This window comes from Triticum urartu, chromosome 1 (assembly GCF_003073215.2).
Source record: "Triticum urartu cultivar G1812 chromosome 1, Tu2.1, whole genome shotgun sequence".
Taxonomy (NCBI): domain Eukaryota; kingdom Viridiplantae; phylum Streptophyta; class Magnoliopsida; order Poales; family Poaceae; genus Triticum; species Triticum urartu.
Window position 1 is genome coordinate 321455516 of NC_053022.1, and position 72089 is coordinate 321527604.

Below are 72089 nucleotides of genomic sequence, written 5' to 3' on the forward strand. Positions count from 1 at the left end.
AGCAACACCTCATCCCTCCTTGATAGTATTGGCTTTTCCTATGGACTCAATGTGATCTTGGATCACTAAAATGTAAAATGAAGAGTCTTGAGCTTTAAGCTTTAGCCAATCCTTTGTCCTTAGCATCTTGGAGAACTTCCCACAATCTTTAGTCCATGCCACTCCATTGTTGAACTTATCTGAAACATACTAGATAGAAACGTTAGTCCAACAAGAGATATGTTGTCATTAATTACCAAAACCACCTAGGGAGCACTTGTGCTTTCAATCTCCCCCTTTTTGGTAATTGATGGCAACATACATCAAAGCTTTAGATAAAGATATAAAGAACAGCAAGTAAAGCTTTCGAAGGACATGTAACAAGCATAGGCTCCCCCTACATGTATGCACTCATGTAAATGTGAAATATAGAGGCATGTGAGAGCATAACCATGACAGAGTAGGCAATGTGTTACATGTATCTTGGCCATATGCATCAGAGCAAAAGATTATCAAGTAAAATACCTTATGCTCATGAGTCCTTCTTGCAAACAGTATGTACATAAGCAAGAATTCCTCATACTCATGATTTTGATGCATACACTTACCTTGTAGTCTTTAGCTGGCTTAGGATGGAATGAACCTGCACAAACAAGGTTAGATAACACAGGTACCTCCACTAGTCAGAGCAAACCAAAGAAGCCACAAGAGAACCAAGACTGGGATGACATGTAGAGAGTGAGTACAAGGTACCACATTGGATTCAACATGTCCCCAAGAGTAAAGATATGCAATGAATTTGACTGATTTCTTTCCCTTAGGTGTCTTGCTCCCCCTGAATCTTACATGGGATATTGGGAGAAGATAGGGAACAGAAAATCAGAGCTGAAAGATACAAATGGATAGAACTTAATGCAAATAAGCACATATGAACATGTCTTTCCCCCAAAAAGACATGTGACATCTCTCCTCTTGAACATCAAGCATCTGGGACATCTGGGATCCTTGGGTATTCTCTCCCCTGGAAATCTCTTTCTCCCCCTTAATACTTTCTCTCTTGTAGGTTTGGTCCTTGAGACTTTCTCTCCCCCTTGAGCTTTGATGTGATCTCTCTCTCCCCCTTTGACATCAATTTCCAAGAAGGGCTTTCTGGAATCCGTCGTATAGGTTTGGTCCTTGAGACTCAGCACAAAGCAATGGATAAAACTGTGATGCTTGTAGAGGACAAGATTCATTGAGTAGAGCTGGATCAGAAGAAATATAGAACAAGTGGCAAACTGTTTTTCCTGTTGCGTAGTCGGTGGCACCGAGTGGCATGTTTCGGTGGTACCGAAAAGATTCGGTTGGACCGAAAATTACAAGTCGGTGAAACCGAGTTCACACAGAGAAAAACACTTGTCACCTCAGCTCACTAGACATGTAGGATCTCACAAAGATTTGCAATGAATTACCTGAAGGATTTGCAAGGAATTGAATGCAGAAAATGCAGAACAAAAACAAAAAGAAAAGAGAAGAAACTGAAAGATCTAGATGAAGTTTTTTTTGTTTTGGAAAAAGAGAAAGAAAATAAACATGCATGAGACAAATGCAATAACACAGAAAAGAACACAAGAGAACTTCATCTAGAGTTGGGCGGTGACATAGTCACCTATGTTAGAGTATATTGACTTAGGAGTCACGTGAGAACACTTGATCATAGGTCATACTCATCGTTTAAGCTCAAAATGGGGTTACCATTTTTCGTTTAAGCATCTTGATGTATTCACATCTTGTTGAGTTGCTTTGACTCATGTCTTGGAGTAAAGCTTCTCTAAGATGGAATAACATACCTTGGGTGGTGGTGTGGTTCTTGCTCATGTAGTTGAACTTGTGTGGGTGCTCAAGGTTGATGTAGCTCATCAAGAGTTGGGAGCACCACTTGGAGTTTGAGTTCATCTACCTACATGGGTTAGTTCTTGCAAGGAAGAGCACTTGTGTATCCAAAAATGACAATCATGAAGCTCAACATGGAATTTGTCAAAGGATATGTTTGAATGGTTTTATGCTTCCTTGTCTTCAACCACCATTTGTAGAGACTTGGTGATGTAGAGATTGCTCAAGATGTGAGTGAGTCGCAATCTCATGGAATTAGATTCAACCAAGCATCTACATGGGTTAGACAACATGCAAGGTACAAATATATCCAAGACATAAGATAGTCATCATAAGAGATATATCATGGATTAGTCATAAGCTCATGTCTTGCATGTATCCAATGGAGTTCCTACTCCAAGTTCGAAGCATCAATAATGTTCAATTCACCTCTCAACCTGCAAAATACTTTCTCATCAAGAGGTTTAGTAAATATATCCGCTAATTGCTTGTCGGTGCGAACATGCTTAAGATCAATGTCACCCTTAGCAACATGGTCTCGAATGAAATGATGACGAACTTCAATATGCTTAGTTCGAGAATGTTGTACATGATTATGACCAATTTTGATAGCACTTTCATTGTCACAAAGCAGTGGAACATGTTTCACATAGATCCCATAATCTTTAAGAGTTTGGGTCATCCAAAGTAATTGAGCACAACATGAACCAGCGGCAATGTATTCCGCTTCGGCGGTGGATAAGGATACCGAGTTTTGTTTCTTGGAAGACCAAGACACAAGAGATCTACTAAGAAATTGACAAGTACCCGAAGTAGACTTTCTATCAACCTTGTCTCCGGCATAATCCGAGTCGGAATAGCCAACAAGATCAAAAGAAGACCTCTTAGGATACCAAATGCCAAAGTTTGGTGTATGAATTAAGTATCTCACTATCCTTTTCACGGCCTTAAGATGACATTCTTTAGGAGCAGCTTGATAACGTGCACACATGCACACACTTAGCATAATGTCGGGACGTGAAGCACATAGGTATAACAAAGAACCAATCATAGAGCGATAAACCTTTTGATCAATCGGTTCACCATCTTTGGTCAAATCAAGATGTCCACTAGTAGGCATGGGTGTAGGCATACCTTTGCATTCTTGCATATTGAACTTCTTGAATAAGTCCTTGGTGTACTTCGTTTGAGAGACAAATGTACCTTCCTTAGTTTGCTTGATTTGCAAACCGAGAAAGAATTTGAGTTCACTCATCATAGACATCTCAAACTTCTCTGACATTAGCTTTCCAAACTTTTCACTAAAGAGAGGGTTAGTTGAACCAAATATGATATCATCAACACAAATTTGGCATACAAATAGTTCTCCATTAACCCTTTTTGTAAAAAGAGTAGAATCAATTTTACCAATTTCAAAACCACTTGCAATAAGGAACTTGGTCAAGCATTTATACCATGCTCTAGGAGCTTGTTTAAGACCATAAAGAGCTTTGTGAAGTTTGTAAACATGATTTGGTTTCTTAGGATTGATAAAGCCGGGAGGTTGTTTGACATAAACTTCCTCCTCTATTTCACCATTTAGAAAAGCACTTTTAATGTCCATTTGGTACAAGGTGATATTATGGTGATTAGCATAGGCAAGTAAGATGCGAATGGACTCAAGTCTAGCAACGGGAGCATATGTCTCACCATAGTCCATACCTTCGACTTGTGTGTACCCTTGGGCGACGAGACGTGCTTTGTTGCGAACCACTTGTCCATCTTCATCTTGCTTGTTGCGAAACACCCATTTGGTTCCAATGATGTTGTGGTTGTTGTCGGGCTTCTCAACCAATGTCCAAACTTGGTTTCTCTCAAAGTTGTGTAGCTCTTCATGCATAGCGTTTATCCAATCCGGATCTTCCAATGCTTCTTCAACCTTCATAGGTTCAATGCTAGAGATGAATGAATACTTTTCACAAAAGTTAGCTAAATGAGTTTTTGAGCGAGTGATTCTCCCGGTTTGTATATCATTGAAGATTTGCTCGACGGGATGATCTTTGGCAATTCTTGCTCGAACTCGTGAGAGCTTTTGCTTGGGTCTTCGTTGAACATCTTCTTCATCTTGTTCTTCTTCTTGGCCTTCTTCATTGTTGACGTTGTCGTTCTCTTGTCGTGGTGGAGAAGGAGGTTGTTGATGTTCGTCTTGATGCATTTCCTTGTCTTCTTCATCTTGGTGTGTCCCACTTGTGGATGCTTCCGTATCAATTCTTGGTTCACCTTGTCGTGAAGTAGAAGCTTCCACTTGGACGGACGAGGTACTCTCCTTCACCTCCGTTGGACGAATTTTGCCAATAGACAAGTCTTGGATTGCTTCTGAAGGGTCTTTGTCTCCTACATCGATTGGCAATTGCTCTACTTGCGAGCCTTAGATTCATCAAACTTCACATCTACCGTCTCTTCAACCTTTCGGGTGAAATTGTTGTAGACACGGTAAGTGTGAGAGTTTGAGCCATAACCAAGTAGAAAACCTTCATGAGATTTAGGAGCAAACTTTGAATGACGATGCTTGTCAAGAATGTAGCACTTTGAGCCGAATACTCGAAAGTATCCAACTTGGGGTTTGTTACCGGTGAGGAGCTCGTATGCCGTCTTGCCGAGTAGCTTGTGAAGATACAAGCGATTTGTTGCATGACAAGCTGTCTCAACCGCTTCTGCCCAAAAGTGCTTCGGCATCTTGTATTCATCAAGCATCATTCTTGCCATTTCGATGAGCGTCCGATTCTTCCTCTCAACAACTCCATTTTGTTGAGGTGTGTACGTAGCCGAGAACTCGTGTGAAATCCCTTCTTCGTCAAGAAAGGTGTCCACATTTGCATTCTTGAACTCCGTTCCGTTGTCACTCCGAACCTTCTTGATCTTCACGTCAAACTGATTTTGGGCCTTCCTAGCGAAGTTTTTGAAGATCTTCTGGACCCGCGACTTGTCATTAAGAAAGAACACCCACGTAAATCTTGAAAAATCATCAACTATAACTAGACCAAAGGAATTTCCACCGAGTCTCTTGTAGGCATTGGGACCAAAAAGATCCATATGAAGTAGCTCGAGTGGCCTCTTTGTGGTCATGATGTTCTTCACGGGATGCCTTCCTCCAACCTGTTTACCTGCTTGACAAGCACTGCAAAGTCTATCCTTATCAAATATGACATCGTTAACTCCAAGGATATGATTTCCTTTAGTAAGCTTGTCAAGGTTTCTCATGCCAACGTGACCCAGTCGTCTATGCCACAACCAACCTTTTGAGGATTTAGCAACAAAGCAAGTTTTAGGTTGTGCCTTTTTAGAGAAATCGACAATGTAAAGATCACCTCTACGCATATCGATAAAGACCATTTTATGATTGTCTCGACGAAATACTTGGCAATCTACCTCAGTAAATAGGACATTCAAACCGAAATCAGCAAGTCTAGATACTGAAAGTAAGTTGTAGCCGAGAGATTCAACGAGCATGACATTTTGAATGGAACTATCATGTGAGATGGCCACCTTACCAAGGCCAATCACTTTACCCTTTGAATTATCACCAAAGGTGACATATTTTCGAGGGCCGTCATTTTCAGCAAGCTCGCGGAACATCTCTTCATCTCCGGTCATATGATCAGTACATCCACTATCAAGAACCCATTCCTTTCCTCCTGACGCATATCCCCGAAGATTTGCCGTAAGACCAAAATGTCTCATTGCTTCATCAAGATCGAGGTCACTATCATCATCATCATCATCATAGTATCCATGTTCACCATGATCTTGTGACTCATCATTTCCTAGAGACGGTAATTCATTAGATAAATGATCATCAAAGTGGTCACCTTTATGAATTCTTATAGCTTCGGATATAATGATTCCAACATCTCCTTTCGCACGCTTGAGATTGGTAAGCTCAAATAGACAATCACCAAAACTAGGATCACTAGAGTTCATCTTACTCAAGGCAATAGATTTATGGAGAATTTCATCCAAGTTTTTTAAGGAATAATCGGGAAATCGTTCCTCAAGAAATTTTCATATAGTATAGGCACAATTAAGAGTAGTCAAACTAGCAATCAAATTTTTGGGCAATCCTCTAATGATGAGCTCAATAGTTCTAAGATTGCGAATTAAGTCAATATCTTCATCTAGGGTAGGATGCAAAGGATCAATATGAGGTGCACAAGGGCTAGCAATATACTTGTTCAAATGATATTGATTGAAGATTACAAGCATCTCATTTTTCCACTCATGAAAATATTCTCCATCAAGAATAGGCACTCTATGTCTAAGACTCCCTAAAGTAGACACATCCATCTTCCTCCAATGGTGATTAAACCAAGGCAATGGAGACCAAAGTTCTGATACCACTTGTAGGACCTTGAAGTAGATGTGTCTAGAGGGGGGGGTGATTAGACACTTAATGCTAAAGTTGCAATTTTTAAGCCTTTTCGGTTTAAGTGGAGTTTAGGCATAATTTCAACATTCACAATACATATCAAGCAAGCATGCAAAGAGTGTATAGGCAGCGGAAAGTAAAGCATGCAACTTGCAAGAATGTAAAGGGAAGGGTTTGGAGAATTCAAACGCAATTGGAGACACGGATGTTTTTCCCGTGGTTCGGATAGGTGGTGCTATCCTACATCCACGTTGATGGAGACTTCAACCCACGAAGGGTAACGGTTGCGCGAGTCCACGGAGGGCTCCACCCACGAAGGGTCCACGAAGAAGCAACCTTGTCTATCCCACCATGGCCATCGCCCACGAAGGACTTGCCTCACTAGCGGTAGATCTTCACGAAGTAGGCGATCTCCTTGCCCTTACAAACTCCTTGCCCTTACAAACTCCTTGGTTCAACTCCACAATCTTGTCGGAGGCTCCCAAGTGACACCTAGCCAATCTAGGAGGCACCACTCTCCAAGAAGTAACAAATGGTGTGTTGATGATGAACTCCTTGCTCTTGTGCTTCAAATGATAGTCTCCCCAACACTCAACTCTCTCTCACAGGATTTGGATTTGGTGGAAAGAAGATTTGAGTGGAAAGCAACTTGGGGAAGGCTAGAGATCAAGATTCATATGGTAGGAATGGAATATCTTGGCCTCAACACATGAGTAGGTGGTTCTCTCTCAGAACATATGAGTTGGAAGTGTAGATGTGTTCTGATGGCTCTCTCCACGAGTGAAGAGGAGGTGGAGGGGTATTTATAGCCTCCACACAAAATCCAACCATTACACACAATTTACCAATCTCGGTGGGACCGAATCAACAAACTCGGTCAGACCGAAATAGTAAACCTAGTGACCGTTAGAGATTTTTGGTGGGACTGACATGCAACTCGGTAGGACCGATTTTGTTAGGGTTAGGGCATAACGTAATCTCGGTGAGACCGATTACACAAACTTGGTGAGACCGATTTTGGTAATTAGCTAACCAGAGAGTTGGTCAGGTAAACTCGGTGGGACCGATCCGCTCTTTCGGTGAGACCGAAAAGTTATGAAAAGGAAATAGAGAGATTACAATCCCATCTCGGTGAGACCGAGATCCCTATCGGTAGAACCGAATTGCTAGGGTTTGGCAATGGCTATGACAAGTGAAACTCGGTGGCGCCGGATAGAAATAATCGATAGGTCCGAGTTTGGCTTTGGGTTTAGGTCATATGTGGAAGTGGGAAAGTAGCTGAGGATTTTGGAGCATATCATTAAGCACTTGAGCAAGAGGCTCATTAAGCAACACCTCATCCCTCCTTGATAGTATTGGCTTTTCCTATGGACTCAATGTGATCTTGGATCACTAAAATGTAAAATGAAGAGTCTTGAGCTTTAAGCTTTAGCCAATCCTTTGTCCTTAGCATCTTGGAGAACTTCCCACAAACTTTAGTCCATGCCACTCCATTGTTGAACTTATCTGAAACATACTAGATAGAAACGTTAGTCCAACAAGAGATATGTTGTCATTAATTACCAAAACCATCTAGGGAGCACTTGTGCTTTCACCTATTCCTGTGGAGGAAGCACAACCAGCTAGTCGTAGTTTAGCATCTATCGCATTTGATGTTGTTAAATCGTATGTGCGTATCTTTCCATCTTGGAAATATTATACTGAAGATGAAGGAAAATGCCAGTTGCAGGTGTTTGTCCAGGAGTTATGTGTAAGTAATGTTATTCATGGCAATTACTTTGCTTCGTCCCATACATCCTACCTCCATGATGGTTATAATACAACAAATTTTCCCATTTTTCTCTATAGAGAAGGACTGATTTGGAAACTCAGGATGAGGTAACCTGTGCTAATACCTCTGCTATCTTCAAGAATGCTTGGTGGCAGTATCGGAATTACCTGAAGAAAACGTACTTCACCGGCAAAGAAACTCATCAAATTCCCTTATGTTCTCTTGAGACACATTTACTGGATGATTATTGGGAACACCTTGTTCTGTACTGGTCCCGAACCAAGAATGTGGTAAGGTCTATGAGCTCATTTTCTATTTTTAAGTATTATATTCTTGCGTCTTACTGTACTCTGTTCATGTAGAACAAGTGCCTAAACCTGAAGAACAACTGTTCTAATTTAAGATTCCATTGCTACCATAGGACATAGATATATGTTTGTTTGATGCTTTTATTATGTACTAGTACTTGGCAATAGAAGACTTGGTAGTTTAATCCTGTCCACCTTACTAATGAACTGGTTCACCGAAATGAGTTTCATATACTAGTACATGCTAAACTTGTTATGTGTCTGCTTGTTTCTTCTTTTAGAATGCTGACAGAATACTGGGGAAGAGTGCCTTATTAAGCAACGGTAAAGGAAGTAATGCAGATAAGGTTCAGGATAGTGACACATCCTGTAGCGACCAGACCTCAAACAGTCTGATCTCTGTGCTCCGGTGTCATCCCCGGATCAGTAATGCTGACACCACACAGTACTAGGAGGATTTATAACAGAGTAGCAATCACACACTTATTACATCGAGTGTCTCAATAGAGAACTTATTACAATAAATATGGCTTAAGGCCATCTAATAACGATAACAGCGGAAGGCTTGGAAGATAAGTGAGTCCATCAACTCCAACGGCATCACTGAGTATAGAACCACGACCTAAAAGCACCTTAATCGTCATCTGAAAAAAGTCTGCAACATTAACGTTGCAGCCCGAAATGGGTCAGCACATGGAATATGCTGGCAATGTAACACATAGAGAGTAATGGAATGAAATAGGCTATACTATATGCATATTTGGCTGGTGGAAAGCTCTATGGTTACAGTTTTGCGTAAAGCCAATTTTTCCCTACTACAAAGGAATAAATTTTATTTAACTATCATGGTAGTTGTTAAACATTGAGAATGGTTGACAACATCCTCAATCCCAATTAAACAATATCATTAACAAAACCCAACAAAATTAATTTAGAGTAACATGTTGAGATTCACATGATAATCCAAGTACTAGATACTCAAGTTGTCCATAACCGGGGACACGGCTAACCATGATTAGTTTATTACACTCTGCAGAGGTTTGCGCACTTTTCCCCACAAGACTCGATCGCCTCCGTTTGGTTTCTCGCACTACCTGGTGTTTGAGAAGACGGATGACCGAGACATAGTCTTTCAGAAGCGCTAGCACCTTACGATCGGGTAGACCGTACCACCTACATCCCCTACATCTGCTAGTCTACCACTGTAAGAGTTCGCACGACTTAGTCAACTATGCTAGAGCCCATAATAGCTTGTGGCTGCACACGGAAGTTTCTAGTATGAATAGTCTCATGATCCCTTTGAGCCTGGGTGGCGGTCCATAAAGAAAAACAGGCAATCCTGGAATATCCAGGTACCTCAATCCACCCAGATGTGTGTTTAAGTTGCCATCTTAGATAAACCATTAATTAACAATCTCACATCTGTCATGGATTTCACTCACCCAATCCACGTCTACTAGCATAGCATGGCATAATGGCAAACGTAGAAGTAACTCCCAAAGGTTTGATAATATAACAGGTAATAGGTACTACCTCAACTACTTCCCATCCCACAATTTAATTAGATCCTAATCATGCAATGTTTGAGGATTGATCTAATGCAATAAAACTAGGTAGTAGGAAAGGTATGATCAAAGTGTTACTTGCCTTGCTGATGATCCGCGAAACCTAGACATTCGAAGTAACAGGCGGCGCACTCCGGGTATTCTATCGCAGACAAACAAACAAGCATACAATAAGTACTCATCTAATGCATAGGTAAAAATCAAATAAGAGATCTAAGCAGAAAGTTCAACTTAAGAACTCTGGTTTGCAAAAAGAATCAAATCAAACGAAGCAACGAAAGTCAAACGGCGAAAGAAAACAACTTCGTTCTACTAATCTGGATCTAAGTCAAATTTTACAGTAGCAAAAACTTGTTTAAGTTGGTTAAACGGATAGAGGGTTTCGAGACGAAACTCCAGGCGCTTGAATCGCCTGATTCCGATAAACGAGCGAAAAGTTATACTAAAACGAAAATTGGATCAGAAATCGCTATCAGAAAATCGCGGATTTAATCCAAGAAAAAGAAAACGACGAACGTTCGCTAGAATGAACGAACGGACGAACGCTCGCTAAATAAATAAATCGGAAAACCGATCTATTTAAAAAAAACCAAAACTAAAAAAACCGGCGGAAAAACCGAACGGCTTTTCGAAAAAAATGGCGGCATGGATTTCGAGGCGACCTCGGGCGGCGGGTCTGCGAGGCGGCGGCGTCCGGCGGTGGCGGCGGCGCGAGGCGCTGGCGGGCGGCGGCGCGGCTAGGGTTTGGGGGCGCGGGCGGGCTGGCTTCGGCTGGGCTCCCCCCGACTTATAATGGCTAGTCGGGCCGGAGTCCCGGTCGGACACGACCCGTAGGTCGGTTCGTTTTTTTATATAATTACGTGCAGAAGAAAAATAAAAAGAAATACTAAACGGACTCTAAAAATCCCGAAATAAATTTTCCCGGGCTTCTAAAATCAAGCCGCACAAGGTGAACATTTATTTGGGGCCTAAATGCAATTTTGAAAAACGCACATTTTTCCTAAATTCAAATAAAATAACAAAAAACTCCGAAATAAAATCTTATTTGATTTTATTATTAAATCCTCAATATTTCTTTATTTTGGGAAAGTCATTTTATTCCCTCTCTCATATTTTTGTAATAGAAATAACTAATGATAAAATAATAAAAATCAAATGATCCTATTCTCAAAATTTGAGAAAACTCAAATATGAAAATAATGAATTTCCCAACTCTCTCCGTGGGTCCTTGAGTTGCGTAGAAATTTCTAGGATCAAACCAAAGCAAAATAAAATATGATATGCAATGATGATCTAATGTATAACATTCCAAATTGAAAATTTGGGATGTTACACATCCTGTCTTGGTTTAGTGTTGGAGTTACTGGCCACTACCGCTTGCACAAGCTATTCAAACTCACTGTCTGAATCAGTTTGGTTTCTTGAGTCTCAACTACAAGCTGAAAGACATCGATTAGTTGTGCTGCGACAAGAAGCGGAAGGACTGCGGAAGTCCCTGGAGCATTCAGATGCATACTTTCTGGTGCAACAGCAAGCGTTGGAGGATTTTAGCGCCAAACAGGACAAAGCTAATCAGCTTGCTAAGCTTATTGCCAGCATGGTGGATACCCAGGATAACGTTTCTTGAGCTCTTCTGAAGTTGTTTCAGTTATGCTCTTGTTTTGCTACCGCGTTTATTTGCACTGGTGACCAATTTTGACGGCCAGTGTATATGATATGCTGCTTTGTTCCCTATATTTGCACTGGTGGCGAACTTTGATGCCCAGTGGATGTAATATGTGTAATAGCCGTGATAGCCTAGCGTTAGTTGCTTGCTTATTTATTTCCTTGTTGTCTTGTTTATTTGTTTGCTTGTAGTCATTGCAGTTCTTTTTCCGCGGTTAACTAGTGGCTGCAATAACCTAATTTTTAAAACTAGGCCACAATAACCATGGGCTAAGATTTACTGTAGTGACAATGGGCCTCCTACGGGCCGTGGAAACAATGGGCCTTCTACGGGCCGTAGAAACAATGGGCCTTCTACGGGCCGTAGAAACAATGGGCCTTCTACGGGCCGTATCATCAACGGGCCTTATACGGGCCGTATGATCAATTGGCCAAACATGGGCCAATAACAGGCCGCATTATGGCCGTAAACAGGCTAGAGTTGGAATCGTCCATTCATGGGCCGACCGTAACGGGCCATCGTTAATAGGCCGTATTTGATGACGCTATGAAAACAGCCCAACGTATTAACGGACCACAAACGGGCCGACTGTAACCACGGGCTGAATTTGGCCCATAAGCAGAAAATGACAGTAACGGGCCGTAAGTAAATGAATGCTGGAAATGAGCCCAAGAATAAATGGGCTCTGAGAAGGCCGAAAGATAACATGGGCTGGAAACGGCCCAACGGAATAACGGGCCGTTAATGGGTATAAAGTGATACACTGTTCATTATGGGCCAGTTTCATCACGGGCCGTTAATGGGTGTAAAGTGATACACTGTTCATTATGGGCCAGTTTCACCACGAGCCGTTAATAGGCCAAGAGTTACATAGGGCCTCATATGGGCCGAAAGACGTCATGGGCCAGAAGTGAAAACGGGCTGGAATCATATTGGATGGCCCAGATGATGATACTGGGCCTAATTCGGATAGGGCGTAACGTGCCTTGGGTTAGCGGGCAGTAAATGGGCTATATGCGAAGGCCGTTAACAGGCTTTCCATGGGCCGGCCCGCCACCTTTTGACCAAGTCAAACAGGCCGGCCTTTTCACATGAATGGGCCTCTGTTGGGCCGTGCCACGTGTCGACGTATCATAGGCGCCTTCCGTCCAATGAGTGGTTGACATCTGTCCCAATGATGAGCCGACACGTGTTTCCTCCAGCCAATGATGATTTTACACGTGGAAAATCCCCATTGGTCGGTGCTGTTAACGGGTTATCGGATCCAAAACCTGACCCGATAACTTAACGGCGTTCCGTTACGGTGGATGCCATGTGTCGGTCACCCTTGACGAAAGCACTTCTGTGACGCGCGATTTATCGTCGTGGAAGTGGACACTTCCGTGATGATAATTTTGGTAATGTCATGGAACACTTCTACGACAACACTGGTATGACTATCTTGATTCTGTCATAAATTTGTCATGGATGTACATGCATGACAAAAATAGCGACCTACTATGACAAACACGTATCATCACGGAAGTGTATTTTTTTTTGTAGTGAATGTGAAGAAATAGACAATACATTAGTGATGGTACATGGTCATATGTTTGGAACCTGGTTTTATTATGTACTTTGTAATGAAATACAACTAATATTTTACATGGGTTCACCAGAATAAGTTCTGTATATAGACCAAAGCTATTTTGTTTGGTTTTGCTGCCTCCTTAATATCTTCTGTTCTGGTACTACTAATGTCAAACCTCAACTTTTCAGCGAGCTATGGAAAAAATGGTGGAACCGCCACCTTCTGAAGGCGGCGAGGCAACTATAACCGCAATGTCAACTCTTGCTGCAGTGGGTCAGTACTTGTCCACTAATAGTGCCAAAAGCACGTTCCTGCGTAATACTGGGTTGGTTGTTAAGGCAATATCATCCAAACTGCCTCATGATCAAGATATGCAATCTCAAAGCAATGTTGTATCTGTGCTCCAGACACAAGTCCATTCCCTAACAGAGACCCTTTGTGAAACAAGGAGAAACATTGCTCAATGTCGTCAAGATATGCAAGGTTTTGAATCCAGACTATCAGACATTTGCTATGTTGTTCAGGAGCCTAGGGGAAATGAAGGCGAGGGTTACGGTGCTCCATCGGACAATACAACATGAAAATGTAATAGTCAGATCAAATGAACTGAGCTTCTGAACTTCTGGTGGTGCATTTATCTGCTAAACTGTTAAGTTTTATGCCAACCTTCCTTTTGTTATATAGTTGTAATTTGTTTTGGTGCGATACAAAATTTATTCTTAACGTGCAGCCACCGGTTGAAGAAAACAGCAAGCCATTTTTGCATAGTGTAGGGTGTTCCCTATATTTGCACTGGTGGCGATCTTTGATGCCGAGTGGATGTAACCTGTGCAATCGCCTTAATAGCCTAGCGTTAGTTTCGGCCTTATTTATTTCCTAGTCTTCTTTTTCCCTGGTTTGCTAGTGGTCGCAACTACCATGGGCCATATATGGGCCGTAGGATCCATGGGTCTCCTACGGGTCGTCAATAAATGGGCCTGTAATCGGTGGGCCTCGGGCCGTCGGATAAATGGGTCTACTTGGGCCGTAATCGGGCGTAATTGGTATCGGCTCAGCACGGTAACGGGTCGTTAATAGGCCGTAGGACAGCAAAGGCTTAATTCTATCACAGACATAACGGGTCGTTAATGGGCCAGAATATAGGACGGGCTGGAAACGGCGCAACGGCTTAACATGCCAGAAACAGGCCAACTCTTGCCATGGGCTGAATTTGGCCCATTAGGGTAACATGCCAGTAATGGGCCGACTCTTGCCATGGGCCAAATTTGGCCCATTAGGGGAACAGGCCAGTAACGGGCCGACACTTGCCATGGGACAAATTTGGCCCATCAGGGGAACAGGCCAGAACGGGCCGGAAGTAATCGAGGGCCGAAAAGGAGCCCAAGAACGTATGGGCCGTCAATAGGCCGAAAGCTAACATAGACTGGAAACAGCCCATGTAGATCACGGGCCGTTAACGGGTATAAAGAAAATTATTGTCCATTATGGGCTAGAGTCACCGTGGGCCTGTAAATGGCCGAAAGATACGAAGGCCTCATATGGGCCGAAAGACGTCGTGGGCCATACATGGGCCAAATGAGAAATGGGCTGGTGTTATATTCGACGACCCACATGACGTTGTTCGGCCGATTTCCTTTAGGGCCTAACGGGCCGTGAGTTAATGGGCCGTAAAATGGGCTATTTGCGAAGAGACCATTAACAGGGTTTTCATGGGCCAGCCTGTTAACTTTTGACCTAGTCAAACGGGCCAGCTTTGTAAGCTAAATGGGCCAGTGGTGGGCCGTGGCATGTGTCGACATATCATAGGCACCTATCTGACCCATTGACGAGCTGACACGTGTTTCGTCCGACCAATAAGAATTTTACACATGGAAATTTCCCATTGGTCAGGGCTGTTAACGGGTTATCGGATCCAAAACCTGACCCGATAGCTTACCGGTGTTCCGTTACGGTGGATGCCACGTGTCGGTCACCCTTGACGAAAGCACTTCTGTGACGCGTGGATTATCATCATGGAAGTGTACACTTCTGTGATGATAATTTTGGTAATGTCATGGAACACTTCTACGACAACACAGGTATGACTATCTTGATTCTGTCATAAATTTGTCATGCATGTACATGCATGACAAAAAACGTGACCTACTGTGACAAACACGTATCATCACGGAAGTGTATTTTTTGTAGTGAAGGGAGCAGGTACACTTACCTCATAAAGTTCTAGTTTCCTCCCACTCACTTCTTTCGAGAGAAACTCCTTCTCTAGAAAGGATCCATTCTTAGCAACAAATGTTTTGCCTTCAGATCTGTGATAGAAGGTTGATAACCCATAAGTATAGGGGATCGCAACAGTTTTCGAGGGTAGAGTATTCAACCCAAATTTATTGATTCGATACAAGGGGAGCCAAAGAATATTCTCAAGTATTAGCAGCTGAGTTGTCAATTCAACCACACCTGGAAACTTAATATCTGCAGGAAAGTATTTAGTAGCAAAGTAATATGATAGTAGTGGTAACGGTAGCAAAAGGTAATGATAACAAAAGTAATGTTTTTGGTATTTTGTAATGATTGTAACAATAGCAACGAAGAAGTAAATAAGCGAAGAACAATATATGGAAAGCTCGTAGGCAATGATCAGTGATAGAAAATTATGCCGGATGCGGTTCATCATGTAACAGTCATAACCTAGGGTGACACGGAACTAGCTCCAATTCATCAATATAATGTAGGCATGTATTTCGAATATAGTCATACGTGCTTATGGAAAAGAACTTGCATGACATCTTTTGTCCTACCCTCCTGTGGCAGCGGTGTCCTAGCGAAAACTAAGGGATAGTAAGGCCTCCTTTTAATAGAGTACCGGACCAAAGCATTAACACATAGTGAATACATGAACTCCTCAAACTACGGTCATCACCGGGAGTAGTTCCGATTATTATCACTTCGGGGTTGCCGGATCATAACACATAGTAGGTGACTATAGACTTGCAAGATAGGATCAAGAACTCACATATATTCATGAAAACATAATAGGTTCAGATCTGAAATCATGGCACTCGGGCCCTAGTGACAAGCATTAAGCATAGCAAAGTCATAGCAACATCAATCTTAGAACATAGTGGATACTAGGAATCAAACCCTAACAAAACTAACTCGATTACAAGATAAATCTCATCCAACCCATCACCGTCCAGCAAGCCTACGATGGAATTACTCACGCACGGTGGTGAGCATCATGAAATTGGTGATGGAGGATGGTTGATGATGACGATGGCGACGGATTTCCCTCTCCGGAGCCCCGAACAGACTCCAGATTAGCCCTCCCGAGAGGTTTTAGGGCTTGGCGGCGGCTCAGTATCGTAAAACGCGATGAATCATTCTCCCTTATTTTTTTCTCTCCGAACACGAATATATAGAGTTGGAGTTGAGGTCGGAGGAGCTTCAGGGGGCCCACGAGGTAGGAGGCGCGCCTAGAGGGGTAGGCATGCCCCCACCCTCGTGGCTAGGGTGTGGGCCCCATGGCCTTGATCTTTTGCCAGTATTTTTTATTATTTCCAAAAATACGCTCCGTGGAGTTTCAGGTCATTCCGAGAACTTTTGTTTCTGCACATAAATAATACCATGGCAATTCTGTTGAAAACAGCGTCAGTCCGGTTTAGTTCCATTCAAATCATGCAAGTTAGAGTCCAAAACAAGGGCAAACATGTTTGGAAAAGTAGATACGACGGAGACGTATCAACTCCCCCAAACTTAAACCTTTACTTGTCCTTAAGCAATTCAGTTGACAAACTGAAAGTGATAAAGAAAAACTTTTACAAACTCTGCTTGCTCTTGTTGTTGTAAATATGTAAAGCCAGCATTCAAGTTTTCAGCAAAGATTATAGACTAACCATATTCACAATAACGCTTAGGTCTCATGTTTACTCATATCAATGGCATAATCAACTAGCGAGCAATAATAATAAATTTCAGATGACAACACTTTCTCAAAACAATCATAATATGATATAACAGGATGGTATCTCGCTAGCCTTTTCTGAGACCGCAAAACATAAATCCAGAGCACCTTTAAAGATCAAGGACTGACTAGACATTGTAATTCATGGTAAAAGAGATCCAGTCAAGTCATACTCAATGTAAACTAACAGTAATGAATGCAAATGACAGTGGTGCTCTCCAGCTGATGCTTTTTAATAAAAGGATGATGACTCAACATGAAAGTAAATAGATAGGCCCTTCGCAGAGGGAAGCAGGGATTTGTAGAGGTGCCAGAGCTCGGTTTTGAAATAGAGATGAACAATATCTTGAGCGGTATACTTTCATTGTCAACATAACAACCAAGAGGTGGCGATATCTTCCATGCTACACACATTATAGGCGGTTGCCAAACAGAATGGTAAAGTTTATATCCCCCCTCCACCAACAAGCATCAATCCATGGCTTGCTCGAAACAACGAGTGCCTCCAACTAACAAGAGTCCGAGGGGTGTTTTGTTTGCAATTATTTTGATTTAGTTTGCATAAAGCATGGGACTGGGCATCCCGGTGACCAGCCATTTTCTCGTGAGTGAGGAGCGGAGTCCGCTCCTCTTGAGAATAACCCGCCTAACATGGAAGATACGGACAAACCTAGTTGATACATGAGCTATTCGAGCATATAAAACAGAATGAATATTTGAAGGTTTAGAGGTTGGCACATACAAATTTACTTGGAATGACAGGTAGATACCTTATATAGGTAGGTATGGTGGACTCATATGGCATAACTTTGGGGTTTATGGAATTGGATGCACAAGCAGTATTCCCGCTTAGTACAAGTGAAGGCTAGCAAAAGATTGGGAAGCGACCAGCTAGAGAGCGACAACAGTCATGAACATGCATTAAAATTAATCAACATTGAATGCAAGCATGAGTAGGATATAATCCACCATGAACATAAATATCGTGAAGGCTATGTTGATTTTGTTTCAACTACATGCGTGAACATGTGCCAAGTCAAGTCACTTAAATCATTTAAAGGAGGATACCACCCTATCATACCACATCACAACCATTTTAATAGCATGTTGGCACGCAAGGTAAACCATTATAGGCTCCTAGCTAATTAAGCATGGCACAAGAAATTATGATCTCTAATTGTCATTGCAAACATGTTTATTCATAGTAGGCTGAATCAGGAACGATGAACTAATCATATTTACAAAAACAAGAGAGGTCGAGTTCATACCAGCTTTTCTTATCTCAGTCAGTCCATCATATATCGTCATAATTGCCTTTCACTTGCATGACCGAACAATGTGGATAATAATAATAGTGCACGTGCATTGGACTAAGCTGGAATCTGCAAGCATTCAATAAACAGGAGAAGACAAAGCAATATGGGCTCTTTTGTCAGATCAACAATAATGCATATAAGAGCCACTTCAACAATTTAATTAAGGTCTTCTCCTATCGACCCCCAAAGAAAAGAAAAGAAATATAACTATATACACGGGAAAGCTCCCAACAAGCAAAAGAAGAACAAGAAATCTTTTTGAATTTTCTTTTTAATTACTATTACAAGCATGGAAATTAAAACTAGCTAAAACCTACAACTAATTTTTTTGTTTTTCTTAATGTTTATTAAACACACAAGAAGAAAGCAATAAAAAGAAAATAAACTAGCATGGATAATACAGTGAAAAAGTATGAGCACCGACATCTAGCAACGAGTGTGTGAACATGAATGTAATGCCGGTGAGAAATACGTACTCCCCCAAACTTAGGCTTTTGGCCTAAGTTGGTCTAATGCCACGGATGGCCTGGCGGATATCCAAAGTTGCAGTTGGGGTCGTACTGAGTTGCAGCAGTCATTGCATCGTGGGCTGCAGCTTGGAGGCGAGCTATCTCAGCCCTCCTCTTATACTCTTCGGCCTCCTCTCTGGTTATAAAATATCTCCCTTTGCCTGAAAGTCAAAGAAAGTAGAAGCAGGGAGAGCGACGTGATAGGTGCGTCGTCTGTCAAAGATTAATCGATACTGGAGGAACTGATCATTCCTCTCAACAAAATGATGACGAACCATAGCCTCATAATCCAAATAAGCAGGAGGCTACTCAATATTATCCTCACGTATGGTTATACCAAGAAAATTAGCTATGCGGGTTGCATAAATTTCACCAAAGAAATCTCCATTAAATCTATTAAGATGCAACCTACGTGCAACAATGGCTCCTAAATAATGTATCTCCTAACACAGCACTCCTAAGAATACTGAGGTTAGGGACACACATATGACATGCTTCATCTTTACCGTTAATGCATCTACCTATGAAGAGAGCAAAATAATGTATAACAGGAAAATGAATGCTCCCTATGGTAGCTTGTGCTATATCTCTAGATTCCCCCATAACTATACTATCAAGAAAATCTCTAAATTCAGATTTGCGAGGTTCACTAGCACTACCCCATCGTGGAAAAGTCCTCTAAATCTATAGTGTAAGAATTTAAAACTATACAGAGGCTAGCCAACTCGTTCCCAGAAGGCTCCCTCGATTGGTCTTCGTCAGCCGTCGGATCTGGTTTTCTGGCGTGTCTAGGCCGTCAGATCTCCACCTCATGGTCAAACACGATTTTCACCTCGCAGTTGTTTTGACCGGTCAATGACGAGTGGGCTCGTCTCGCGCGCTTGTTGGCTGGGTTGACGGTGGCCGCGTGCATGAGGTTTTGGCCAATCCGCACCCCGCACCGCGCATCCGGCAGCCAATCCATCCTCGCCTCGTCCCACTCCCGCACCAGCCACCACCCAAACCCTAGCCCCCTTTCCCCTCGATCCCCACAGCCTCTCCCGCCTCCTCCATCCCTCCTCCTTGCCTCGCCACGGCCTCCCCCAGGAGCCTCGCCGCCCCTGTGAGCTCGGTGGCGGGATGAATGGACAGGGGAGGTGGGCGATGAGGGCTACTCCATCCACCAGATCCGCGCCGCCCCTGCCCAAATCTTCTCCGCGTGCGCCGCACCCAATCCCGTCCTCGCTCGTCTTGTCCCACGGCCAGCTCCCCATCCTCCTGCGGTTCCCCTCCCTTTCTTCCTTGTCCTCCCTTACGACACGCCGTCTGTCTCCATCCCACGTCCTCGCGGCCGCCACAGCCTCTCCAGGAGGCTCGCCCTTCGTGCTGCAAACAGCAGGCACGGATCTGCAGGAGGAAGAGGAGATCCCGGGGTCCAGGCGGTGGCTCGGTCGATGCGAGGTGATGGCGAGCCGATGAGTGTGGGCGGTCAAGACTACGGTCGCAGCTTTGGTGGTTGCGCACATGTCAGCGATTGCATCTGATGTCACACACCGAGGTGAGCTTCTCTCTCTCTCTCTCTGAACTTGTACAACACTACATAAAAATAGCTTCTCTTTGGCCGTGTGTTATTTGGAGATTTTTGCTCCATGTTGTTTCCCTTGATTAGGTTTAGAAGATGATTGTAGCACTTAGTCCAATTAGTATTTTTTCATATGCTTTGAATAAAATTGTGTTCAGAGATCATGTTGTATACACTTAGGATGCATACAATCATTTTTGCAGGTTCAAACAGGAGAAGAAGTACTATCTTGCCTGCCTGAAATTAATAGGAGCTCAGCCTGAATGTCGGATGTTCTTGAAGAAATACCTGGAATGTAGGATGGAGAGGTTAGCATGCTTACTCCATGTGTAATAATTTTAGAACTACTGTGTTGTAGTAATGTGTTTAGCTAAACCTCTTATTTGGCACATCCATAATTCAAACCAGTTTATGCGTGATGATTTAGGGTGTGTTTTGCTTTTTTGCCACTTTAAATTTAAATGCTCAAGACATTTGATAAGCGTAGATTGCAGTTGCAGAGAGTATGGTCATAAAAGTTTTGAAGAAATTTGTGAAGGTTGTCATTAAGATCTTTTAAGAGAGATATCTCCTTGTACCAAATGAAGCGGACGCTACAGGGCTTCTGCAGATGGGTGCATCAAATGGCTTCCCTGGTATTTGTGGAAGCATAAAATGTGAGGTGGAAGCGTTGCTAAAGATCTACATATTGTAGCAGTAGTTTTTACTGTGAAACATAAGCTCTTTTTATAGTGCAATTATTAAATTGTAGTAGTAGTTTTTCTTGCAGCTTGTAGTAGTAGTTTTTCTTGTCAAAATCAGTCCTTTCTCTGTACTTGTTGATCTTTTTAGTCTGAATTTTCTAGCCAATTTAGGATTTTTGTTTTGCAACATTATGGATGACGCATGTCTTTTATATTGGCTCGGATTGCAAGCTCTTCTTTACATTGGTGACACATATGACCTACAGCGTTGAATCAGTTGCATTTTTGTTGAATTTCAAATCAAAAGTCTTGAATTACAGTTTCAGATCTTTTTTACTTAGCTTGGCAATCAGTTACAGTTTCAGTTCTTTTTTACTTAGCTTGGCAATCAGTTAACTATCCAAGTACAACTTATTGAATGACATGTGTTGTCATGAATGAAAGCCGGTCCAGTCCAACCTATCGTTTTTTTATTGGGTCTAAAACTTGACTGAACCTGAACTGAAGTTTAGCTTAGCCTCATTTGACAAACAGATACACACACAACGCAGAATATATGTTCGTTCTTGAATGATATACTATATATATACCTTCATCCACACTATCTGATCACCAGTGCTTTTTGTTGTTGTCAGCGACATCATGGCTGCCGGCGGCAGAATGATGGAGAAGGAGCGGGAGAAGCAGGAGCTGCTCGGCCGCGCTAGCGCCGGTGAGATCTTCCAGCGTGCGCCGACGGACAAGCCGGCATTCACGCTGGCCCAGATCAAGAAGGCAATCCCGCCTCACGCTTCCAGTGCTCGGTGATCAGGTCCTTCTCCTATGTGGTCTATGACCTTGTCATCATCGCGTCCCTCCTGTACGCCGCGTTGGTCTGGATCCCAGCACTCCCGAGCATGCAACAGCTGGGCGCCTGTCCGCTCTACTGGGTCGTGCAGGGCTGCGTCATGAACGACATCTGGGTGATCGCCCACGAGTGCGGCCACCACGCCTTCTCCGACTACTTGCTGCTCGACAACATGGTCAGAAGCTCATTATCGTCTTGTCTAGCATTGCTATTATTCTGAACCTGGTATGGCCTCAAAATAAACTGAAATAGGGGAGTTGTTGGTCAAACAAATAATTCTGCATGTTTGGACACTCAGTTTTCTGCACTTTAGTCATCTGTATGGGTTGGGTTCATGAATAATCAGTGGCTGGCATCATTTTATATTTGCACCGTTTGAGTGCCGATTACAGTAGGTCTACATTTTTTAATCAAAGTGTTTTTATGTTACTTTGTTCTTCCAGTTTTCTGTCAGTAGTTTGTTCAATTCGTACGCTTGGGATTTGTTTGATTGACGTACCTTAAAGCTGATGCAATAATGCATGAACTATATTCTGCCCTTTTTATGCCCAAGGTATAGTTCTCAAATTTTGATGCTATAAACATGACTACATGAGGGAGAGTAGAGAATATGACAAAGTTAGATGAGATTTGTAGTGAAAAGCTTTCTTTCTTTTGTTTACCTACATATCTTGATTGCATGATTGATTCTTTTGCTGGATGTTAGGAAGCTTGAAAGTTCGGTTTTCTGATGGTGAGTTTATGTGTGGTTTCAGGGTTACAGATGCCACAAGGCTTGCATAACAAGGGTGGATTCCCTGAAAGGGGAGGCTTGCCAACCAAAAGGTGGTTCTTTCTTCTGTTAATTGTTTCGATCCTCTTTTTTTATTTATGCAAAAAGGAATGCTATTGCTTATGTTCTCTGATGAACTGCACCTTGAATTCTTGATTTTGCAATTCACTGAAGAATCGTCCATCACAAACTCTGTTCATTGAGAACTTTACCTGGATATGCTAAAGCTTGCACACTGACATTTGTTGTTCAGTTAGCGCTGGAGTTGTGCAACTCCCATGTAGTTTTCTAATGTGTCAACAAACTGAAAATTGTTGATCCTTCTCACTACAGATCGTGTCATGAGCTCGGAGACATTAAGGCACTGTTAGTTAGATGTTCTAATATTATCACGATCTTCCTTTTTTGTTTAGCCTAGCAAAGGTAAAATTGTTTCTTCTTTTCAAAATGTAAATTTTGTTGTCTGAAGCTCGTTTGGAACACTATGTTATGAATTTACTCTCAGTTCACAGGTTGTTGATTATCTATAGCCTACTCTGCTACGCAGTGATCCAACCATTTTTTCTTCTCTTGCTGCCCTGGTTGTGCTTCTTCCTTCTGGTAATGCACTGCTCCTTAGCTTCTTTCTTTGTATTTCTTATGAGTGTTGCGTTTTGCGTATGCTGCTCCCCCTGTGTGCATATACCATGGGCTGTTCCCTTGTGTGCTGATGATGGATTAGCTTACAATCAGATTCGTGTAATGGAGCTAAAAATATATTGGCTGGTTGTATCTCTTAGTTTGGCAGAAAGCATAGCATATCAAATTGATCGGTGACCATCTTCCTCAGTTTCTGCATATTTATTATTGGGAAGAGAACCAGGCTACTCATCGATTAATAAAAACTTTATAGCTCTATTCTCCTTCAAATCATTTCTTTAGTATTATTCTCTTAGATTAAAGGTATTATTGTGATGTTGTCCTGTTGTTCTGTATGTATTGGATGGCCATTCAGACATGTTTTAATGCGCTGATAGATAGATGTGCTTTATGTTTGCATAGTTGTTCCTGTGTTCTTGCCTTTTTGTCTGTGTTTGTTTTGCAGGTTAGACGAAATGCTCTGTTCCTAGACCTGCATCTCGTTTCTGCTCCTCAAGGTTTGCTCTCCTTTTCTACATGTGCATTGTTTGTGGTTGTAGATACATTTATCTTCCTGTGCGTAACTGATGTCTAGCATTGCTGAAAACACCTTTATCAGAGCTGGTGTCCACGCCTTCATCATAGCTGGTGTCCACATGTTCATCAGAGATCGTGTCCACGGCTTCAGCGGAGCTGCTGTCCACACTTTCATCAGAGCTAATGTTCACGGGATCATCCATGCGAGCACTAGCGGTGCTACGTGTTACAAAAAGAGGCCACGGCGTCCCGCCGGTAGCAAATGAAGTGGAGGATTGAGAGTAGGCTGAGCTGTGAGAGAAAAATAGTGGATTCCTTTGTACTGGCACGCCCACCTTTGACAGTGTAGCTCCACCACTGCATGCGAGCTCCCCTCATGCTCAGCCGTGGTGGAAGCCTAAAACAACATAGATTATCAATCAACACAGACTAATCAAGTCACATTACTGTGACGATGTGTAAATCTGCCAGAGGTTTTGAATGGGACTTCACACCACCAAATTAGAATGTGTACAAGACACCATTTTTTCGACTAAAGGAGATTATGTTTATTATAATATGTACTTGCCCACTGTGGTCTTTTATCATCGGGACGACAAGCCACCATTTTTTATTCTATTAAAGGAAATTAATTTTGCTCAATATATGCCTTCCCACAACTAATAAGCCAACTAAATCATGGATTTTGTTTCGGGTGCAACTCTGCTACCAAATTAAAATGTGCATATACGTCTCATTGTAGATAGAAGCCACCGTTTTATTTCTTGAAGGAGATTACAATTGTTGCCATATGTGCTTGCCCACAACTAAACCAACAAACTACGGATTTTATTTTCAATGTCCACATGGATTCAACGGGTCTCTGTACCATCTTAGACTTTATACAACCAAATAAGAATGTGTATATATCATCTCATTGTACACAGCAACACACCATTTATGGGGCTAAAGTATATTTCATTTATTATCACACGTGCTTGCCCAGACATTTTTTTAAATGAGACTCTATACTATCAAGTTAAAATGTGTCCATTCATCTCATTGTGCATAACAATCCATCGTGTTTCCTATTAAAGGGGATCAAACCATGCAATTGTTTTTCATCACGGACATGGCTTTAGCGTGCCTCTGCTAATTTAGTGTCCACTCTATGATTTTTGTGAAGTTTGCAACTAAGAGAGATTAAATTTGTTGTCATGTGTGTTTGCCCGTAACAAAATCAACTGAACCATGTATTTCTTTTCATCGCTAACATAGAATCAGCAGGTCTCTGCGCCATTTGGCGTAACAAAATCAACTAAACCATGTTTTTCCCTTAGGTTTCTTATCCTTTTCCCTTTTTTTTGCAGGAAAATATGCATGGCCAGGTTTCTCATCATGATAACCATGTTTTCAAACTTGCTAAAAAAAATACAACCATGCCAACTTTACTCTCATCATAGTGCCCATATTCATGTTATGCAAAGCTCCCCTTTTCCCAGACTATTATTTAACAACGTAATAAACATGTTTAAAAAATAGTATGATTTAGTTGAAGGTTCTCGCAGCATGAAACTATTTTCATCGACAACATGTCTTCAGCAGGTCTCTGCGCCATTTGACGCAACGGGTCAACTAGTTTTCATAAAGATCAAACATGACAGTTTGATAATTACATGAAGATAAAAATTCAAACCTCCTCACAAAGGAACTAGTGAGATAGTGATACTGACGGCATTTTTCTGCCTCGAAGCTCACAAGATCAGCATTACGCAAATATGCGTTAAATTCTTCCTTAATTCCTGCTCGATCCATGAAGTCCTCTGAAGGCCATTCACAAGGCCGCACTGGAGTGTCCCTTGGTGGCTCATCATCAACATCACACATTGCAAGCCTGGGTCCTTGTTTCCTTGGAGAACCACCTTGGTACATTTTCCTAAACATATTTCTTCGTCTGAAAAATTTCTGAATTTTTTAGTAACTTCAAATAAAAGTAAACCAAACTCAACAAAATTGATAGCAACTACTCCTACAAGTGCCTAGAGCCTATATCATACATCAAAACTACTTGGAACCACATAAAATTGACATGCAAGCTCAAGAACATGGTCACCTAAGCAGCAAAAATATGCAATGAATAAAGCACTAGAATAAAAACTAATTGGACCATTGGAGGAGTCACATACCAAGGAACAATCCCCCAAAGCAGTTTTGTGAGAGGTGCTTTGAACAAGGAGATCGAAAATCGCAGCAAAATGAGCTAGAACTCGTTCTTGAGCTGGATAATGGTGTTTGTGGGAGGAAGAAGGAGTGTGTGGGTGCAGGAATAAGTGGAGGAGGGCCACCGTGGGCCCACGAGGCAAGGGGGCGTGCCCTCCACCCTCGTGGCCAGGTGGATGCCCCCCCTGCCGTGTTCTCAGTGCCAAATATTCTCAAATATTCCAAAAAAATCATATTTAAATTTCAGGGCATTTGGAGAACTTTTATTTTCGGGGTATTTTTATATTGCACGGATAATTCAGATAACAGACAGAAAATACTATTTTTATTTTATTTAATATAAATAACAGAAAGTAAAAAGAGGGTACAGAGAGTTGTGCTTTCTAACTTCATCCATCTCATGATCATCAAAAGGAATCCATTAACAAGGTTGATCAGGTCTTGTTAACAAACTCATTTCGAATAACATGGGACCGAAGAAATTTCGAATAATACTAAGTTACCTCAACGGGGATATGCACATCCCTAATAATTAGAATATCATATTTCTTCTTGATAGTAGGTAGAGGAAATTCAAAACCTCCAAAAATAATCGATGGAATTTTTTCAATAGAATTGATACTATGAACTTGAGGTTGTTTCCTCGGAAAGTGTACCGTATGCTCATTACCATTAACATGAAAAGTGACATTGCCTTTGTTGCAATCAATAACAGCCCCTGCAGTATTCAAAAAGGGTCTTCCAAGAACAATAGACATACTATCATCTTCGGGAATATCAAGAATAACAAAGTCCGTTAAAATAGTAACGTTTGCAACCACAATAGGCACATCCTCACAAATACCGACATGTATAGCAGTTGATTTATCAGCCATTTGCAAAGATATTTCAATAGGTGTCAACTTATTCAAATCAAGTCTATGATATAAAGAGAGAGGCATAACACTAACACCGGCTCCAAGATCACATAAAGCAGTTTTAACATAGTTTCTTTTAATGGAGATGGTATAGTGGGTACTCCTGGACCTCCAAGTTTCTTTGGTATTCCACCTTTAAAAGTGTAATTAGCAAGCATGGTGGAAATTTCAGCTTCCGATATCTTTCTTTTATTAGTGAAAATTTCTTTCATGTACTTAGCATAAGGATTCATTTTAAGCATATCAGTTAATCGCATACGCAAAAAGATAGGTCTAATCATTTCAGCAAAGCGCTCAAAATCCTCATCATCCTTTTTCTTGGATGGTTTGGAAGGAAAAGGCATGGGTTTCTGAACCCATGGTTCTCTTTCTTTACCATGTTTCCTAGCAACAAAGTCTCTCTTATCATAACGTTGATTCTTTGACTGTGGGTTATCAAGGTCAACAACAGGTTCAATTTCCATATCATTATCATTGCTAGGTTGGGCATCAACATGAACATTATCATTAACATTATCACTAGTTTCAGGTTCATTACCAGATTGTGTTTCAACATCAGAAATAGAAATATCATTTGGATTCTCCGGTGTTTCAGTAATAGGTTCACTGGAAGCATGCAAAGTCCTATCATTCTTCATTTTCTTCCTTTTAGAAGGACTAGGTGCATCTATATTATTTCTCTGATAATCTTGCTCAATTCTCTGAGGGTGGACTTCAGGATACAAAGGTTCCTAAGTCATTTTACCAGTTCTAGTAGCCACTCTAACAACAAAATCATTATTCTTACTATTCAATTCATTGAGCAAATCATTTTGAACTTTAAGTACTTGTTCTACTTGAGTGGTAACCATATAAGCATGTTTACTAATAAGTTTAAGTTCACCTTTGACATTAGCCATATAATCACCCAAGTGTTCAAGCATATCAGCACTGCGTTTTAATTCTCTACCAAAATAAGCATTGAAATCTTCTTGCTTAACCATAAATTTATCAAACTCATCTAAGCATGGGCTAGCAAACTTAGTAAATGGGATTTCAGCTTTATCATATCTATAGAGAGAATTTACCTTTACTACCTGTGTCGGGTTATCAAGACCATGTATTTCTTCAATAGGAGATGGATTAAAATTATGCATTTCTTCGACAGGTGGTAAATTAAGACCATGTATTTCTTCAATAGGAGGTAAATTCTTAACATCTTCAGCTTTAATACCCTTTTCTTTCATGGATTTCTTTGCCTCTTGCATATCTTCATGACTGAGAAATAGAACACCTCTCTTCTTCGGAGTTGGTTTAGGAATAGACTCAGGAAGTGTCCAATTATTTTCATTAGTCAACATATTGTTTAATAGAATTTCAGCTTCATCCGGTGTTCTTTCCCTGAAAACAGAACCAACACAACTATCCAGGTAGTCTCTGGAAGCATCGGTTAGTCCATTATAAAAGATATCAAGTACTTCATTTTTCTTAAGAGGATGATCAGGCAAAGCATTAAGTAATTGGAGAAGCCTCCCCCAAGCTTGTGGGAGACTCTCTTCTTCAATTTGCACAAAATTATATATATCCCTTAAGGCAGCTTGTTTCTTATGAGCAGGGAAATATTTAGCAGAGAAGTAATAAATCATATCCTGGGGACTACGCACATAACCAGGATCAAGAGAATTAAACCATATCTTAGCATCATCCTTTAATGAGAACGGAAATATTTTAAGGATATAAAAGTAGTGAGTTCTCTCATCATTAGTGAACAGGGAGGCTATATCATTTTATTTAGTAAGATGTGCCACAACAGTTTCAGATTCATAGCCATAAAAAGGATCAGATTCAACCAAAGTAATTATATCAGGATCAACAGAGAATTCATAATCCTTATCAGTAACACAGATAGGTGAAGTAGCAAAAGCAGGGTCAGGTTTCATTGTAGCATTAAGGGATTGCTGCTTCCATTTAGCTAATAACCTCTTTAGATCATATCTATCATTGCAAGCTAAATAGCTCTAGTAGCTTCTTCATCCATAACATAACCCTCAGGAACAACAGGCAATTCATATTTATTAGGGGGAGAGTCTTCATCATCATTTCATCAATATTATCAGTTTCAATAATTTCATTCTCTCTAGCCCTAGCAAGTTGTTCAGCAAGAAATTCACCAAGTGGCATAGTAGTATCAAGCATAGAAGTAGTTTCATCATAAGTATCATGCATAGCAGAAGTGGCATCGTCAATAACATGTGACATATCAGAATCAATAGCAGAAGCAGGTTTAGGTGTCGCAAGCTTACTCAAAACGGAAGGTGAATCAAGTGCAGAGCTAGATGGCAGTTCCTTACCTCCCCTCGCAGTTGAGGGATAAATCTTGGTTCTTGGATCTTTCAAGTTCTTCATAATGATAAGCAGATATAAATCCCAAGTGACTCAATGAATAGAGCTATGCTCCCCGGCAACGGCGCCAGAAAATAGTCTTGATAACCCACAAGTATAGGGGATCGCAACTATTTTCGAGGGTAGAGTATTCAGCCCAAATTTATTGATTCGAGATAGGGGAGCCAAAGAATATTCTCAAGTATTAGCAGCTGAGTTGTCAATTCAACCACACCTGGAAACTTAATATCTGCAACAAAGTATTTAGTAGCAAAGTAATATGATAGTAGTGGTAACGGTTGCAAAAGGTAATGATAACAAAAGTAATGTTTTTGGTATTTTGTAGTGATTGTAACAATAGCAACGGAGAAGTAAATAAGCGAAGAACAATATATGGAAAGCTCGTAGGCAATGGATCGGTGATAGAGAATTATGCCGGATGCGGTTCATCATGTAACAGTCATAACCTACGGTGACACAGAACTAGCTCCAATTCATCAATGTAATGTAGGCATGTATTCCGAATATAGTCATACATGCTTATGGAAAAGAACTTGCATGACATCTTTTGTCCTACCCTCCCGTGGCAGCGGGGTCCTAGCGGAAACTAAGGGATATTAAGGCCTCCTTTTAATAGAGTAGCGGACCAAAGCATTAACACATAGTGAATACATGAACTCCTCAAACTACGGTCATCACCGGGAGTGGTCCCGATTATTGTCACTTCGGGGTTGCCGGATCATAACACATAGTAGGTGACTATAGACTTGCAATATAGGATCAAGAACTCACATATATTCATGAAAACATAATAGGTCCAGATCTAAAATCATGGCACTCGGGCCCTAGTGACAAGCATTAAGCATAGCAAAGTCATAGCAACATCAATCTCATAACATATTGGATACTAGGGATCAAACCCTAACAAAACTAACTCGATTACATGATAAATCTCATCCAATCCATCACCGTCCAGCAAGCCTACGATGGAATTACTCACGCACGGCGGTGAGCATCATGAAATTGGTGATGGAGGATGGTTGATGATGACGATGGCGACGAATTCCCCTCTCCGAAGCCCCGAACGGACTCCAGATCAGCCCTCCCGAGAGGTTTTAGGGCTTGGCGGCGGCTCCGAATCGTAAAACGCGATGAATCCTTCTCCCTTATTTTTTCCCTCTCGGAACACGAATATATAGAGTTGGAGTTGAGGTCGGAGGATCTCCAGGGGGCCCATGAGGTAGGGGGCGCGCCTAGGGGGGCAGGCGCGCCCCCACCTTCGTGGCTAGGGTGTGGGCCCCCTGGCCTTGATCTTTTGCCAGTATTTTTTATTATTTCCAAAAATATGCTCCCTGGAGTTTCAGGTCATTCCGAGAACTTTTGTTTCTGCACATAAATACCACCATGGCAATTCTGCTGAGAACAGCGTCAGTTCGGGTTAGTTCCATTCAAATCATGCAAGTTAGAGTCCAAAACAAGGGCAAAAGTGTTTGGAAAAGTAGATACGATGGAGACGTATCAAAGGTGTACCCAACAGTTTCCTTTGGGTATCCTATGAAGACACATTTCTTCGATTTAGGTTCGAGCTTATCAGGTTGAAGCTTTTTCACATAAGCATCGCAGCCCCAAACTTTAAGAAACGACAACTTTGGTTTCTTGCCAAACCATAGTTCATAAGGCGTCGTCTCAACGGATTTTGATGGTGCCCTATTTAATGTGAATGCAGCCGTCTCTAAAGTATAACCCCAAAACGATAGCGGTAAATTAGTAAGAGACATCATAGATCGCACCATATTTAGTAAAGTACGATTACGACGTTCGGACACACCATTATGCTGTGGTGTTCCGGGTGGCGTGAGTTGCGAAACTATTCCGCATTGTTTCAAATGTAGACCAAACTCGTAACTCAAATATTCTCCTCCACGATCAGATTGTAGAAACTTTATTTTCTTGTTATGATGATTTTCCACTTCACTCTGAAATTCTTTGAACTTTTCAAATGTTTCAGACTTATGTTTCATTAAGTAGATATACCCATATCTGCTCAAATCATCTGTGAAGGTGAGAAAATAACGATACCCGCTGTGAGCCTCAATATTCATCAGACCACATACATCAGTATGTATGATTTTCAACAAATCTGTTGCTCGCTCCATAGTTCTTGAGAACGGCGTTTTAGTCATCTTGCCCATAAGGCATGGTTCGCAAGTACCAAGTGATTCATAATCAAGTGATTCCAAAAGTCCATCAGTATGGAGTTTCTTCATGCGCTTTATACCAATATGACCCAAACGGCAGTGCCACAAATAAGTTGCACTATCATTATCAACTCTGCATCTTTTGGCTTCAACATTATGAATATGTGTATCACCACTGAGACTACTATTGAGATTCAACAAAAATAGACCACTCTTCAAGGGTGCATGACCATAAAAGATATTACTCATATAAATAGAACAACCATTATTCTCATATTTAAATGAATAACCGTCTCGCATCAAACAAGATCCAGATATAATGTTCATGCTTAACGCTGGCACCAAATAACAATTATTTAGGTCTAAAACTAATCCCGAAGGTAGATGTAGAGGTAGCGTGCCGACGGCGATCACATCGACTTTGGAACCATTTTCCACGCGCATTGTCACCTCGTCCTTAGCTAGTCTTCGCTTAATCCGTAGTCCCTGTTTCGAGTTGAAAATATTAGCAACAGAACCAGTATCAAATACCCAGGTGCCACTGCGAGCTCTGGTATGGTACACATCAATAACATGTATATCACATATACCTTTGTTCACCTTGCCATCCTTCTTATCCGCCAAATACTTGGGGCAGTTCCGCTTCCAGTGACCAGTTTGTTTGCTGTAGAAGCACTCAGTCTCAGGCTTAGGTCCAGACTTGGGTTTCTTCTCCTGAGTTGCAACTTGTTTTCTGTTCTTCTTGAAGTTCCCCTTCTTCTTCCCTTTGCCCTTTTTCTTGAAATTGGTGGTCTTGTTGACCATCAACACTTGATGCTCCTTCTTGATTTCTACCTCCGCGGCCTTTAGCATTGCGAAGAGCTCGGGAATTGTCTTGTTCATCCCTTGCATATTATAGTTCATCACAAAGCTTTTGTAGCTTGGTGGCAGTGATTGAAGAACTCTGTCAATGACACTATCAACAAGAAGATTAACTCCCAGTTGAGTCAAGTGATTATGATACCTAGACATTTTGAGTATATGTTCACTGAAGAACTATTCTCCTCCATCTTGCGGCTATAGAACTTATTGGAGACTTCATATCTCTCAATCCGGGCATTTGCTTGAAATATTAACTTCAACTCCTGGAACATCTCATATGCTCCATGACGTTCAAAACATCGTTGTAGTCCCGGTTCTAAGCCGTAAAGCATGGCACACTGAACTATCGAGTAGTCATCAACTTTACTCTACCAGACGTTCTTAACGTCATCAACAGCATCTGTAGCAGACCTAGCACCCAGTGGTGCTTCCAGGACGTAATTCTTCTATGCAGCAATGAGGATAATCCTCAAGTTACGGACCCAGTCCGTGTAATTTCTACCATCATATGTCAACTTTGCTTTCTCAAGGAACACATTAAAATTCAACGGAACAACAACACGGGCCATCTATCTACAATCAACATAGACATGAAAAATAGTATCAGGTACTAAGTTCATGATTAAATTAAGTTCAATTAATCATATTACTTAAGAACTCCCACTTAGATAGACATCCCTCTAATCATCTAAGTGATCACGTGATCCAAATCAACTAAACCATGTTCGATCATCACGTGAGATGAAGTAGTTTTCAATGGTGAACATCACTATGTTGATCATATCTACTATATGATTCACGCTCGACCTTTCGGTCTCAGTGTTCCGAGGCCATATCCGCATATGCTAGGCTCTTCAAGTTTAACCCGAGTATTCTGTGTGTGCAAAACTGGCTTGCACCCGTTGTAGATGAACGTAGAGCTTATCACACCCGATCATCACGTGGTGTCTCGACACGATGAACTTTCGCAACGGTGCATACTCAGGGAGAACACTTTTATCTTGAAATTTGGTGAGAGAACATCTTATAATGCTACCATCAATCAAAGCAAAATAAAATGCATAAACGATAAACATCACATGCAATCAATATAAGTGATATGATATGGCCATCATCATCTTGTGCTTGTGATCTCCATCTCCAAAGCACCGTCATGATCACCATCGTCATCGGCGCGGCACCTTGATCTCCATCGTAGCATCGTTGTCGTCTCGCCAACTATTGCTTCTACGACTATCGCTACCGCTTAGTGATAAAGTAAAGCAATTACAGGGCGATTGCATTGCATACAATAAAGCGACAACCATATGGCTCCTGCCAGTTGCCGATTGCTACCTCTTGAGCACTTTGTTGGTTTTCCCTGAAGAGGAAGGGATGATGCAGCAAAGTAGCATAAGTATTTCCCTCAGTTTTTGAGAACCAAGGTATCAATCCATTAGGAGGCTATGCGCGATTCCCTCATACCTGCACAAAACAAATAAATCCTCGCAACCAACGCGATAAGGGGTTGTCAATCCCTACACGGCCACTTACGAGAGTGAGATCTGATAAGATAATATTTTTGGTATTTTTATGATAAAGATGCAAAGTAAAATAAAAGCAAAGTAAATAGAAAAGGAAATAACTAAGTATTGTAAGATTAATATGATGAAGATAGACCCGGGGGCCATAGGTTTCACTAGTGGCTTCTCTCAAGAGCATAAGTATTCTACGGTGGGTGAACGAATTACTGTTGAGCAATTGACAGAATTGAGCATAGTTATGAGAATATCTAGGTATGATCATGTATATAGGCATCACTTCCGAGACAAGTAGACCGACTCCTGCCCGCATCTACTACTATTACTCCACTCATCGACCGCTATCCAGCATGCATCTAGAGTATTAAGTTATGAAAACCGAGTAACACCTTAAGCAAGATGACATGATGTAGAGGGATAAACTCATGCAATAGGATGAAAACTCCATCTTGTTATCCTCGATGGCAACAATACAGTACGTGCCTTTCTGCCCCTACTTTCACTAGGAAAGGACACCGCAAGATTGAACCCAAAGCTAAGCACTTCTCCCATTGCAAGAAAGATCAATCTAGTAGGCCAAACCAAACTGATAATCCAAAGAGACTTGCAAAGATAACCAATCATACATAAAAGAATTCAGAGAAGATTCAAATATTGTTCAGACTTGATCATAAACCCATAATTCATCGGTCTCAACAAACACACCGCAAAAAGAAGATTACATCGAATAGTTCTCCACAAGAGAGGGGGAGAACATTGTATTGAGATCCAAAAAGAGAGAAGAAGCCATCTAGCTAAAAACTATGGACCCGTAGGTCTGAGGTGAACTACTCACACTTCATCGGAGGGGCTATGGTGATGATGTAGAAGCCCTCCGTGATCGATGCCCCCTCCAGCGGAGCTCCGGAACAGGCCCCATGATGGGATCTCATGGATACAGAAAGTTACGGTGGTGGAATTAGGGTTTTGGCTCCATATCTGATCATTTTGGGGTACGTACGTATATGTAGGAGGAAGTAGTACGTCGGTGGAGCAACAGGGGGCCCACGGGGGTGGAGGGCGCGCCTGGGGGGGGGGGTAGGCGCGCCCCCTCCCCTACCTCGTGGCCTCCTCTTTTGTTTCTTAACGTAGGGTCCAAGTCCTCTGGGTCTTGTTCGGCGAGAAAATCACGTTCCCGAAGGTTTCATTCCGTTTGGACTCTGTTTGATATTCCTTCTCTTCAAAACCCTAAAATAGGCAAAAAAACAGCAATTCTGGGCTGGGCCTCCGGTTAGTAGGTTAGTCCCAAAAATAACATAAAAGTGGATAATAAAGCCCAATAATGTCCAAAATAGTAGATAATATAGCATGGAGCAATCAAAAATTATAGATACGTTGGAGACGTATCAAGCATCCCCAAGCTTAATTCCTGCTCGTCCTCGAGTAGGTAAATGATAAAAACAGATTTTTTTATGCGGAGTGCTACTTGGCATAATTTTAATGTAATTCTTCTTAATTGTGGTATGAATATTCAGATCCGAAAGATTCAAGATAAAAGTTCATATTGACATAAAAATAATAATACTTCAAGCATACTAAATAAAGCAATCATGTCTTCTCAAAATAACATGGCCAAAGAAAGTTATCCCTACAAAATCATATAGTCTGGCTATGCTCTTGATAACCCACAAGTATAGGGGATCGCAACAGCTTTCGAGGGTAGAGTATTCAACCCAAATTTATTGATTCGACACAAGGGGAGCCAAATAATATTCTCAAGTATTAGCAGCTGAGTTGTCAATTCAACCACACCTGGAAACTTAGTATCTGTAGCAAAGTGTTTAGTAGCAAAGTAATATGACAGTGGTGGTAGCAGCAACAAAAGTAAAGACAGCAAAAGTAATATTTTTGGTATTTTGTAGTGATTGTAACAGTAGTAGCGGGAAAGTAAATAAGCATAAACCAGTATATGGAAAACTCGTAGGCACCAGATCAGTGATGGATAATTATGCCGGATGCGGTTCATCATGTAACAGTCATAACCTACGGTGACACAGAACTAGCTTCAATTCATCAATGTAATGTAGGCATGTATTCCATATATAGTCATACGTGCTTATGGAAAAGAACTTGCATGACATCTTTTGTCCTACCCTCCCGTGGCAGCGGGGTCCTATTGGAAACTAAGGGATATTAAGGCCTCCTTTTAATAGAGAGCCGGAACAAAGCATTAGAACATAGTGAATACATGAACTCCTCAAACTATGGTCATCACCGGGAGTGGTCCCGATTATTGTCACTTCGGGGTTGCCGGATCATAACACATAGTAGGTGACTATAGACTTGCAAGATAGGATCAAGAACTCACATATATTCATGAAAACATAATAGGTCCAGATCTGAAATCATGGCACTCGAGCCCTACTGGCAAGCATTAAGCATAACAAAGTCATAGCAACATCAATCTCAGAACATAGTGGATACTAGGGATCGAACCCTAACAAAACTAACTCGATTACATGATAAATCTCATCCAACCCATCACCGTCCAGCAAGCCTACGATGGAATTACTCACGCACGGCGGTGAGCATCATGAAATTGGTGATGGAGGATGGTTGATGATGATGACGGCAGCGAATCCCCCTCTCCGGAGCCCCGAACGGACTCCAGATCAGCCCTCCCGAGAGGTTTTAGGGCTTGGCGGCGGCTCCATATCGTAAAACGCGACGATTTCTTCTCTCTGATTTTTTTCTCTCCGAAAGCAAATATATAGAGTTGGAGTTGGCGTCGGACGGCATCTAGGGGGCCCACGAGGTAGGGGGCGCGCCCTAGGGGGGGGGCCCACCCTCATGAGAAGGGTGTGGGCCCCCTGGTCTTCATCTTTGGCGAGGATTTTTTTTATTTTTTCTAAGATGTTCCGTGGAGTTTCAGGTCATTCCGAGAATATTTGTTTTTTGCACATAAAACAACACCATGGCAATTCTGCTGAAAACAACGTCAGTCCGGGTTAGTTCCATTCAAATCATACAAGTTAGAGTCCAAAACAAGGGCAAAAGTGTTTGGAAAAGTAGATACGACGGAGACGTATCAACTCCCCCAAGCTTAAACCCTTGCTTGTCCTCAAGCAATTCAGTTGACAAACTGAAAGAAAGAAAGAAACACTTTTACAAACTCTGTTTGCTCTTGTTGTTGTAACTATGTTAAGCCAGCATTCAAGTTTTCAGCATGATGACCCACAAGTATAGGGTATCTATCGTAGTCCTTTCGATAAGTAAGAGTGTCGAACCCAACGAGGATCAGAAGGAAATGATAAGCGGTTTTCAGCAAGGTATTCTTTGCAAGTACTGAAATAAGTGGTAACAGATAGTTTTGTGATAAGATAGATTGTAACGAGCAACAAGTAACAAAAGTAAATAAAGTGCAGCAAGGTGGCCCAATCCTTTTGTAGAAAAGGACAAGCCGGAACAAACTCTTATAATAGGAAAAGCGCTCCCGAGGACACATGGGAATATCGTCAAGCTAGTTTTCATCACGTTCATATGATTCGCGTTCGATACTTTGATAATTTGATATGTGGGTGGACCGGTGCTTGGGTGCTGTTCTTACTTGAACAAACATCCCACTTATGATTAACCTCTATTGCAAGCATCCGCAACTACAACAAAAGTATTAAGGTAAACCTAACCATAGCATGAAATATATGGATCCAAATCAGCCCCTTACAAAGCAACGCATAACTAGGGTTTAAGCTTCTGTCACGCTAGCAACCCATCATATATTTATTACTTCCCAATGCCTTCCTCTAGGCCCAAATAATGGTGAAGTGTTATGTAGTCGACGTTCACATAACACCACTAGAGGCTAGACAACATACATCTTATCAAAATATCAAACGAATACCAAATTCACATGACTACTAATAGCAAGACTTCTCCCTTGTCCTCAGGAACAAACATAATTACTCACAAAGCATATTCATGTTCATAATCAGAGGGGTAATAATATGCATATAGAATCTGAACATATGATCTTCCACCAAATAAACCAACTAGCATCAACTACAAGGAGTAATCAACACTACTAGCAACCTACTAGCACCAATCCCGGACTTTGAGACAAGAATTGGATACAAGAGATGAACTAGGGTTTGGAGATGAGATGGTGCTGGTGAAGATGTTGATGGAGAATGCCCTCTCCCGATGAGAGGAGCGTTGGTGATGACGATGGTGATGATTTCCCCCTCCTGGAGGGAAGTATCCCCGGCAGAACAGCTCTGCCGGAGCTCTAGATTGGATCCGCCAAGGTTCCGCCTCGTGGCGGCGGAGTCTCGTCCCGAAAAGTTTCTTCTTATTTTTTCTCATCGAAAGACTTCATATAGGAGAAGATGGACGTCGGAGAGCCACCAGGGGGCCCACGAGGTAGGGGGCGCGCCCTAGGGGGGGTGTTGGAAATATGCCCTAGAGGCAATAATAAATTGGTTATTATTATATTTCCTTGTTCATGATAATCGTTTATTATCCATGCTATAATTGTATTGATAGGAAACTCAGATACATGTGTGGATACATAGACAACACCATGTCCCTAGTAAGCCTCTAGTTGACTAGCTCATTAATCAATAGATGGTTATGGTTTCCTAACCATGGACATTGGATGTCGTTGATAACGGGATCACATCATTAGGAGAATGATGTGATGGACAAGACCCAATCCTAAGCCTAGCACAAGATCATGTAGTTCGTTTGCTAAAGCTTTTCTAATGTCAAGTATCATTTCCTTAGACCATGAGATTGTGCAACTCCCGGATACCGTAGGAGTGCTTTGGGTGTGCCAAACGTCCCAATGTAACTGGGTGGCTATAAAGGTACACTACAGGTATCTCCGAAAGTGTCTGTTGGGTTACCACGAATCGAGACTGGGATTTGTCACTCCGTGTAAACGGAGAGGTATCTCTGGGCCCACTCGGTAGGGCATCATCATAATGTGCACAATGTGACCAAGGAGTTGATCACGGGATGATGTGTTACGGAATGAGTAAAGAGACTTGCCGGTAACGAGATTGAACAAGGTATCGGATACCGACGATCGAATCTCGGGCAAGTACAATACCGCTGGACAAAGGGAATTGTATACGGGATTGATTAAGTCCTTGACATCGTGGTTCATCCGATGAGATCATCGTGGAGCATGTGGGCCAACATGGGTATCCAGATCCCGTTGTTGGTTATTTACCGGAGAGTTGTCTCGGCCATGTCTGCATGACTCCCGAGCCCGTAGGGTCTACACACTTAAGGTTCGATGACGCTAGGGTTATAGGGAAAGTATGTACGCGGTTACCGAATGTTGTTCGGAGTCCCGGATGAGATCCCGGACATCACGAGGAGTTCCGGAATGGTCCGGAGGTAAAGATTGATATATAGGAAGTATGGTTTTGGCCACCGGAAGTGTTCCGGGCATCACCGGTAGTGTACCGGGACCACCGGAGGGGTCCGGGGGTCCACCAGGTGGGGCCACCAGCCCGGGAGGCCTACATGGGCCAATAGTGGGAAGGGACCAGCCCCTAGGTGGGCTGGGGCGCCTCCCACCAAGGCCCAAGGCGCCTCCAAGAGGGGAGGGGGGCAAACCCTAGGGCAGATGGGCCCTAAGGCCCACCTCAGGTGCGCCTCCCCCTCTCCCCCTTGTGGCCGCTACCCTAGATGGGATCTAGGGCTGCCGCCACCCCTAGGGAGGAAACCCTAGGTGGGGGCGCAGCCCTCCCTCTCCCCCTATATATAGTGGAGGCAAAGGGGCAGCCCAATACATGAAGTTCCTCCCCTGTTGGCGCAGCCCTACCCCTCTCCCTCCTCGTCTCTCGTAGTGCTTGGCGAAGCCCTGCTGGAGTCCCGCGCTCCTCCACCACCACCACGCCGTCGTGCTACTGCTGGATGGAGTCTTCCCCAACCTCTCCTTCTCCCCTTGCTAGATCAAGGCGTAGGAGACGTCACCGGGTTGTACGTGTGTTGAACGCGGAGGTGCCGTCCGTTCGGCACTAGGATCATCGGTGATTTGGATCACGACGAGTACGACTCCATCAACCCCGTTCACTTGAACGCTTCCGCTTAGCGATCTACAAGGGTATGTAGATGCACTCCCCCTCCCCTCGTTGCTAGATTACTCCATAGATTGATCTTGGTGATGCGTAGAAAATTTTAAATTTCTACTACGTTCCCCAACAGTGGCATCATGAGCTAGGTCTATGCGTAGTTTCTATGCACGAGTAGAACACAAAGCAGTTGTGGGCGTCGATTTTGTCAATTTACTTGCCGTTACTAGTCTTATCTTGATTCGGCGACATCGTGGGATGAAGTGGCCTGGACCGACCTTACACGTACTCTTACGTGAGACTGGTTCCACCGACTGACATGCACTAGTTGCATAAGGTGGCTAGCGGGTGTCTGTCTCTCCCACTTTAGTCGGATCGGATTCGATGAAAAGGGTCCTTATGAAGGGTAAATAGAAATTGGCATATCACGTTGTGGTTTTGGCGTAGGTAAGAAACGTTGCTAGAAACCTATAGCAGCCACGTAAAAACTTGCAACAATAATTAGTGGACGCCTAACTTGTTTTTGCAGCATGAGCCTTGTGATGTGATATGGACAAAAGGATGTGATGAATGATATATGTGATGTATGAGATTGATCATGTTCTTGTAATAGGAATCACGACTTGCATGTCGATGAGTATGAAAACCGGCAGGAGCCATAGGAGTTGTCTTAATTTATTTATGACCTGCGTGTCAACATAAACGTCATGTAATTACTTTACTTTATTGCTAAAGCATTAGCCATAGTAGTAGAAGTAATAGATGACGAGACAACTTCAAGAAGACACGATGATGGAGATCATGATGATGGAGATCATGGTGTCATGCCGGTGACAACGATGATCATGGAGCCCCGAAGATGGAGATCAAAAGGAACAAAAATGATATTGGCCATATCATGTCACTATTTGATTGCATGTGATGTTTATCATGTTTTACATCTTATTTGCTTAGAACGACAGTAGCTTAAATAAGATGATCCCTCACTAAAATTTCAAGAAAAGTGTTCCCCCTAACTGTGCACCATTGCGAAGGTTCGTCGTTTCGAAGCACCACATGATGATCGGGTGTGATAGATTCTAACGTTCGAATACAACGGGTGTAAGCCAGATTTACACACGCAATACACTTAGGTTGACTTGACGAGCCTAGCATGTACAGACATGGCCTCGGAACACGGAAGACCGAAAGGTCGAGCATGAGTCGTATAGAAGATACGATCAACATGAAGATGTTCACCGATGTTGACTAGTCTGTCTCACGTGATGATCAGACACGGCCTAGTTGACTCGGATCATGTTTCACTTAGATGACTAGAGGGATGTCTATCTGAGTGGGAGTTCATTAAATAATTTGATTAGATTAACCCAATTATCATGAACATAGTCTAAATTGTCTTTGCAAATATGTTGTAGATAAATAGCTCATGTTGTAGCTCCCTGTTTCAATACGTTCCTAGAGAAAGATTAAGTTGAAAGATATTGTAAGCAATGATGCGGACTAGGTCCGTAGTCCGAGGAGTGTCCTCACTGCTACACAGAAGGCTTACGTCTTTGATGCACCGCTCGATGTGCAAACCCCTACAACGTCGTCTGTGGATGTTGTGAACACCTGACAGACACATCCTAATGACTACATGATAGTTTAGTGCACCATACTTTACGGCTTAGAATCGGGATTCCAATGACGTTTTGAACGCCATAGAACATATGTTCCAAGAGCTGAAATTGGGATTTCAGGATCATGCCCGTGTTGAGAGGTGTGAGACCTGTGACAAGTTCTTTTGCCAACAAGATGGAGGAGAATAGCTCAGCTAATGAGCATGTGCTCAGAATGTCTGGGTGCTACAATCACTTAAATCAAGTGGGAGTTAAACTTCCAGATAAGATAGTGATTGATAGAGTTCTCTAGCCACTATCACTAAGCTACTAGATCTTCGTGATGAACTATGACATGCAAGGGATGGAGTTGATCCCGGAGCTGTTCGCGGTGCTTAAGACCGCAAAAGGTAGAAATCAAGAAGGAGCATCAAGTGTTGACGGTTTAACAAGACCACTGGTTTCAAGAAGGGCAAGGGCTAGAAGGGAAACTTCATGGATGACAAACCAGTTGCCGCTCCAGTGAAGGAACCCAAGGTTGAACCCAAACCCGAGACTGAGTGCTTCTATTGCAAGGGGAACGGTCACTGGTAGCGGAATTACCCCAAATGCATGGTAGATAAGAAGGCTGGCAACTTCAACAAAGTATATACGTGTTATTAGTGTGTACCTCACTAGTACTCCTGGTAGCACCTGGGTATTGGATACCGGTTCAGTTGCTATTATTGGTGACTTGAAGCAAAAGCTACGGACTAAACGGAGACTGGCTAAGGGCGAGGTGACGATGTGTGTTGGAAGTGTTTCCAAAGTTGATGAGATCACCATCGCACGCTCCATCTGCCTTCGGGATTAATATTGAACCTAGATAAATGTTATCAGGTGTCTACGTTGAGCATGAATATGATTAGATCATGTTCATTGCAATACGGTTATTCATTTAAGTTAGAGAATACTGGTTATTCTGTTTACATGAATAATACCTTTCATGGTCATGCACCCTATGTGAATGGTTCATTGAATCTCGGTCGTGGTAATACACATGTTCACGCCAAAAGATGTAGAGTTAATAATGATAGTACCACTTTCTCATGGCACTGCCGCTTAGGTCATATTGGCGTAAGATGCATGAAGAAACTCCATGTCGATGGATGTTTGGAGTCACTTGATTTTGAATCACTTGACACATGCGAGCCATGCCTCATGGGTAGGATGACTAAGACCCCGTTTTCAGGTACAATGAAACGGGCAAGTGACTTGTTGGAAATCATGCATGCTGATGCGTGTGATCCAATGAGAATTGAAGCGTGCGGTGGATATCGCTATTTTCTCATCTTCACTGACGATTTGGGTAGATATAGGTATATTTACTTAATGAAGCACAAGTCTGAAACGTTTGAAAGGTTCAAGAAATTTCAGAGTGAAGTTAAGAACCATCATGACAAGAAGATCAAATTCCTATGATCTGATCGATGAGAATTTATGAGTTATGAGTTTGGCAATCACTTAAGACATTGTGAAATTGTTTCACAGTTGAAGCCACCTAGAACACCACTGGGTTATGGTGTGTCCGGACGTCGTAGTCAAACCTTATGAGATATGGTGCGATCTATGATGTCTCTTATCAATCTACCGTTTTCATTTTGAGGTTATGCGTTAGAGACAGCTGCATTCACTTTATATAGGACACCATCTAAGTCCGTTGAGACGATGTCATAAGAACATTGGTTTGGCAAGAAACCAAAGTTGTCGTTTCTTAATGTTTGGGGCTGCGATGCTTAAGGCTTCAGCCGGAGAAGCTCGAACCCAAAGTGGACAAACACATCTTCATAGGATACCCAAGGGTGACAGTTGGGTATACCTTCTATCTCAGATCCGAGGGCAAATTGTTTGTCGCTAAGAACGGGTCCTTTCTCGAGAAGGAGTTTCTCTTGAAAGAATTGAGTGGGAGGAAGATAGAACTTGATGAGGTTGTCGAACCTTTACTTCAACCAGAGAGTGATGCAACACAGAAAGATGTTTTCTGTGGCGCCTACGTCTATTGAATAGGAAGTTAATGATAGTGATCATGAAGCTTCGGATCAAGTTGCTATCGAACCTCGTAGGTCGACAAGGATATGTACTACTCCTAAGTGGTACGGTAATCCTGTCTTAGATATCATGTTGTTAGACAACAGTGAACCTACGAGCTATGGAGAAGCGATGGTGGGCCAGATATTCCGACAAATGGTTAGAAGCCATGAAATCCAAGATAGGATCCATGTATCAGAACAAAGTATGGACTCTGGTGGACTTGCCCGTTGATCGGCAAGCCATTGAGATAAATGGATCTTTGAGAAGAAGACGGACGTGGGCGGTAATGTTACCGTCTATGAAGCTTGACTTGTGGGAAAGAAACTTTTCACAAGTTCAAGGAGTTGACCACGATGAGAATTTCTCACCCGTAGCGATGCTTAAGTCCGTCGGAATCATGATAGCATTAGCTGTATTTTTCGATTATGAAATCTTACAGATGGATGTCAAAACAAGTTTTCTTACCAGTTTTCGTAAGAAAAGTTGTATGTGATACAATAAAAGGTTTTGTCGATCCTAAGGATGCTAAAAGGTATGCTGGCTCCAGCAATCCTTCTATGGACTAGAGCAAGCATCTCGGAGTCGGAATATATGCTTTGATGGAGTGATCAAAGCTTTTAGGTTTATACAATGTTTGCTAGAAACTTGTATTTACAAGAAAGTGAGTGGGAGCACTGCAACATTTCTGATAAGTATATGTGGACGACATATTGTTGATCCGAAATAATGTAGAATTTCTGGAAAGCATAAACGGTTGTTTGAAGAGTGTTTTTCAAAGGAAGACCTGGATAAAGCTGCTTACATATTGGGCATCAAGATCTATAGAGATAGATCAAGACGCCTGATGATACTTTCAAAGAACGCACACCTTGACATGTTTTTGAAGGAGTTCAAAGTAGATCAGTCAAAGAAGGGGTTCTGACCTGAGTTGTAAGGTGTGAAGTTGAGTAAGACTCAAAGCTTGACCACGGCAGAAGAAAGAGGAAGGATGAAGGTCGTCCCCTATGCTTTTGTCATAGGCTCTATACGGTATGCCATGCTGAAGTACCGCACCTGATGTGTGCCTTGCCACATGTCTGGCAAGAGGGTACAAAGGTGATCTAGGACTGGATCACCAGATAGCGGTCAAAATTATCCTTAGAGGAATAAGGAAATGTTTCTCGGTTATGGAGGTGATAAAGAGTTCGACATAAAGAGTTACGTCGATGCAAGCTTAACACCTATCCGGATAGCTCTGAGTAGAGATACCGGATACGTATAATGGAGCAATAATTTGGAATAGCTCCAAGTGGAACGTGGTAGCAGCATCTACGATATAAAGTTTTGCAAAATACATAGGGATCTGAATATGGCAAGACCCGTTGACTACAACCTCTCTCACAGCATAACATGATCAAACCCAAAACTCTTTGAGTGTTTATCACATAGTGATGTGAACTAGATCATTGAGTCTAGTAGACTCTTGGATGTTGGTCACATGGTGATGTGACCTGTGAGTGTTGATCACATGGCGATGTGAACTAGATTATTGAATCTAGTGCAAGTGGGAGACTGTTGGAAATATGCCCTAGAGGCAATAATAAATTGGTTATTATTATATTTCCTTGTTCATGATAATCGTTTATTATCCATGCTATAATTGTATTGATAGGAAACTCAGATACATGTGTGGATACATAGACAACACCATGTCCCTAGTAAGCCTCTAGTTGACTAGCTCGTTGATTAATAGATGGTTACGGTTTCCTGACCATGGACATTGGATGTCGTTGATAACGGGATCACATCATTAGGAGAATGATGTGATGGACAAGACCCAATCCTAAGCCTAGCACAAGATCGTGTAGTTTGTTTGCTAAAGCTTTTCTAATGTCAAGTATCATTTCCTTAGACCATGAGATTGTGCAACTCCCGGATACCGTAGGAGTGCTTTGGGTGTGCCAAACATCACAACGTAACTGGGTGGCTATAAAGGTACACTACAGGTATCTCCGAAAGTGTCTGTTGGGTTGGCACGAATCGAGACTGGGATTTGTCACTCCGTGTAAACGGAGAGGTATCTCTAGGCCCACTCGGTAGGACATCATCATAATGTGCACAATGTGACCAAGGAGTTGATCACGGGATGATGTGTTACAGAACGAGTAAAGAGACTTGCCGGTAACGAGATTGAACAAGGTATCGGATACCGACAATCGAATCTCGGGCAAGTACAATACCGCTGGACAAAGGGAATTGTATACGGGATTGATTAAGTCCTTGACATCGTTGTTGATCTGATGAGATCATCGTGAAGCATGTGGTCCAACATGGGTATCCAGATCCCGCTGTTGGTTACTTACCGGAGAGTTGTCTCGGCCATGTTTGCATGACTCCCGAGCCCGTAGGGTCTATACACTTAAGGTTCGATGACGCTAGGGTTATAGGGAAAGTATGTACGCGGTTACCGAATGTTGTTCGGAGTCCCGGATGAGATCCCGGACGTCACGAGGAGTTCCGGAATGGTCCGGAGGTAAATATTGATATATAGGAAGTATGGTTTTGGCCACCGAAAGTGTTCCGGGCATCACCGGTAGTGTACCGGGACCACCGGAGGGGTCCGGGGGTCCACCAGGTGGGGCCACCAGCCCCGGAGGCCTACATGGGCCAATAGTGGGAAGGGACCAGCCCCTAGGTGGGCTGGGGCGCCTCCCACCAAGGCCCAAGGCACCTCCAAGAGGGGAGGGGGCAAACCCTAGGGCAGATGGGCCCTAAGGCCCACCTCAGGTGCGCCTCCCCCTCTCCCCCTTGTGGCCGCCACCCTAGATGGGATCTAGGGCTGCCGCCACCCCTAGGGAGGAAACCCTAGGTGGGGGCGCAGCCCTCCCTCTCCCCCTATATATAGTGGAGGCAAAGGGGCAGCCCAATACATGAAGTTCCTCCCCTGTTGGCGCAGCCCTACCCCTCTCCCTCCTCGTCTCTCGTAGTGCTTGGCAAAGCCCTGCTGGAGTCCCGCGCTCCTCCACCACCACCACGCCGTCGTGCTGCTGCTGGATGGAGTCTTCCCCAACCTCTCTTTCTCCCCTTGCTGGATCAAGGCGTAGGAGACGTCACCGGGCTGTACGTGTGTTGAAAGCGGAGGTGCCGTTCGTTCGGCACTAGGATCATCGGTGATTTGGATCACGACGAGTATGACTCCATCAACCCCATTCACTTGAACGCTTCCGCTTAGCGATCTACAAGGATATGTAGATGCACTCCCCTTCCCCTCGTTGCTAGATTACTCCATAGATTGATCTTGGTGATGAGTAGAAAATTTTAAATTTCTGCTACGTTCCCCAACAGGGGGCGCCCCCACCCTCGTGAGCAGGGTGTGGGCCCCCTGGCCTCCTTATGTAAACCTTGTAAAATAAGAGAGAATAGCCATAAGTATTGTGACATAAAGTGAAATAACAGTCCATAATGCGATAAATATCGATATAAAAGCATGATGCAAAATGGACGTATCAACTCCCCCAAGCTTAGACCTCGCTTGTCCTCAAGCGAAAAGTCGATAACAATAAATGTGTCCTCATGTTTAGAGGTAGAGGCGTCGATAAAAATAAAATACGGACATGAAGGCATCATGATTATTCTCATAACAGCAACATATATAGATTTTGTCATATGATTACTTATGTTCAAGTGATGATCTATTCATAATGCAAAAGTATAAATCATAAACCTTATTGGGCTCCGACAAACTATAATCTCAGTCATTGAAGCAATTGCTATTTATCATAACATCGGAAAGAGTCTATGTCAGAGCTAAAAAGCAAGTCCACATACTCAACTATCATTTAGTCCTCCATAATTGCTAACACTCACGCAATACTTGTGGTTACGGAGTTTTAATCGGACACAGAGAAAGATAGGGGCTTATAGTTTTGCCCCACAACCTTTTACCTCAAGGGTAATGTCAACAATAATGGTTCATGCTCCCCTACATCCAATTAGATATATATATATATATATATCATGTTCTTTCCAACATGCTGAGCTTGCCAAAGGATAAAATGAAAAAGAAAAGGTGAAAATCACCGTGACTCTTGCATAAGGTAGAAGATAATAATAAAGGATAGGCCCTTCGCAGAGGGAAGCAGAGGTTGCCATGCGCTTTTATGGTTGGATGCATAAAATCTCAATGAGAAAGAACGTCACTTTATATTGCCCCTTGTGATATGAACCTTTATTATGCAGTTCGTCGCTTTTATTACTTCCACATCACAAGATCGTATAAAGCTTATTTCTCCCACACCAATCAATCATACATATTTAGAGCAATTTTTATTGCTTTGCACCGATGACAACTTACTTGAAGGAACTTACTCAATCCATAGGTAGATATGGTGGACTCTCATGGCAAAACTGGTTTAAGGGCACAAGTAGTATTTTTACTTGGTGCTGAGAATTTGGCTAGCATGAGGGGGAAAGGCAAGCTCAACAAGTTAGAGGATCCATGACAACATACTTTATCTCAGATATAAGAAAGACATAACTCATTACATTGTCTTCCTTGTCCAACATCAACTCTTTAGCATGTCGTATTTTAATGAGTGCTCTCAATCATAAAAAATGTTAATGATAATATATCTATATGTGAAACCTCTCCTTCCTTATTACTTCCTATTAATTGCAACAATGACCAAAGCTATGCTTGCCAACTCCCAACAACTTTTAATCATCATACTCTTTCTATGTGAAGTCATTAATCTCAATAAGATCAATATGAACTTTTTGTTTCTTTTTATTCTTTTTCTCTTTTCTTTTATTCGCCCAAGGTCATGGCAAAATAATCAAGCCCTTGACTCAACACTAATCTTTATTATATATAGCCCACGGACTCGATTACAAAGGGAGATCATAAAGCAAAACTCAAAACTAGATCATGCCATAAACTTTATTCTACTAGATCAAGATACTACTAATAGGATCGAACTAAGAAAAACGGTAAAGATAGGAGTTGTGATTGTGATACGATACCGGGGCACCTCCCCCAAGCTTGGCAGTTGCCAAGGGGAGTGCCCATACCCATGTGATTATATCTCCTTCTTTGTTGTCGGTGTAGTATTCTTGGCGATGATTCCCCTTAGGATGCGGTTCTCCTCCTCGAGCTTATTGACTTGCTATTTGAGGTCTATTATTTCCTTATGAAGATTTCCTGTGACAGCTAAAGCTCCTTGCACCCACGGGTGTTGCATAGATGCAGGAGAACAAGTGACACTCCTCTTCATATTTTCATAAGAAAGAAATCTAACATTAGAAGGGATAACCGAATTTGGAATAGCTGAGCTTTGTAGTTCCCCCATTGTGAACCCAGCTCGGAGGCGAGAGGTGACTTCTTCATCCTCCATGGCATCTACTCTCATCAAGTCAGCCTCCATCTTTTCCTCTATTGCTGGCCCAAAGTGGTCAGTGTCGCTGTTTGCCCTTGGTTCCGGTGCCGGATTAGATACCCGGCTCTCCCCGATTGACTCTTGAGAAGACATCTTGCTCTAATCTGCAGCAGCAACAGCTCGAAAACAAAAACAGAGGGGGTTTGCGTGATACGGGAGTCAAAACCTTCGGGAGGTTATATAATGAATTTTTACCGACCAAAATACGTATCGTGCAAGAAAACGGAGTCCGGAAGGCACACGAGGTGCTCACGAGGTAGGGGGCGCGCCCAGGGGGTAGGGCACGCCCACCACCCTCGTGGGGCCCTCGTGTCCTTGCCGGGCTGCTACTCTATTTTTCTATTTTTCTAAATATTCCAAAACGGAGAATATTGCCTTAAAAATTGTTTTTGGAGTCGGTTTACTTACCGTACCACATACCTATTCCTTTTCGGAGTCTGAAACGTTCCGGAAAGTGTCTCTTATGTATTCCTCCGGGGTTACAGTTTCAATAATATTGGTTTCAACATTTATGGGATTACCTGAGATATAATGTTTGATTCTTTGACCGTTTACCACTTTCGGATTTGTGCCCTCGAAGTTGTTGATCTTTATGGCACCGGAACGATAGACCTCTTCGATAACATAGGGGCCTTCCCATCTAGAGAGAAGTTTCCTGCAAAAAATCTTAAACGAGAGTTGTATAGAAATACATAATCACCTACATTAAACTCACGCTTTTGTATCCTTTTCTCATTCCATCTTTTAACTTTTTCTTTAAACAACTTGGCATTTTCATAAGCTTGGGTTCTCCATTCATCAAGTGAGCTAATATCAAATAACCTCTTCTCACCGGCAAGTTTAAAATCGTAATTAAGCTCTTTAATAGCCCAATATGCCTTATGTTCTAGTTCGAGAGGTAAGTGACATGCTTCTCCATAGACCATTTTATATGGAGACATACCCATAGGATTTTTATATGCAGTTCTATAAGCCCATAATGCATCATCAAGTTTTTTGGACCAATTCTTTCTAGACCTATTAACAGTCTTTTGCAAAATTAATTTGAGCTCTCTATTGCTCAACTCTACTTGACCACTAGACTGAGGGTGATAAGGAGATGCAATTCTATGATTAACATCATATTTAGCAAACATTTTACGGAAAGCACCATGAATAAAGTGTGAACCACCATCAGTCATTAAATATCTAGGGACTCCAAACCTCGGGAAAATAACTTCCTTAAGCATTTTAATAGAAGTGTTATGATCAGCACTACTAGTTGGAATAGCTTCTACCCACTTAGTAACGTAATCAACAGCAACTAAAATATGTGTGTATCCATTAGAGGCAGGAAAAGGTCCCATATAATCAAAGCCCCAAACATCAAACGGTTCAATACCAAGTGAATAATTCATAGGCATTTCTTGACGTCTACTAATATTACCAATTCTTTGACATTCATCACAAGACAAGACAAACTTACGGGCATCCTTGAAGAGAGTAGGCCAATAAAAACCAGATTGCAATACCTTATGTGCAGTTCTATCTCTAGCATGGTGTCCTCCATAAGACTCGGAATGACACTTGCGTAGGATCTGTTCGTGTTCATGCTTAGGTACACAATGTCTAATAACACCATCTACTCCTTCTTTATAAAGATGTGGGTCATCCCAAAAGTAATGTCTTAAATCATAGAAAAACTTTTTCTTTTGCTGGTATGTGAAGCTAGGTGGTATAAACTTAGCAACAATATAATTAGCATAATCAGCATACCATGGAGTACTACGAGAAGTACTTATAACATTTAATTGTTCATCAGGAAAGCTATCATTAATAGGTAGTGGGTCATCAAGAATATTTTCTAACCTAGACAAGTTGTCTGCAACGGGGTTCTCAGCTCCCTTTCTATCAACAATATGCAAATCAAATTCTTGTAGCAAGAGAGCCCATCTAATAAGTCTAGGTTTAGCATCTTTCTTTTCCATAAGGTATTCAATAGCAGCATGATCAGTTTGAATAGTTACTTTAGAATCAACAATATAAGATCTGAACTTATCACAAGCAAATACAACTGCTAAAAGCTCTTTTTCAGTAGTAGCATAATTTCTTTGAGCATTGTCTAGAGGCTTACTAGCATAATGAATAACATTTAATTTCTTATCAACTCTTTGCCCTAGAACAACACCTACAGCATAATCACTAGCATCACACATAATTTCAAAGGTAAGGTTCCAATCAGGTGGCTGAACAACAGGTGCAGTGACTAATGCTTTCTTAAGTATTTCAAATGCTTCTACACAATCATCATCAAAGACAAATGGTATATCTTTTTGCAATAAATTAGTTAGAGGCCGGGAATTTTTTGAGAAGTCCTTAATGAACCTCCTGTAAAATCCGGCGTGACCAAGGAAACTTCTTATACCTTTGATGTCCTTGGGACATGGCATCTTTTCAATAGCATCAACCTTGGCTTTATCAACTTCAATACCTCTTTCAGAAACTTTATGCCCCAAGACAATACCTTCATTTTTTTAACCATAAAGTGGCACTTTTCCCAATTCAAGACAAGATTAGTTTCTTCACATCTCTGCAAAATTCGATCAAGATTGCTCAAGAAATCATCAAAAGAGGAACCATAGACGGAAAAGTCGTCCACGAAAACCTCACAAATCTTTTCACAAAAGTCAGAGAATATAGCCATCATGCATCTTTGAAAGGTAGCAGGTGCATTACATAAACCAAAAGGCATACGTCTATAAGCAAAAGTACCAAAAGGGCATGTAAAAGTAGTCTTTGATTGATCTCTAGCCGACACAGGTATTTGAGAGAAACCAGAATAACCATCTAGAAAGCAATAGTGTGTATGTTTGCATAATCTTTCTAGCATTTGATCAATAAAAGGTAAGGGGTAATGATCTTTCTTAGTAGCTTTATTTAATTTGCGGAAATCAATTACCATCCTATAACCTGTGATAATTCTTTGTGGAATCAATTCATCTTTATCATTAGGAACAACAGTAATACCTCCCTTCTTAGGGACACAATGGACAGGACTTACCCACTCACTATCAGCAACGAGATAGATTATACCTGCCTCCAGAAGCTTTAGTATTTATTTTCTTACCACTTCTTTCATTTTAGGATTCAGACGTCGTTGAGGATCACGAACTGGTTTGGCATCTACTTCCAAACTTATTTTATGTTGACATAGAGTGGGACTAATGCCCTTAAGATCATCAAGAGTATATCCAATTGCAGCACGATGCTTCTTCAGAGTTTTCAATAATCTTTCTTCTTCATGCTCTGAAAGGTTAGCACTAATAATAACAGGATATATCTTCTTTTCATCAAGATAAGCATATTTAAGATTATCAGGCAACGGTTTAAGCTCAAACACGGGATCACCCTTGGGTGGGGGAGGATCCCCTAAAATTTCAATAAGCAAATTGTGTTGCAGAATAGGTTCCTATTTAAAGAATACTTCATCTATTTCCCTTCTTTCATTCATGAACATATCATTTTCATGGTCTAGCAAATAGTGTTCTAAAGGATCACTAGGAGGTATGGCAATAGAAGCAGGACCAATAATTTCATCCTTACTAGGTAATTCTTCCTCACGATGTTGTTTACTAAATTTAGAGAAATTAAACTCATGAACCATATCATCCAAGCCAACAGTAACAACATTCTTTGTGCAATCTATGGTAGCATTGACAGTATTTAAGAAGGGTCTACCAAATATAATGGGACAAAAGCTATCTTGCGGAGAAGTAAGAACAAGAAAATTAGCAGGATATTTAGTTTTCCCACACAAGACTTCAACATCTCTAACAATTCCAATTGGTGAAATAGTATCTCTATTGGCAAGTTTAATTGTGACATCAATACCTTCTAACTCAGCAGGTGAAATTTCATTCTTAATTTCTTCATATAAAGTATGCGGTATAACACTAGCACTTGCACCCATATCACATAAGCCATGATAACAATGATCTCCTATTTTAACAGAAATAACAGGCACGCCTACCACAGGTCTATGTTTATCTTTAGCAAAGGTTTAGCAATTCTAGCAGTTTCACCTTCGAACTGAATAACATGCCCATCAATATTATCAGATAAGAGATCTTTAACAATAGCAATATTAGGTTCTACTTTAACTTGCTCAGGAGGTGTATAAGTTCTAATATTGCTTTTATGAACATCAGTAGAAGCTTTAGCATGATCCTTTATTCTAATAGGGAAAGGTGGTTTCTCAATATAAGAAGTAGGAACAATAGGATCATTATAAGTGACAGTCTTTTCTTCAACTTTAATAGGTGCAGCTACTTTTACTTCTACGGGAGGATGATATTTAAACCACTTCTCCTTAGGGAGATCAACATAAGTAGCAAAAGATTCACAGAAAGAAGCTACTATCTCGGAGTCAAGTCCATATTTAGAGCTAAACTTACGGAAAATATCGGTGTCCATAAATGATTTAACACAATCAAACTTAGGTGTCATACCTGACTCCTTACCTTCGTCGAGGTCCCAATCTTCAGAGTTGCGTTTAATTCTATCCAATAAATTCCATCTGAATTCAGTAGTCTTCATCATAAAAGAGCCAGCACAAGAAGTATCGAGCATGGTGCGATTGTTATCAGAAAGCCGAGCGTATAAATTTTGAATAATAATTTCTCTTGAGAGCTCATGATTGGGCATGAATATAACATTGATTTAAGCCCCCCCCCCAAGCTTGAGCGATGCTTTCTCCTTCGTGAGGCCAGAAATTATATATATAATTGCAATCACGATGAACAAGATGCATAGGGTAATACTTTTGATGAAATTCCAACTTCAATCTTTTATAGTCCCATGATCTCATATCATCACATAGCCTATACCATATCAATGCGTCTCCCTTCAAAGATAAAGGGAAGACCTTCTTCTTAGCAACATCATCGGGTATACCTGCAAGCTTAAATAATCCACAAACTTCATCCAGATATATTAAGTGCCCATCAGGATGCTTTGTTCCATCTCCTGTAAAAGGGTCAGCTAGCAGTTTTTCCATCATACCCGAAGGAAATTCAAAAGGAGTTTCATTTTCAATAGGTTCAGTAGGTTGAGGAGCAACTCTTTGCTCTACTGGACGGGGTGAAGATACCCCGAACAAGCCCCTCAAAGAATTACTTTCCATAGTAACAAGTGACAGTAAATTTTAGCAAACTATATAAATTTCTCCTTACCAAATTCCACCTAACAAAGGCGCTACACTCCCTGACAACGGCGCCAGAAAAGAGTCTTGATGACCCACAAGTATAGGGGATCTATCGTAGTCCTTTCGATAAGTAAGAGTGTCGAACCCAACGAGGAGCAGAAGGAAATGATAAGCGGTTTTCAGCAAGGTATTCTCTGCAAGTACTGAAATAAGTGGTAACAGATAGTTTTGTGATAAGATAGATTGTAGCGAGCAACAAGTAACAAAAGTAAATAAAGTGCAGCAAGGTGGCCCAATCCTTTTGTAGCAAAGGACAAGCCGGAACAAACTCTTATAATAGGAAAAGCGCTCCCGAGGACACATGGGAATATCATCAAGCTAGTTTTCATCACGTTCATATGATTCACGTTCGATACTTTGATAATTTGATATGTGGGTGGACCGGTGCTTGGGTGCTGTTCTTACTTGAACAAACATCCCACTTATGATTAACCTCTATTGCAAGCATCCGCAACTACAACAAAAGTATTAAGGTAAACCTAATCATAGCATGAAATATATGGATCCAAATCAGCCCCTTACGAAGCAACGCATAAACTAGGGTTTAAGCTTCTGTCACTCTAGCAACCCACCATCTACTTATTACTTCCCAATGGCTTCCTCTAGGCCCAAATAATGGTGAAGTGTTATGTAGTCGACGTTCACATAACACCACTAGAGGCTAGACAACATACATCTTATCAAAATATCAAACGAATACCAAATTCACATGACTACTAATAGCAAGACTTCTCCCTTGTCCTCAGGAACAAACGTAATTACTCACAAAGCATATTCATGTTCATAATCAGAGGGGTAATAATATGCATATAGGATCTAACATATGATCTTCCACCAAATAAACCAACTAGCATCAACTACAAGGAGTAATCAACACTACTAGCAACCTACTAGCACCAATCCCGGACTTTGAGACAAGAATTGGATACAAGAGATGAACTAGGGTTTGAAGATGAGATGGTGCTGGTGAAGATGTTGATGGAGATTGCCCTCTCCCGATGAGAGGAGCATTGGTGATGACGATGGTGATGATTTCCCCCTCGAGGGAAGTATCCCCGGCAGAACAGCTCTGCTGGAGCTCTAGATTAGATCCGCCAAGGTTCCGCCTCGTGGCGGCGGAGTCTCGTCCCAAAAAGTTTCTTCTTATTTTTTTCTCATCGAAAGACTTCATATAGGAGAAGATGGACATTGGAGAGCCACCAGGGGGCCCATGAGGTAGGGGGCGCGCCCTAGGGGGGGGGCACCCTCGTGAGAAGGGTGTGGGCCCCCTGGCCTTCATCTTTGATGAGGATTTTTCTTTATTTATTTTATGATGTTCCGTGGAGTTTCAGGACTTTTGGAGTTGCGCAGAATAGGTCTCTAATATTTGCTCCTTTTCTAGCCTAGAATTCCAGCTGCCGGCATTCTCCCTCCTTATGTAAACCTTGTAAACTAAGAGAGAATAGCCATAAGTATTGTGACATAGAGTGAAATAACAGTCCATAATGCGATAAATATCGATATAAAAGCATGATGCAAAATGGACGTATCACAGCATAGATCATAACTAACCACATTTGCAATAATTCTCAGGTCTCATAATTACTCATATCAATAGCATAATCAACTAGCAAGCCATAATAATAAATCTCGGATGACAACACTTTCTCAAAACAATCATAATATGATATAACAAGATGGTATCTCGCTAGCCCTTTCTGAGACCGCAAAACATAAATGCAGAGCACCTTTAAAGATCAAGGACTGACTAGACATTGTAATTCATGGTAAAAGAGATCCAATCATAGTCACACCCAATATAAATTAACAGTGATGAATGCAAATGACGGCTGTGCTCTCCAGCTAGTGCTTTTTAATAAGAGGGTGATGACTCAACATAAAAGTTTGGATAGGCCCTTCGCAGAGGGAAGCAGGGATTTGTAGAGGTGCCAGAGCTCGGTTTTGAAATAGAGATAAATTGTATTTTGAGCGATATACTTTCATTGTCAACGTAACAACTAAGAGATGGCGATATCTTCCATGCTAAACACATTATAGGCGGTTCCCAAACAGAATGGTAAAGTTTATACTCCCCCTCCACCAACAAGCATCAATCCATGGCTTGCTCGAAACAACGAGTGCCTCCAACATACATCAGGTCCCAGGGGGAGTTTTGTTTGCAATTAATTTTGATTTGGTTTGCATAAAGCATGGGACTGGGCATCCCGGTGACCAGCCATTTTCTCGTGAGTGGGGAGCGGAGTCCACTCCTCTTGATAATAACCCGCCTAACACGGAAGATAAGGACAGCCTTGGTTGATACATGAGCTATTCGAGCATACAAAACAGAATGATTATTTGAAGGTTTAAAGTTTGGCACATATAAATTTACTTGGAACGGCAGGTAGATACCGCATATAGGAAGGTATGGTGGACTCATCTGGAATAACTTTGGGGTTTAAGGGATTGGATGCACAAGCAGTATTCCCGCTTAGTACAGGTGAAGGCTAGCAAAAGACTGGGAAGCGACCAACTAGAGAGCGACAACAGCCATGTACATGCATTAAAATTAATAAACATTGAATCAAGCATGAGTAGGATATAATCCACCATGAAAATAAATATCGTGAAGGCTATGTTGATTTTGTTTCAACTACATGCGTGAACATGTGCCAAGTCAAGTCACTTAAATCATTCAAAGGAGGATACCACCCCATCATACCACATCATAATCATCTCAATAGCATGTTGGCACACAAGGTAAATCATTATAACTCATAGCTAATCAAGCATGGCAGAAGCAACTATGATCTCTAATTGTCATTGCAAACATGTTTATTCATAATAAGCTGAATCAAGAATGAGGGACTCATCATATTTACAAAAACAAAAGAGGTCGAGTTCATACCAGCTTTTCTCATCTCAGTCAGTCCATCATATATCATCATAATTGCCTTTCACTTGCACGACCGAACGGTGTGAATAATAATAAGAGTGTACGTGCATTGGACTAAGCTGAAATCTGCGAGCATTCAATAAACAGGAGAAGACAAGGCAATATGGACTCTGGGTTAATTCAACAAAGATGCATATAAGAGCCACTTCAACAATTTAATTATGGTCTTCTCCTACTGACCCCCAAAGAAAAGAAAAGAAATAAAACTATTTACATGGGAAAGCTCCCAACAAGCAAAAGAAGAACGGGAAATATTTTTGGGTTTTCTTTTTAATTATTACTACTACAGCAGAAAAATAAACTACTACTAATTTTTTGGTTTTTCTTGAGGTTTAACAAACACATAAGAAGAAAGCAGGAAAAAGAAAATAAACTAGCATGGATATTACAGTGAAAAAGTATGAGCACCGCCATCTAGCAATGGGTGTGTGTGAACATAAATGTAATGTCGGTGAGAAATACGTACTCCCCCAAGCTTAGGCTTTTGGCCTAAGTTGGTCTATGGCCACGGCTGGCCTGGCGGATATCCATAATAATAGTTGTTGGGGTCGTACTGTGATGAGGAAGAATAGTTGGGATCATACTGATGTGCAGTGGTTATCGCCTGCTGAGCTGTAGCGTGGAGTCGAGCTGCCTCCGCTCTCCTCTCGTACTCTTATGCCTACTCTCTGGTAATAACATATCTTCTTTTTGTCTGTGAATCAAAGAAGGCAGGAGCAGGGAGAGTAATACGGAAAACATGTCGTTTATCAAAAAATAAATGATATAAGAGAGGTGATTCAGGCCTCTCGACAAACTGGTGCGAAGCCATAGAGTCATAATCTAAATATGCAGGAGGCAACTCCGTATCACCCTCATGAATGTCTATCTCAAGAAAATGGGCTAAGCGGGTTGCATAAATTCCTCCAAAGAAATCTCCATTATGTCTATTATGATGCAACCTACGAGCTACAATGGCTCCCATATGATAAGATTGGTCTCCTAACACAGCACTCCTGAGAATGCTAAGATCAGGGACACACATGTGACATGCTTCATCCTTAGCATTTATGCATCTACCGATGAAGAGAGCAAAATAATGTATAGCAGGAAAGTGAATGCTCCCTATGGTAGCCTGCGTTATATCTCTAGATTCCCCCACAGTTATACTAGCAAGAAAGTTTCTAAATTCAGATTTAGGGGGATCCCTAACACTACCCCATGATGGAAGTTTGCAAGCAGAAGTGAAATCCTCTAAGTCCATGGTATAAGATTTGTCATAGAGATCAAACATGACTGAAGGAGAATTACGCGAAGATGAATACTCAAACCTCCTCACAAATAAACTTGTGAGATCATGATACTGGGGGCATTTGTTAGCCTCAAAATCCTCAAGACCTGCATTGCGCAAATATGCTTTGAATTCTTCTTTAATTCCTGCACGGTCCATAAAATTTTCCGACGGCCATTTGCAAGGCCGTACTGGAGCGTCTCTTGGTGGATCCTCGTCAGCATCGCGCATAGCAATACCGTGTCCTTGCTTCTTAGAGGAACCACCTTGGAACATCTTCCTAAGCATATTGTTTTTCTCTGAAAAATTCTGAAATTTTAGTGACTTCAAAATAAAAGTAAACCAAACTCAATAATATTGATAACAACTACTCCTACAAGTGCCTAGAGCCTATATCAAGCATTAGAACTACTTGGAGCCATATAAATTTGACATGAAAGCTCAAGAACATGGTCACCTATGCAGAAATTTTTTGCAAAGAATAAAGCACTAGAACAAAAACTAATTGGACCAATGGAGGAGTCACATACCAAGGAACAATCTCCCCAAGCAGTTTTGCGAGAGGTGCTTTGAGCAAGGAGATCGAAAATCACAGCAAAAGTGGCTGGAACTCGTGCTTGAGTTGGTTTTTCGGGTTTGTGTGAGACAGAGGAAGAAGATGGGTGCTGGGATAAGTGGAGGAGGGCCACCGTGGGCCCACGAGGCAGGGGGCGCGCCCTAGAGGGGGGGGGGCGCCCACCACCCTCGTGGCCAGGTGGCAGCTCCTCCCGCGGTAATTTTTGTACAGTAAATCATCAAATATTCCCGAAAAAATCATATTAAATTGGCATGTCATTCTCAGGACTTTTATTTTCGGGATATTTTTATGTTGCATGGATAAGTCAGGAAACAGACAGAAAAATACTATTTTTACTTTATTTAATATAAATAATAGAAAGTATAGAGAGGGTACAGAAGGTTGTGCTTCTAGTTTCATCCATCTCATGCTCATCAAAAAGAATCCACTAACAAGGTTGATCAAGTCTTGTTAACAAACTCATTCCGATAATCATGAAACCGGAGAAATTCCGAATAGCACTAAGTTACCTCGACGGGGATATGCACATCCCCAATAATAAGAATATCATATTTCTTCTTGACAGTAGGAAGAGGAAATTCAAAACCTCCAAATATAATCGATGGAAATTTTCCAATAGAATTGATACTATGAACTTGAGGTTGTTTCCTCGGAAAGTGTACCGTATGCTCATTACCATTAACATGAAAAGTGACATTGCCTTTGTTGCAATCAATAACAGCCCCTGCAGTATTAAGAAAAGGTCTTCCAAGAATAATAGACATACTATCATCCTCGGGAATATCAAGTATAACAAAGTCCGTTAAAATAGTAACATTTGCAACCACAACAGGCACATCCTCACAAATACCGACAGGTATAGCAGATGATTTATTAGCCATTTGCAAAGATATTTCAGTAGGTGTCAGCTTATTCAAGTCAAGTCTACGATATAAAGATAGAGACATAACACTAGCACCGGCTCCAAGATCACATAAAGCAGTTTTAATATAATTTCTTTTAATGGAGCAAGGTATAGTAGGTACTCCGGGGTCTCCAAGTTTCTTTGGTATTCCACCCTTAAAAGTATAATTAGCAAGCATGGTGGAAATCTCAGCTTTCGGTATCTTTCTTTTATTAGTAATGATATCCTTCATATATTTAGCATAAGGATTTGTTTTGAGCACATCAGTTAATCCCATACGCAAAAAGATAGGCCTAATCATTTCAGCAAAGCGCTCAAAATCCTCATCATCCTTGTCGGATTTCGGGTTCCGGCAGACCCTTAAGGTTCGAACACTGGGGTGCGCGCGGAGATTACGCCTTCTACCTCCCCGCCTCGCGAAGATCTAAACTACTAAAAGAACTTCATAAGGGACACAAGATTTATACTGGTTCGGGCCACCGTTGTGGTGTAATACCCTACTCCAGTGTGTGGTTGGTGGATTGCCTCCTGGGGCTGATGATGATGAACAATACAAGGAAGAACAGCCTCGCGAGGGTCTGTTCTTGGCTGGGGTGATGAACTGCTAGGAGGAGTTCAGTCACCTCTCTCTCTCTCTCTCTCTCTCTCTCTCTTACTCACTCTCTCTGCTTGCGAACCGAACGAATGAACCCAACCGAACCGAACCCCCTTTGCTATGCGGGTGGCTGGTCCTATTTATAGAGGCCCTGGTCCTCTTCCCAAATATCGAGCGGGAAGGGAGCCAACAATGGCGGGCTAATTTGAAGGGGGACAGCAAGTATCAACTACCCTGACAAAAGCAGTCTTCGCCTGCGCAAAGCTCTGCTGATGACGCCGTCCTGGGCTCCACGGTGACCTCCATCTCGTAGTCCTCCTGGTCTTGGTCTCGTTGCACCGAAATGGCAACCTTTGCCTGATGCCTCGGTACTCCGTGGCTGCGCTTGCCCCCTTTGCACCAAAGAGGAAAGAAGGACGCTGCACGCGCTGGCACCCGCCTGGCGCCCTGAGTCGTCATGGCTTGCGTCACGGGCACCTCGCGAGGTACCTCGCCTTGATCTCTCCGCCTCCTCGCGAGCCAGCCTGACGAGGCCGTGCCTGAGGAAGCTCCGTGTCATCCGCCCCGCGAGGCTTGGCCCCTCGTGAGGGTCTTGAGTCTTGTGTTGATGAAGATGGGCCATGCTGGGCCTCCTTTGAGCCACGCCGCAGGCCGCAGGCAGGCAAGTCTGGGGACCCCCGTTCCCAGAACGCCGACAGTAGCCCCCGGGCCCAAGGCGCGCCCGGACTTGGCCGTGCCGAGAGGCGAAAGGGCGAGGGCGAAGCGCCGCGGGCCCTAACAGCCTGCAGCCTTGGGCGCCGCATGGCGGTTGATGGGACGTGGGAGTCTCCACTTCCCCACGATGCCTCAGTGATCACGCGAGTTGGACAAGTCCCTGCATGCAGATCGTGTCATGATTACCTGTGATCGTGGAGGCCGGCGGTTGGCCTTCGCTGGCTATAAGTACGGGGCTGCGCGTGCCCTTCCAGTCCATTCCTCCTTGCTTCTCCTTCTTCTTCATGGCCCCGTCGAAGAGATTCTCGGCCGCCGAGAAGGGGAAGGCTTGTCGGGTTGAGCCCGCCTCTCCCCCACCCAAGCGCGGCAGAGGGCGCCCTTGCAAGCATCCTGTGGCCACCGCGGCGGCTCCCCGCGGCCGTGGTGGTGATCTTCGGCACAGCGACGGGCGGGTTGTTGCAGCCGGGGGGTGCGTTCCGGCTGCGCGTCCCCCCAGGCCGTGCGTTCGTGCTGTTGAAGTGCTGCCGGAGTTCGTCGTGTGGTCGGCGGAGCCGGCCAGCACCCGGCTCCCGCTTCCTCGCTTCCTCCTAGGCGAGCTCCCGGCCGGCGCCCCGGGCGGCCTCTGGCTCCAGGCCGACGGCTGCTGCAGCCGGGCCTCATGGGTCTCCCGGGAGGTCTCTGCGGCTGGGAGCCTGTCCCTGGCCCGCGGTTGGCAGACGTTTGCCCGTGCGCGTGGCCTGGGCCGCCGGTGCACCCTACACTTCAAGTTCGACGGCGATGCCACCCTCTACATGAGGGTGTTTGGGGAACATGGTCGCCGCACGGGGTGCTGCCCCGAGGGTGGCGACCGCGGCTGGGAACCCAGCTCTGGCGATGATGGAGGGAGCAGCGCTCGCGCGGCTGGCGGCGCTCGGAGTTCCTCAAGCTTCTCTAGCTCTTCTTCAGACGGCGACTCCTCCAGCGGCGGCCGCGATCAGCCCCCACGCCGCCGCTCCCTGGTGAGGCGCGAGAGGGAGTCCGCCTGAGCTCCGGAGGCAGCTCGTGCCTTCCTCGCGGGCCGGTGTGAGGCGAGCCGCGCCGGATTTGTTCTTCCTTTTCCCTTTTCCCTGTGTAACAAAGACAATAGTGCGGAGCCCCGCGGGGGCGTGTTTGGGTTATTGCTGTTAATCATCGTTTTGCTTTCGTTACCGTTCCTTCCGGCTATGTGCCTGAGCGTGGATAGTTCCCGTCCTCGGCCGTGGGGGGCGACCGACCCAGGCCCTTTGTTTGCGTCGCGATGCCCGTGGGGCACGGACTGGAGGGATGCTCCTGCGTGGGGCCCAGGTCGCGAACTCTTTGAATGACTAGGATAGGAACGCTCGCGAGGGCGCTCAGCTGCCCCCCCCCCCCTCGCGAGGCCTTGCGCAAGAGAAATCGAGGCAGGAGAGCGAAAATCCGAAGAACTGCAAGCCAAAGACGGCAACCACTTCAATAAAACTTCAAATGAGAAGGAACAAGCCAACTGCGGAAAGCAAATGAAAAGACGCGTCCGGCACCTAATCTAGTCTTCGACGTCTTCTCACCAGCGCGGAGCTAAGTGCTGCCACTGGGCGTGGGAGGGAGCCCCAGGGCCTGAGGCCGGCGCTCCTGAGACTCCGGGGCGTGTACAGCCCCAACTCATTATTACGTGAGAGTGTCACAGGCGGCGAGCTTCACAGGCATTGGCCTTCTTCACAGGCTCCGGGCCTTTTCCAAAACGCGACAGCTTCACAGGCACTCGCCTTGCTTCACAGGCTCTGGGCCTTTCCCAAAAAGCGATAGCTTCACAGGCACTCGCCTTGCTTCACAGGCTCTGGGCCTTTCCCAAAACACGATAGCTTCACACGCACTCGCCTTGCTTCACAAGCTCTGGGCCTTTCCCAAAACGCGATAGCTTCACAGGCACTCGCCTTGCTTCACAGGCTCTGGGCCTTTCCCAAAACGCGATAGCTTCACAGGCACTCGCCTTGCTTCACAGGCTCTAGGCCTTTCCCAAAACGCGATAGCTTCACAGGTACTCGCCTTGCTTCACACGCTCTGGGCCTTTCCCAAAACGCGATAGCTTCACAGGCACTCGCCTTGCTTCATAGGCTCTGGGCCTTTTCAGGGGTAGAACCTCCGGAGGTGCTGGATGTTCCATGCATTCTGGACTGGCACTCCCTCCTGAGTCTCCAAGTGCGCGGAGCCGGGCCTGAAAACATGAACAACCTTGAACGGGCCCTCCCACATGGGAGAGAGCTTGTGCAGTCCCTCCCTGGAGAGGACCTGCCTGAGCACGAGGTCTCCTACCTCAAGAGTCCTGGGGCGGATGTTGCGGCAGTGATATCGTTGCAGCGCTTGCTGATACCTCGCCGCTCGCAGCGCGGCCTCCCGGTGACGTTCCTCCCCCAACAAGAGGTCCATCCCCCGCATGGCGTCTTGCTGCGCCTCATCGAACGCCAGGACCCGCGCGGAGCGACGTCTGACCTCGTGAGGGAGGACCGCTTCCGCTCCGTAGATCAGGAAGAATGGGGTCTCTCCAGTGGGTTTGGTCACGGTGGTGCGGATGGACCACAGCACGGACTGAAGCTCGTCGTACCAACCTCTGCCATAGGCCTCCAGCTTCTTCTTGAACGTCCTGGTCTTGAGGCCCCTCAGGACCTCCGCGTTGGCTCGCTCGGCCTGGCCGTTGCTTCGGGGGTGCACCACTGAGGCGTAGCATATCTGCGTTCCAAGGTTAGCGCAGTATGTTTTGAAGAGGTTACTGGTGAACTGCGAATTGTTGTCTGTGATGATGCGATTTGGCACCCCGAACCGGCTTACGATGCCCTTGATGAACTTGACCGTGGAGCCCACAGGGATGGCGCGGACAGCCTCCACTTCAGCCCACTTGGTGAATTTGTCCACGGCAACGTAGAGGCAGCGATAGCCCCCTGGCGCCCGAGGAAACGGGCCCAAGATGTCCAGCCCCCAGACTGGGAATGGCTACAAAAGGGGAATAGTCTGCAAGCCTCCTGCTGGCTGATGGATCTGCTTGGCGTGGAACTGGCAGGCTTCACAAGCTTTCACTAGTTCCACGGCGTCGTTGAGCGCGGTGGGCCAATAAAACCCACTACGGAACGCCTTGCCGAAGAGGGTCCGCGATGACGAATGATGTCCGCAGTCTCCGCCGTGTATATCTTCCAGTAGCTCCTTCCCTTGCTCCCTGGAGATGCAGTGCAGGGATACATCGTTTGGTTGCTTCCGGTAGAGCTCTCCATCTCTGATGCAGTATGCCGTGGCCTGGCGTGCCACTCGCTCTGCCTCCTCCTCCTTCTCCGGCAAGGTCCCTTGCGTCAAGTAGCTCCGTAGCTCCGTGATCCAACATCCCTCCTGAGGTTCCATCGTCAGGAGCAGGCGCGCTCCTGAGGCCGGGCCACAGGTCGGAGCTCCTGAGGCAGGTGGCTGGGGGAGCTCCTCCAGGGGCTGAGCCGTGTTTGACAATGACGGCAGAGCTGAGGGCTTGAAGAGCCGCTCCTCGAAAACGCCAGGCTCCTGGGGTAACCATCTGGACGCGCGTTTGGCGATATCGTCGGCCTCCTGATTGGTGCCACGGGGCACATGCTGCAACTCCAACCCCCAGAATTGCTTCTCCATCCTGCGGACTTCTGCAAGGTGGGCTTCCATGTGCTCATCCTTCGGCTCGTACACCTTGTTGGAGAAGTTGACAAGGAGCTGTGAATCGCCCTTGATGGTGAGGCATTTCACTCCCAGGGCGGCCGCGGCCTTCAAGCCTGCTATTAAACCTTCATACTCTGCTATGTTGTTGGAGACCTTTTCGCCTTGCTGGAAACAGAGTTGCACGGCGTAGTAGAGCTTGTCCTGTGTGGGTGATATAAGCACTGCCCCAGCTCCAGTGCCATGCCTGGAGAACGCCCCATCGAAGTACATGACCCAGCCTTCTGGCGCCTCGCTTCCCGGGGATAGGGACCGATCCTCATCGGCCTCGAGTCCTGGCACCTCCGTCCACTCTGCCACAAAATCTGCCAATGCTGCTCCCTTGATGACCCTGGTCGTGCTGAATTCAAGCTGAAATGCTTGCAGTTCTATGTTCCACTCAGCGACCCTTCCAGCTGAATTAGGGCTCCTGAGCACTCTCTCCAGGGGGTACGACGAGACGACCTTGATGGGGTGACCCTGAAAATAGTGCCGCAGCTTGCGCGAAGCCACCAGTAGCGCGAGGAGGAGTTTCTGAGGCATAGGGTACCGTGCTCTTGCATCCCGTAGCACTGTGCTGACGAAGTACACTGGGTGCTCAACGAGGCGGAGTGCGTCAGTGCTGGTGGCTCCTTCCGGAGACCGTGGGGCCTCTTGAGGCAATGAGGCCTCCTGAGACTGGCCATCTGGAAGAGGGGCCTCTTCCGCCTCTGGTGCGTTCCTCTGCGGCGGCTGATCCTCCTCAGCTGCGGTGGTGGTTTCTGTAGGCCTTCCTTGTCCCTGTTCTGCCTTGTCCTGGGTTGCTACCGTGGTTTTGACTCGGCGCTCCTCTCTGACTGCCACCAAGGCTGCGCTGGCGGAGTAAGGAGTGGCGGCGAGGTAAAGCACCAGGGGCTCCTGAGGGCGCGGTGCCACCATGACCGGTGGGCTGGTCAGGTATCTCTTGAGATCCTGGAATGCCTTGTCGGCCTCTTCAGTCCACTCGAAGGGCCCCTTTTTCTTCATTAGCTGGAAGAAGGGCAGGGCTCGTTCTCCTAACTTGGAGATGAAGCGCCCTAGCGCGGTCACGCGCCCCGTGAGCTTCTGCATTTCTCTGAGGGTCTTTGGCGGGCTCATGTCTTCCACCGCCTTGACCTTCTCTGGGTTAGCCTCGATGCCCCGGTGGGACACAATGATACCCAAGAGCTTGCCCGAGGGGACTCCGAACACACACTTCTCTGGGTTGAGCCGTAGGTTCACTGCGTTGAGGCTCGCGAAGGTTTCCTCCAGATCCTGTATCAAGGTCCCGGCCTCCTGAGACTTTACCATGATGTCATTGACGTAAGCTTCAACATTCTTCTCGAGCTACGGGCCCAAGGTGATGTGCATCAGCCGCTGGAAGGTTGCCCCTGCGTTACGCAGCCCGAATGGCATGCACGTGTAGCAGTATACCCCACACGGGGTCAGGAAGGCCGTCTTCTCAACGTCTTCTACCGCCATCTTGATCTGGTGATACCCGGAGAAGGCATCCAGGAAGCATAACAGGTCGCATTCCGCAGTGGAATCGACGATCTGGTCGATGCGGGGGACCGGGAACGGATCTTGCGGGCATGCTTTGTTGAGGTTGGTGAAGTCGACACACATACGCTCCTTCCCTCCCTTCTTTGGCACAACGACAGGGTTGGCCAACCAATCTGGGTATCGGTCCTCGCGGATGACCCTAGTGGCCTCTAATTTGTGGGTCTCCTGGACGATGAAGGCCTGCTTTTCTGTGGACTGCCGCCTGGCCTTCTGCTTCACAGGGCACACGTTGGGGCACACGTTGAGGTGGTGCTCGATTACACTTCTGGGGATCCCTGCCAACTGGTCCGGCTCCCAAGCGAACACCTTCTTGTTTGCACGCAGGAACCTGACCAGGGCCTCCTCCTGCTCGGGTTTGAGGTGGGCGCCTATGGTGAAAGTGGCGTTGGTGGACCCGTCCTCATTGACGGGTATCCGCTTGGTTTCCGCCTTGTCTTGGGTGAACAACTGCTTCTTCTTGGCGGGTGCAGCCCCCTTGGCCTCGGGGGTCTCCAAGTCGGCGTGCTGTGCCGACGCCGCCGTCTTGAAGGCGAGCTTGAGTGCCCGCAGCGCGTCCCCGGTGTCCCCATGCACAGTGAGGACACCGTTGCTCCCGGGCATCTTCATGAGGTTGTACGCCGGGTGCGTCGCGGCCATAAATTGGGCCAGCGCTGGGTAGCCGAGGATGGCGTTGTAGGGGAGGCCGATGGGGGCGATGTCAAAGTCGACCAGCTCCGTGCGGAAGTTGTCGTAGGTGCCGAAGGTCACTGGGAGCCGGATCTGTCCCAAGGAACTGGACGACTTGCCCCCGACGCCTGAGAAGGGCCGGCTGGGTTGCAGCCGTTCCAGAGGTATGCAGAGGAGGTTGAAGGCCTCGACCGAGAGCATGCTGAGGCCCGCGCCGCCATCAACGAGGGTCCTGGTGACGGCCACCTGGCAGATGGTGGGGGTGCACAACATGGGGAGTGCGCCCGAGCTGGCCGAGTTGGAGGGGTGGTCCTCCGAACTGAAGGTCAGGCCGGTCTCGGGCGCCGTCCGATCCGGGGGAGCCCCCTGCCGCGTGGAAGCGGCGCTGACCTGGCGGATAAACGACTTGACGTGATGACTTGTGGGCGGCTCCTGCGAGCCGCCCAAGAGGGCCGTGATGACCGGGGGTGTTGGTGTAGCGCGATGGGACGGCGCAGGAGAGCCCCCTGCGGCGCGGACGAGCTTGGCGACGCGGTCGAGCCACTCTTCGTAGACGTCGTCGACGGGGCGGTAGCGCAGGAGCTCGTTTGCCGCAAGGAGCGCAGCTCGAGCCTCCAAGGGTGCGCGGAGCGCGCGGGACGAAGAACCAACCGGTGCGAGCGATGGAGTAGCGGTGTGGCCGTCTTGCCGCACGGACGGATGCTGGGACGACACTTGCAGCTCGCCCCCCGCCGGACTGGTGGCGGCATTGATGGCGGGCGACGGGGAACGACGAGGACGTTCGCCGACAGGCGCTGTCTGGGCGACGCGGGAAGCGATGGCGGCCCGGCGCTCAGCGCGGGCCCGACGAGCGTCGGACATGGACGCGATGGTCGGAGGAGAACGGGGCGGTGGAAGACGAATTCCGGCGCACCCCTACCTGGCGCGCCAAATGTCGGATTTCGGGTTCCGGCAGACCCTTAAGGTTCGAACACTGGGGTGCGCACGGAGATTATGCCTTCTACCTCCCCGCCTTGCGAAGATCTAAACTACTAAAAGAACTGCACAAGGGACACAAGATTTATACTGGTTCGGGCCACCGTTGTGGTGTAATACCCTACTCCAGTGTGTGGTTGGTGGATTGCCTCCTGGGGCTGATGATGATGAACAATACAAGGAAGAACAGCCTCGCGAGGGTCTGTTCTTGGCTGGGGTGATGAACTGCTAGGAGGAGTTCAGTCACCTCTCTCTCTCTCTCTCTTACTCACTCTCTCTGCTTGCGAACCGAACGAATGAACCCAACCGAACTGAACCCCCTTTGCTATGCGGGTGGCTGGTCCTATTTATAGAGGCCCTGGTCCTCTTCCCAAATATCGAGCGGGAAGGGAGCCAACAATGGCGGGCTAATTTGAAGGGGGACAGCAAGTATCAACTACCCTGACAAAAGCAGTCTTCGCCTGCGCAAAGCTCTGGTGATGACGCCGTCCTGGGCTCCACGGTGACCTCCGTCTCGTAGTCCTCCTGGTCTTGGTCTCGATGCACCAAAATGGCAACCTTTGCTTGATGCCTCGGTACTTCGCGGCTGCGCTTTCCCCCTTTGCACCAAAGAGGAAAGAAGGACGCTGCGCGCGCTGGCACCCCGAGTCGTCATGGCTTGCGTCACGGGCACCTCGCGAGGTACCTCGCCTTGATCTCTCCGCCTCCTCGCGAGCCAGCCTGACGAGGCCGTGCCTGAGGAAGCTCCGTGTCGTCCGCCCCGCGAGGCTTGGCCCCTCGCGAGGGTCTTGAGTCTTGTGTGATGAAGATGGGTCATGCTGGGCCTCCTTTAAGCCACGCCGCAGGCCGCAGGCAGGCAAGTCTGGGGACCCCCGTTCCCAGAACGCCGACAATCCTTTTTCTTGGATGGTTTTGGAGGAAAAGGCATGGGTTTTTGAACCCAAGGGTCCCTTTCTTTACCATGTTTCCTAGCAACAAAGTCTCTTTTATCATAACATTGATTCTTTGATTGTGGGTTATCAAGATCAACAGCAGGTTCAATTTCTACGTCATTATCATTACTAGGTTGAGCATCATCATGAACATCATCATTAATATTTTCATTAGGTTCATGTTCATTACCAGATTGTGTTTCAGCATCAGACATAGAAATATCATTTGGATTATCAGGTGGTTCAGCAATAGGTTCACTAGAAGTTTGCACAGTTCTATCATTTTTCTTTTTCTTCCTTTTAGAAGAACTAGGAACATCAATATTATTTCTTTGAGAATCTTGCTCGATTCTCTTAGGGTGGCCTTCAGGATACAAAGGTTCCTGAGTCATTCTACTAGTTCTAGTAGCCACTCTAACAGCATAATCATTTTTCTTACTATTCATTTCATCAAGCACTTCTTTTTAAGCCTTAAGTACTTGTTCTACTTGAGTGGTAACCATAGAAGCATGTTTGCTAACAAGTTTAAGTTCACCTTTAATATTAGCCATATAATCACCCAAGTGTCTAATCATATAAGCATTTTCTTTTAATTGTCTACCAAAATAAGCATTGAAGTCGTCTTGCTTAAACATAAAGTTATCAAACTCATCCAAGCACTGACTAGCAATTTTAGTAGGAGGGACTTCAGCTTTATCATATCTATAGAGAGAATTTACCTTTACTACCTGTGTCGGGATATCAGGATCATGAGGTTCTTCAGTAAATAAAGAATTGAGATCATATGTTTCTTCAACAGGCGGTGAATTAAGACCATGTATTTCTTCAATAGGAGGTAAATACTTAATGTCTTCAGCTTTAATACCTTTTTCTTTCATAGATTTCTTTGCCTCTTGCATATCTTCGGGACTGAGAAATAGAACACCTCTCTTCTTCGGAGTTGGTTTAGGAATAGGCTTAGTAATTGGAGCAGGAGTTGGCTCAGGAGCTGCCCAATTATTTTCATTTGTCAACATATTGTTCAATAATATTTCAGCTACATCCGGTGTTCTTTCCCTGAAAAGAGAACCAGCACAACTATCCAGGTAATCTCTGGAAGCATCCGTTAGTCCATTATAAAAGATATCAAGTATTTCGGGTTTCTTAAGAGGATGATCAGGAAAAGCATTAAGTAACTTGAGAAGCCTCCCTCAAGCTTGTGGGAGACTCTCTTCTTTAATTTGCACGAAGTTGTATATTTCCCTCAAAGCAGCTTATTTCTTATGAGCAGGGAAATATTTAGCAGAGAAGTAATAAATCATATCCTGGGGACTACGCACACAACCAGGATCAAGAGAATTAAACCATATCTTAGCATCACCCTTTAATGAGAACGGAAATATTTTGAGTATATAAAAGTAAGCGATCTCTCATCGTTAGTAAAAAGGGCAGCTATATCATTTAACTTAGTAAGATGTGCCACAACAGTTTCAGATTCATAGCCATAAAACGGAACAGATTCAACCAGAGTAATTATATCAGGATCAACAGAGAATTCATAATCCTTATCAGGAACACAAATAGGTGAAGTAGCAACAGCAGGGTCGGGTTTCATTTTATCTCTAAGTGATTCTTTGTTCCATTTAACTAATAACCTCTTAAGCTCATATCTATCTTTGCAAGCTAAAATAGCGGCAGAAGATTCCATATCAAAAAGATAGCCCTCAGGAATAACATGCATATTTTCATCATCACTATCATCATCGTATTCAGATTCAATAATTTCTTTTTCTCTAGCCCTAGCAATTTGTTCATCAAGAAATTCACCAAGGGGCACAGTAGTATCAGGCATAGAAGCAGTTTCATCATAAGTATCATGCATAGCAGAAGTGGCATCATCAATAACATGCGACATATTAGAACGAATAGCAGAAGCAGGTGTAGGTGTCACAAACTTACTCATAACAGAAGGTGAATCAAGTGCAGAGCTAGATGGCAGTTCCTTACCTCCCCTCGTAGTTGAGGGATAGATCTTGGTTTTTGGATCTCTCAAGTTCTTCATAGTGATAAGCAGATATAAATCCCAAGTGACTCGAAGAATAGAGCTATGCTCCCCGGCAACGGCGCCATAAATTTGTCTTGATAACCCACAGGTATAGGGGATCGCAACAGCTTTCGAGGGTAGAGTATTCAACCCAAATTTATTGATTCGACTCAAGGGGAGCCAAAGAATATTCTCAAGTATTAGCAGCTGAGTTGTCAATTCAACCACACCTGGAAACTTAGTATCTGCAGCAAAGTGTTTAGTAGCAAAGTAATATGATAGTGGTGGTAGCAGCAACAAAAGTAATGTTTTTGGTATTTTGTAGTGATTGTAACAGTAGCAGCGGGAAAGTAAATAAGCGTAAACCAGTATATGGAAAACTCGTAGGCACTGAATCAGTGATGGATAATTATGCCGGATGCAGTTCATCATGTAACAGTCATAACATAGGGTGACACAGAACTAGCTCCAATTCATCAATGTAATGTAGGCATGTATTCCGTATATAGTCATACGTGCTTATGGAAAAGAACTTGCATGACATATTTTGTCCTACCCTCCCGTGGCAGCGGGGTCCTATTGGAAACTAAGGGATATTAAGGCCTCCTTTTAATAGAGAACCGGAACAAAGCATTAGCACATAGTGAATACATGAACTCCTCAAACTATGGTCATCACCGGGAGTGGTCCCGATTATTGCCACTTCGGGGTTGCCGGATCATAACGCATAGTAGGTGACTATAGAGTTGCAAGATAGGATCAAGAACTCACATATATTTATGAAAACATAATAGGTTCAGATCTGAAATCATGGCACTCGGGCCCTAGTGACAAGCATTAAGCATAGCAAAGTCATAGCAACATCA

General features: G+C 43.9%; 1 long non-coding RNA gene across 14 annotated transcripts; it reads left to right on the forward strand.

Annotated features, from left to right (window-relative positions):
* The first annotated feature begins 19847 nt into the window (after positions 1-19847).
* On the forward strand, positions 19848-24494 carry LOC125509867. Of its 14 annotated transcripts, none has more exons than XR_007284319.1 (6): positions 19852-20456; positions 20684-20788; positions 21799-22235; positions 22766-22835; positions 23116-23918; positions 24020-24494. It is a non-coding gene; the product is annotated as an uncharacterized LOC125509867 (long non-coding RNA). The 14 variants fall into 14 exon arrangements; XR_007284308.1 differs by having other exon boundaries at positions 21799-22185; XR_007284320.1 differs by adding an exon at positions 20968-21136 and having other exon boundaries at positions 19848-20456; positions 21799-23918.
* Positions 24495-72089: the final 47595 nt, after the last annotated feature.